Raw genomic sequence first — 72,089 nt, 5'->3', positions numbered from 1 at the left:
TTCTAACATTTCCAAAATTAATAATAGAATGACAGCCTATGTTCCTGGGAGGACACGGGAAAAACTTTGGGAAGAGATAGTGTTATATCACTTCATTCATTCATTCTACTGGGAGGAATAGAACCTTCTACTCTGACGCCGTGATGCAGAAATATGGCAGCACCAACCAGGGCACCATTATAATGGGAGGGTTGTATCAGTCAGGGAGGTACTGGCTGTGGTGTAGAGTAGACAGCAACAGAGTTGGTCCTGGAGTTATCCCTGCTTCCTCCTTTACTCTGTAAGCACTGGGAGTTTATAACCAGAAGCCTCTCTGGCCTCTGCCAGATGTCAACTCCATATATTCATCAGCAAGGGTACAATACAGGGACCCGGCCTCAGTTCACATTACTAATGAAGAATGCCAATGTGACTAAGACCTTACAAGGAACACTGTAGCACTGAACTACACTGAACTAGCTGTAGTGGATGAAATTACATTAATGAGACTATTCCAGAATGAAAGAAGAAAGATGAAATGTCCCCTGAGTGAAGGAGCTCATAGAGAGCTGAACAAAATGGATGAGAAAAAAAAAATCCATACCTACACACATTATGATAAAATTTAAGGTCAAAGAAACAAATTATAAATGCTTCCTCAAAGAGAGAATCGTATACCTTCAAAAGAACAAGATTAATCGGCATCAGACTTCTTCACGATAACACTGGATTCAAGAAGAAAATGAAGTACTATTTCAAGGTGTTGAGTAAGAGAACTGAGAAAGTAAAATTTTATATACAGCAAAACTATTATTAAAATATGATGGAGCAAGAATGATAGTGTCAGGCATTCAAGTCTCAGACTGTTTTCAAAGGCCAACTTTGAAAAGACTATTGGAGGAAATATTCTAAGAAAAAAAAATTAATCTAACCAGTCATTATGAGATATATGGGAATTATGATTGAATAAATAACTTACTAAATAATTTATAAGAAAAGAAATTGTGTGTCTGTGCACATGTATATGTGCACGCACGTGTGACCATCCAGAGTGAAGATTCCATGTAACAGCAACAAGTCATGTGTGTGATTTGGTTGGGAGAGCAGATAAAAAAAAGAGGGAGCTGAGAGAGTTTTAGAGTCCTTGTCTTAATCAGAGAAAAAAAATACAAATGGTGTTAAGTATAGGTCTTAGTAAGTCAGGCATATAGAATGTATAACTTTCATATCAACAGAAAAATAATCTATAATAGAAGTTGGAAAAGGGAAGGAATAAAAGAACCCCATCCTTTTCTTCTCCATTGTGTTAAATCCCTACTTCCCTTATTCTTAATTTCATCATGTACAAATTGACAACCTCATTAGGAGTTAACGATTGGTCATATACTAAATTTGGTTATTCCCTCATTTTAGATAAAATCAGGCTAAATTACACCCTGGAAAACAGTATGGAGGTTCCTCAAAAAAATTAAAAATAGAACTACCTTACAACTCATCAATTGCACTACTAGGTATTTATCCAAAGGATACAGGAGTGCTGATTTGAAGGGGGCACATGCACCCTAATGTTTATAGCAGCACTATCGACAATAGCCAAAGTATGGAAAGAACCCAAACATCCATCAACTGATAAATGGATAAAGAAGATATGATATATATACAGACAATGGAATATTACTCGGTGATCAAAAGTAATGAAATCTTGCCATTTGCAACAATGTGGATGCAACTAGAGTGTATTATGCTAAGTGAAATAAATCAGTCAGAGAAAGACAAATATATGATTTCATTCACACATGAAATTTATGATATAAAACAGATGAACATAAGGGAAGGGAAGCAAAAATAATATAAAAACAGAGAGGGAGACAAACCATAAGAGACTTTTTTTTATAAATTAAAAAACATTTTTTTAATGTTTATTTTATTTAATGTTCATTTTTGAGAGACAGAGAGACACAGCGTGAGTGGGGAAGGGGCAGAGAGAGGGAGACACGGAATCTGAAGCAGGCTCCAGGCTCTGAGCTGTCAGTCTAGAGCCCGACACAGGCGGGGCTCGAACCCACCAACTGTGAGATCATGACCTGAGCTGAATTTGGATGCGTAACCGACTGAACAACCCAGAAGCTTCCATAAGAGACTCTTAGAGCTTTTTTTTTTTTAATTAATTTATTTTTGAGAGAGAGGGAAAGACAGCATGCACAAGTGGGGTAGAAAGAGAGAGACAGGGAGAGAGAGAGAGAGAGAGAGAGAGAGAGAGAGAGAGACGGAATCCCAAGCAGGCTCCACACTCTCAGTGCAGAGCCCAATGCAGGGTTCTAACCCACAAGTTGTGAGATCATGACCTGAGCCAAAGTCAGACGCTTAACTGACTGAGCCACCCAGGTGCCCCAAGAGACTCTTAAATACAGAGAACAAACTGAGGGTTGCTGGAGGGGTTGTGGGTGGGGGGTGGGCTAAAGGGTGATGGGCAATAAGGAGGACACTTGTTGGGATGAGCACTGGGTGTTATATGTAAGCGATGAATCACTAAATTCTATTCCTGAAAAAAAAAATTTAATTTAATTTAAAAAAATGAGGCTCAATTATATACCAATAGACCTTACAACCTCATTAATTCAGAGCAACACTTTGTATTCCGTGACACTACTGACAAAGATGGTTGAGGCTTAATTCCACTTGAATTTAAGAAAACTGGTAATGTATTCAAGATTCCAGATTACAAAAGAGAATATTTAAATTACTTGAGACAATCATTTTAAGGATCTCAAGTACTTCTCAAGCTACTCACACCCATTTACTTGCAAATACACTCAGGTAAATTACTCTTATTTGTCCATTAAGTCTGTTCTCAAAACAATTCTTTCAGTCAGTATTTTATGCTCAAGTTTCTGTTGAAAATAATAAATGTTTATTGCAAGTCTGCACATATAGAACATTTGAATTTTTCTTAAATTAAGATGAAAGCTTTTTCCTCTCTTTTGATTAATGAGGTAGATTTCTATTGTAAAGAGGAATCCAGCATTAAATCCTTACTAAATGCAACACAAGGCTCTAGCTGACCTCCTGTTGACCTTAGGTGATAGCATATACTCCGTAGTAAGAACTATCCCCATTCATGGTGATTCTAGTTCTCAGAGTAAGCAGAATCTAGATTTGTTTTTGCACTTTACATTTATCAGGAGGGTGTGTTCAGACAAGATAAATGGTACATAATGAAGAAACAGATGGCTTACTAAAACTACACGCAACACACGTTTCTTTGGCTTATTACTAAGTTCTCTTTTTTCTGTGGCAAGTGAAGGCTAATTTTTTTTTTTTTATTTTTTTCCAACGTTTATTTATTTTTGGGACAGAGAGAGACAGAGCATGAACAGGGGAGGGACAGAGAGAGAGGGAGACACAGAATCGGAAACAGGCTCCAGGCTCTGAGCCATCAGCCTAGAGCCCGACGCGGGGCTCGAACTCACGAACCGCGAGATCGTGACCTGGCTGAAGTCGGACGCTTAACCGACTGCGCCACCCAGGCGCCCCAGGTGAAGGCTAATTTTACCGAGTGATTGATCTATGTAACTGCCTAGGTTACAGAATACACACAAAAGAGGGGCCAGTTTATGCCTTGATCTCTTCTCGGACAGATAGCTTCGATGAGCTCATCCTTGGTCTGAGGGGACTCCTCAAGGCACCGTGTCCTTCCTTGGCCTCAGCTCTGCTGGTCTCAGCCTAGTTGGAGATTCCTGGGGGCTGCTTCTATTATCAACTAGTGATGTGTTTGTTGCATGAGAATCCACCTGCTCTTGGACATGCTCCCCTTCACTTACGGGTACAGGCTGTGATACAGGTGACTGCCAGTCTTAAGATTTGCAGTGTCTTCTGAGCAGCCAGCACAGAGTTCTCATTCTCCTCATCCACATAATCTCAGATATTTGAGCATTGGCAGTACGCTTTGGCTTACCTGTGTCTGGATGCTTGCCCTTTTCTAGCCTCAAGCCTGGGAATGGACAGTCATGGGCTTGTAGACGATCAGGCCATCCTCGATCAGCTTTGGGATCTGCTGACTAGAGTTGGTATTGGCTATTTCCCTGGTCTTATAGGGGTCCGATCAGATCTTCTTCTCGCCATAACAGAGGATGCCGGAGGCCAGCCTCTTCTGAACCCCGTACGTACTGACGGCTGCTACCACAGCACAGAGAAAAAAGTAAATTATCTGATTTTCAAAAAAAATTACATTATCTTTTTTTCTTTTCACAAAAGAATTATATTACATGTTCACGATAGAATAAAATATGATTTTTAATACTTTTGTTAATATTACATGAGAACATTTTACTTTTTTTTAATTTAGATTTTTTAATTTTTACTTATTTTTGAGAGAGAGAGACAGAACGTGAGCAAGGGAGGGGGCAGAGAGAGAGGGAGACACAGAATCCAAAGCAGGCTCCAGGCTCTGAGCTGTCAGCATAGAGCTCGATGTGGGGCTCGAACTCACAGACCTCAAGATCATGCATGACCTGAGCTGAAGTCGGCCGCTTAACTGACTGAGCCACCTAGGTGGCCCATAGGACACCTCTGAACTTCTAATAAGCTACTAAGCGATGACAATTTTGAAGAAGGGATATAGTATGTGGTGTTTCTCAAATTAATTTGATCATATAATTATTTTTCCATGGAGCATTTTCTAGCTCAAGCATTGTACTGAACTCACCTAGCCCACTTTGGTCCCCAAAAATACTGCCTGTGGGAGTTCATCTGCAAGGTAGAAGGGCAGGTCCCCTGCTCAGGCCTGATGTCATTACCCAAGATGACAGGGAGGTACAAAGCAACGCTGAAAGCCAGCGCCCACGACTAAGGCCTCAGGCCACACCAAGAGAAGCCCTGGGTGTCCTTGGAGGGACTCTGAAAGTCTCTTTGCCATAAGAGGGTCCCCTTCACAAACCTGTCTGAAAGGACATGGGAGAGTCAGGGGAGTATCTGCAATCGAGCTGCTAGACGAATATCTCTGCTCCACCAGGTCAATAAAATGCTTCCGGATCTCAAAACCAAACCAGACCAAACGAAAAACAAAAAACAAAAAAACTTTTTTTTGTCTGTGAATTCAAAGATAATGTTTTTGAAATAGAGGTAGCTCCGCTTAACAAACAAGAAGGCATGCAAGGTGTAGCCTGGAGAGAGGAAGGGGACAGATCTGGGGTAGATGTTACACTAGACGCTCAGTGTTTAATATCGGTGGTGGTTGTTGATTCTGCTGCTCAGCAGAAATGCAGGTGCCCACATTGTATCTCGTAGGCCCCTTCGTTGGTGGCACCGTGTGACCAGTCCCAGCTAATGAAATGTGGTTGAGAGGATATGTGTCAGTTTGAAATCTGGCATTTAATTGCCCCTGTGAGATTGTACTTTGCCTCTGCCAGGGCAGCCTGCAATGTGATATCTAGCTGCTCGCCATCAGCCTGTGTTCCTGAGTAAGGGAATGGCTGCATGGGAGTAGAACCAAAGCTATTGTAGCTCAAGAGAGAAACAAACCTTTGTCATTTTGAGCTGGGATTTGTGGGATTATTTGTTACTTATCCTGTTTATCCTGACTGATACAGTGTCTTACTTCATCTAGACTACCAACATTCAAAGCAGGCAACTTTGTTGTATGTGTAATTGATATGAAAATGAAGACTTTGAGAGGCTAAATAATTTATGGTCAAGCTTACACTGCCAGAATTTGAACTGTCTCATTCCAAAGCCCATTGTATTTCCACTGTATTGCTGTGACTAAAGTATTTTGAAATATAACTCATTAGACTTACTAAGTGCTTAGAGAGCAGTAGGTGTTAGACAAATATTTGTTGAACAATGTTGCTCATGTCCCTGAACTACTCTTTCACTGATGCCTGGTGTAGGACTCTTTTATTGTGCCAGCCAAGTATACTTCAAGAGGCTAAGGAGAAGGCTGGCTGTAAAATTTCCTTTGGGGTCTTCAGGAATTTAAGATTCATGGTAATTTCAAATCCAGGGATAAATAAACAGAACAGCTTAAATTGTCCAAAAGCTAATTTTGGAGTCCCATTTCTCTCTGTTTCAAAATTCTTTATCCATAACTTCTCTAAATCCTGATATTGTGAAAGTCATTTCACTCATATTTTGAAAATCAGTACTCTAGTTTTTCCATAGAAGCAGGGAGATGGACATAATGTCTTTCTACATTTTAGTAATTTGGCAAATCACATAGGAAGTATACTTTCATTTAGTCACTTTAAGCATTCAAATTTGAGAAGAAATTAGGTGCCTCTAATTTTTAGTCCTTTATTCACTCTTTTGTGTCACTTGACAAATAATTGTTAAGGGCACTGTGCTAAGCACTGGAGATGCAGCAAGGATAAAATAGACACAAATCTCTGCTTTCCTGGATCCTGTATTTTAGTAGGAGAGACAGATAACAGCCAGATCAAATAGAGTTAGATGGTGGAGAAAAATTCAGCAGAGATAGATAGCTTGTGAGTGATGGGGAAGAAGGATGTAATTTACACAGTATGGCTTTGGAGGGTCTTACGGAGAAAGGGGAATTTGAATAAAGCCATACAGTGGATGAAATAGCCAGCCAGTTGGCCAGGTGTAAGAAGCACATTCCAAGGTCATGGAACAGCAAGACTAATGGCCTTGAGACAGCAGTTCGCCTAGTATAGTCAAGAATAATCAGGAAGTCACTGTGGCTACCATAAAGTGAAGGCGAGGATTTTTGTCTGTCTTGTTCACCATGAATTCCCACCCTTGCAGTTAGCATTGCACCTGGCACACAGTAGGCACTCCATAAATGTATGTTGAATAAATGAACCAATCAGTGGGCAAAGGGAATAAATGGGAGGCCTAAGAGGATTTAATTTTTATCTTATGTGTGCATGTGTATATATACTTTTTTTAATAAAAAAAGACTTAAGGCAAATATGACCGGATGTTAACAGTAATCAATTCTGAGTTGTGAGAAAGTACATTGCACTTAATTTTTTAAAAACTTTATAATGTTTATTTATATTTTAGAGAGAGAGAGAGAGAGAAAGTGGGGGAGTGGCAGAGAGAGAGGGAGACAGAATCCGAAGCAGGCTCCAGGCTCCAAGCTGTCAGCACAGAGCCTGACGCGGGGCTCGAACCCACAAACTGAGATCATGACCAGAGCTGAAGTCAGACACTTAACTGACTGAACCACCCAGGAGCCCCACACTTAATTTTTTAAATGTCTATTTTTTTTTTAAAATTTTTTAACATTTTATTTATTTTTGAGACAGGGAGAGACAGAGCATGAACGGGGGAGGGTCAGAGAGAGAGGGAGACACAGACTGAAACAGGCTCCAGGCTCTGAGCTGTCAGCCCAGAGCCCGACGCGGGGCTCAAACTCACGGACCGTGAGATCATGACCTGAGCCGAAGTCGGACGCTTAACCGACTGAGCCACCCAGGCGCCCCTAAATGTCTATTTTTAAACTTCTAAAATTATAATAACAAACAAACAACCAAAAATTCTAAAGATGCCATGTAAAATCTCACATCCCACAAATGAAGTGGATGCTACGGGGCTTGGTATTTTTCCTTGCTAATTCATGTTACGCTACCTAGCTGTGAGGCAGTTGGTGTTATGACTCTTTGACAACCGTGAAAACTGAAGCTCAGAGAGGTTAAGTGAGCTGACCAAGGCCATATACAACTGGAAAAAGAAGAGCTGAAATTGGCATAGAGATTTTTTGGCTCTAATTCCAGTGCTTTCTTTTTTTCAATACCATCCTCCATATAAGATATATATGAAACAGACTTTTCTACAAATATAAACTAAGAAATATATTTAATTTGTTGCATGTAGTAAGTAAGTAGCAAGAAAAACAAACCGGTGTAAAATTTCAATAATATGAGTTGATGCTATTAATATTTGTTCTGAAAACAAAGCATTCTGAATTTACATCTTATAGTCATTCTGTGATCATTCCTTCTTTCTTTCTATACCTCTAATTGACATATATACTATTCACCCACTTCCTAACCCTCTAAACACATACTACAGACTTCCTCTGTCTCTTAGTTATTCTAGTACTAAAGCCCCATGTCTGGGTTACATAAGGCTGCTGGGCTGAACCAAAGAAGCAGTTCTAATCCAGTCTGGTTAGCCTGTCCCACGTACACTGGGCAGTCCTGATGAAAATCAGAATTACACATTGTACTTGTTTCCACAGTTTACATACATTTTCCCAACAGAATAAGATCCTTTCTTTCTTTCTTTCTTTCTTTCTTTCTTTCAAGGGCTTAGTAAATCAGTGGTGCTATAAGATGCAGGTTGAGAGGGAAATGTATCCCACTTATTAAGAATGAGGATAGGAATGGAATAAGTAAAAGTTGGCAAAACATAAAAGGCCAGTGATTTCAAGGATGCCCTGGAGATTGTAGATCTCTACATATAAGTAGATCGATGCAAATTAAAGCAAATGCTTTATTGGAAAGATCTGATGCTTTAATTTAAAACACAGACTGCATTGTGGATTGTAATGGTATTCTACTTCCCCCTTAAGAGTGCCCTGCATTTGAGAAAATGCAAAACGCTCTCCTAGGCAAACACAAGGAGTCCCCCTCTGCTTCTTCTGCTAAGACAATAACTGAGTTAGACAGGCAGAGCTGGAGTCACCTTGGGAGGGTACCACACATCGAGTGTGAAGAAAGAAATGTAATACCCAAGAAACTGCTTTGCCTCACACATCCTTTATGGCCAGGTGCATTAATGTCCCAGAACCAAAGCTGACCCTGTTGTCCTCAGCCAAAATGATTTTCTTCATCTAATATATTTATGATGGCTTTTAAAAAAACGCTATAGAAGTTAAGAGTACAATTTAAAAGTTTCTGTGAGAGCCAGGTTTTAAGACTGAAAGTCAGAAGAGAGAAGCTGGAGATCCAGTATTTCCACTAACTGACTCTGTGATTTTGGGGCAAGTCGTTCTGGCTCGCCCAGCCGGACAAACATGCAAGGGTGTCTTTCAGCTCTAGTTCCACTGTAATTTGTTACCTACGAAAGTTGCTCCCGTGAGATAAGCTTCTCCAGTGAGATAACACAGGAAAGAGTTCATCGTTCTCTCTCCCTAACCAAGTGTTTAAAAAAACATTTTTTTTTCATTTTATTTTAGAGAGACAAAGAGGGAGCATGAGCCAAGGGGAGGGGCAGAGGGAGAGAGAATCCTAAGCAGCCTCTACACTCAGCATTGCGGAGCTCAGTGAGGGGCTCGATCCCATGGCCCTGGTGGGATCAGGACCTGAGCTGACATGGAGTCTGATGCTCAACCAACTGGACCACCCAGGTGCCCCAAGTGTTTAAGTTTTTTTTTTTTTTTTCCAACGTTTATTTATTTTTGGGACAGAGAGAGACAGAGCATGAACGGGGGAGGGGCAGAGAGAGAGGGAGACACAGAATTGGAAACAGGCTCCAGGCTCTGAGTCATCAGCCATCTGAGCCTGATGCGGGGCTCAAACTCACGGACCGCGAGATCGTGACCTGGCTGAAGTCGGACGCTTAACTGACTGCTCCACCCAGGCGCCCCCCAAGTGTTTAAGTTTTTAATCAAAAAGTTATTTTTTTACATATGTTAGTTTTTCAGATGAGTGAAGTCTGTATTTTTTCAAAGGGGAAAAAAGATGATTTTCTGGGATTGTCTAACACTATTTATAATATTGTAGTTGATTAAAAAAATAATAGCTAGATGACTGGATCTTGATGTTAACTAATAACTAAATCCAATCAGCAAAGTTTGGCTTTACTACTGCTTCCGTCAGCACCTATATTAAGTGAGGTTTTAGTTACAGGTTTGGTCCCTCTATAGACCATTACATTATGCCCCAAAATATCTATTTCTAATTTGTTGCCTTGAAAAGATAGGTTGTTAATCACAGGAGGTACACTGAATGCATATAAAGATGGCTCGGGATGGACCATCACCACCACTGGGAAAAGCATCTATTCCACCTTATAACCATCTTGATGCTGACATTTACATCCCATAGTCATCAAAAGTTCAAATTAATCTGTCAAGCAGAAAGCATCAAACAAGGGTCAGTGAATTGGAATAAACCCATTTACTTTGAGATTAAAAAAATAAAAGCCCCCATACTTCTGAAAGTGTTTTGAGACATCATTTTGAATGAAGAGTCATCAGATGAAAAGATAGTGCTTAGTTCCCAAGCTGTGTCCTGTAGAAAGATCGTTAATTCTATAAATATGCAAACTGTTGCCATGTTTTTGGTGGATCCAGGCCATCACTGCCAAATATGGAGGGAGGAATCTCTAATACTACACGGTGCTCTTTTGTATGAAACCATTGACCTTTCATTTCTCTTATTAGGACTAAATTGGACTTTAAACATTTATACAGAGTTCTCATTGCTTTTCTTCCTTTTTGGGGGTTTGTATTTTACAGAAGGTATATGAAGATATTTATTCCAAAAACTACAGTTCATATGAGAAAAACCACATTTACGTGATATCCAGACTATTTTAACCAACTCTAGTTTTTATATCTCATCCAATTTTTATTGATAATTTTTTCTTCCCGCGACCCACAGTCATGTAGAGGTCCCTTTCTATTTTCTCCCTTACCAACAAGTATCCAACCTTAGGCTTCTTTTCAGTAAAAAATATGTCTATATCACTTATTTTCATTCTTCCTATTAATTTGGATCTCCTTTTCCCATAAACTTGCAAATAAACTTATAACAGACCCTAATTTGGAATTTATTCCTGAAAAAGAATTCTAGTTCTAAAAGTATTTAATCTCTTTTCTATGAGCCTTTGGAAATAAAGTTAAAGGCCATTCCTTTACTTTGTATGTACAGAGAATATAGTTTTTATAGCATTTGAAAAATACATCTTCAAAAATACATCTTTAGAAGAAACATGACCAAAAAGGACATACAATGTAAGTGTTGCAAGCATCTTTAAATAGCACTGCCTTCATCTAAGCAAGGCTCTATGGCCTGACTAGTTCCTATTCAGAAGCCTTTGCTTGTTTTTCTTTATATGGGGGAGTGTTGGGTGGAAGGAAACAAAGAAAGCTAGAAATGTAAAATAATCCTCCAGGCTACTTACTTCCAGGAACCATCTTTTGTATCTCATAAGATAACATCTCCACCTAGTGAGGTTTTAAGGATCTTACAGCAACTCCTAGAAATTGTTTAGTTGTGTGAACTTTTCAGACTAATATGTCTTAACACAATTTCATCTAGTTTAACCTTAAACACGTGTATTTAGAGTTACTGAGAAATGAGACAGCATCAACATGAAAATAAATAATGTGGGTAATCTCTTTCTGGAGAAATGCATGAGCAGTTACAAATAGTAATCAATACAATAGAACAATTATCACCTTAGCAGTTCTTGAGGTAAAGAATTGCCATGTTAAAAAAAGAAAAGGCAGCCAAATAGTCACATTCTATGTCTAGATTTTCTAGTTACTTAATTTATCATTATTATTTGTATAGGCATATAGCCTATATACACGAGATTGGCGGTATTTATTGACAGCAGGGCAGTCTAGGAAGGTATTTGTTAAGCTTCCGCTTAACATTCTCTGGGCATTATGCCACTTGTTTCTGGACACATTTTGAGACAGTATAGCCTAATGGTTATATCTGCAGGGTTCAAAGCCAAAATAAACTTACTTGCTGAACGACCTTGAACAAACTACTTAAGCTCTCTTTCTGGGTTTCTCCACCTGAAACATGCAACTACACGGGTCTAGTACCTTTGCCAAAGTTACTGCTAGAATTAAATGAACTAATATAAGAAATTAGATTACAGTTGCCTCTGGCACACAAGTGCTCAATATTTGTCAACATTATTTTTAATTAATCCTCCCAATCCCCATTTTAAATTGGGGCTCAGAGAAGTTGTATCACACACACAAAATGATAACAGGGATTTTAACCCAGAGCTGTCCAAGTCCTTGCTAATTACTACCGTTGGGGGAGGGGTAGTACATGCGCGCGGCTTGTTAAAATTTAGTACATTTGTTCGTGGAGACAACAAACTGAAATCGCTAGTGTGGAAAAAAGTACCTCGAAGTTGGGTATTAGGGCACCAGTGTTATTGCGTAATCCAATGGATTATTCTGGGCGTCAAGTTCTTCATCTGTTAAAGCAGAACTATGTGATCTAGTTTCTTTCCAGTCTTATTATTCTGTGAGTCTATTAGTCTACAGAATTGGTACCTAGAGCCGTTTTTCTTTGCCATTTAAACTCAAGCTCTATCTTCAAAGGAAGCAAAATTCAAGGCGTGTATGCAGAATAACGCACAACTGTATCTAAGAAAGTTGGTTTTACATAAGGGTAGTAGTACCTGGTTCTTCAGCTCTGACAACGTCATCTCTCCCCAAACTGAATCAGGTCTGAATCAGGCTTACTAGGTCTCTCGATTCAGCCCATTCTCCTAGGCATTTAACCACTTAATTTCTACATGTTCGTCCTATCTGAAAATCCTTAGCAAGATTAGCCTTATACCGCCCCATCCCCCATCCCCACACTGAAAGACGTCTAAACTAGGAGTTTAAGACTTGAAAACTCCGTCAAATGAGAAGAACCTTTAAAATGTATTTACATTTCCCCCTAAGTAAAAGGAGTATGTTAAAATCATAGTGTTTGTTTCCCCACACCCTAACAAAACACGCAGGATTTTCTTTTGGCAACACTACATGTATGCCCGCCCCCTAAAGCTCGCTCTCCTTTCTCAATTGCCTAAAGTGCCTGTCACTCCAAGCACTTTTACGCCCCTCCGAGAGCCTCATTCGGGTAAAAACCTTCGTCCCGCCCACTCTCCACCCCCTGACTCCTCCCTGAAGCTGGTCACTGATTGGTTGGGGCTCCACTCCGCGTGGGGCTGCCTAGGCCACTGCCCCGGCGCCTGCTGGGAGACAAACCAAGGCGCGAGGACGGCTCGAGCTCTTCCCGGTGGCCTCCCCCTCTACGGCGACCCCCCTCCCCCGCTCCGACCGATTGGTCCCCGAAACGGTGGCGGCGGTTTGTGGTCGTTGGTCCCAGGGATTTAGGACCAACATTTGAAGACCCGAAGGGGTGAGGAGGGGATGGGGACAGCGGGGTCACAACCAAACCGCTAGTAACGGCTGGAGACCCCGCCTTCCGGCCACAAAAGGCCCCGTCCGATACACTGTTACGCCAGATACGCAGTGGGGACTCACGCCCCTCTGGAGGCAGTGTCTGCGGGATTCGCTCTCCTCACTCCCCTGCCCCGTCGAGCATAGGGAGGGCTAGAGTCATAGACGCGGTTCCCCAGCCCCAGAGGGCATCTTTCGACCAGATAGATCTTGCTGTCACAGTTTGCGCCGCGTGGTCCCAGCCGTCCAGTCCCCCAGCTCCAGTTGTCGTCGGGGGCCCCTTGGCGGCTCCTTCCGCCCCTCGGGGGCCCTGCCCTCTCTCTGCTTTATTTCCGCTCTTCCCCGACATCTTCCGGCCGCTTCCCACCTGCTGCCCTCCATGTTCTCCTAGCACTGCCTCCGTCGATCGCCACACGTCAAGGGCGTCTGGTCGTTGTGGCGCCCGCGCGTCCCCTGTAGAGCCTTTGGGACGACGTCCGGGGCGTCCCGACTGCTGGGTGAGATTTGGCAATCATGTCGTCGTTTTCATTGAGTTCTAACTGGGATGAGCCTCGAACTTTCCTCTGCCTTTGACTCTTTCTGTTTATTCCCCAAGTGTTCTCGTGTGTAGGGTCTTGAACAGTGGAAGGCTGTGGGTGTTTGGGAAAGATAACTGACCCCCTTCTCTCCTGCGACACGCCGCGGCAGGCAGCCATGGACGGTAGTACACGCAGTAGTACCATTTGTGTTTCCTAAAGTCAGATAGTTTTAATTACAAACCTTTTAAATATTTTCTTTGCGGGGGGGGGGGGGGGGGGGGAGGGTCCTAGAAAGACCACTGAACCTGATGTCAGGAGACCTGGGATTTAATAATTCTTGCATTGATGTTAATTGTGAGATCCTTGGGAAGCCAGGACCAATTATTTGGGCATCAGTTGCCTTATGTGAATTTAGTTAATGTTGAAGTTTCTTTAAGCTCTCTCTTTACATTCTTGACAAATAATCTATAGTCTTTATAATAGGCGACGATTCTAATATAGGCCAGTATTGTAGAGGGACTATCAGGAGGAGCTTTTTAAGACTTGGCTTCTCTTTAGAAATCTGTTCGCTTTCTGTTTGATAATGGCGTTAGAACCAGGCAGCAGGATGTGTTCAGTGTATAAATAACATATTCACGTGTTGGTAGTATTTTCCTTATTTAAATAACAGGAAGATATTTTCATTTCAAGAATCACTACAATGTATATTTGAGCAGTTGGACAGACTTCCATACAGAGAATTTCAGAATTAAAGCTCCTTAATCATCTGTAATGATATTCTTTCCAAGGTGCACATATAAAACATTCGTTTTTAAAAATTTGCACCTGTGTGCCATAATGGACCTAAAGATGACTATTAGTGCTGCAATTGCTAAATATTAGCAGTGCTTTAGTTTCTGTTTAAGGCACTGCTTTAATTGCTAATTTTCATTTAAGAGGGTAGAATATTGGATTTGAACATTATTGCCAAAGATTATGATACATATCAACGTCTGAAATATAAGCATGTGTATTATTGGATCTGTTATGAGTTAAGAAATATTAATAACAATATGCCCAATTTATGGACTGATATTAAGCCTCCTATTTTTAATGGTGTCATTTTTGTTGTTAAAAAACAGACATGTCGGTTTAAGGAGGGTTTGTGAATACAAATCAAATACTTGATGTAAAATCTGTCCAGATTTGTATATTAATGCTGGGTCGTGTCTTATTTTACTACCTGATTGTTGCTAAAACGAAATCAGTGAGAGAAGAAAATGTGATATCTATGTTCAAATTATAATAGATTTTGGATGAAAGCTTATAGGAGCTTTCCTTTTCCTTTTCCTTTATGTAAGGAATATCACTGTATTATTGTGTAGTAGCATACAAGAATTTTGGTTCTATTGTAGGTATCTTTATACTAAATTCAAAGAATTTTGTGTTCAATGCAATATTTAAAAAATTGTTAATTAAATAATTAAAAAGTACTCTCTACAGTATTACTAAAAGTTGTGAAACACCCAGTACCAACACTTTTATTCATTATATATTTAACTTCTAGGAATAAGGTGTCCTCATTATTTAATAAAAATAATTTAAAATGGAATTGAGCCAATCCATCTATACCCTTTCATTCTGAAATGATGTTAGACTTCTATATCCATACACTTTTGAGTAATCCTCATTTTATGTGGAAAATAAAAACAGTGCAGTCTGTCACTAAAATGAGTTACCACTTAAAAAACCTCCATTGACTTGGCAACCATGGTCTCAGCATTCCATACTCAATAATAATTGAACAAATCAGGAATTTAATACCCGTAATTTAAGGAATGCCATAACTAATATGCTTTCTATACAAGTGTTTTAATACTTTAAAAATTAATTTTTTTCACTATTGCAGTTTTTATTTTAATTTTTTAAATGTTTTTTTAACGTTTATTTATTTTTGAGACAGAGAGAGACAGAGCATGAACAGGGGAGGAGCAGAGAGAGAGGGAGACACAGAATCCGAAACAGGCTCCAGGCTCTGAGCTGTCAGCACAGAGCCCGACGCGGGGCTCGAACTCACGGACCATGAGATCATGACCTGAGCCAAAGTCGGACGCTTAACCGACCAAGCCACCCAGGCGCCCCACTATTGCAGTTTTTAAAAATAAAATTTATAAAATGTTCATTTTCATTTCATAAATTTTTACAGTAATTCATAAGATGAAGGGTCAGTTTAGTTTGAACACAGCTGACACAAATTTCTTTAGATAAGTGATTAATTTTCATGTATATTTTGCTAAAATTGTGCTAGTAATTTTTTAATAGTATATTTTCTATTTTGAAAGGCAGTACAAATTTGAAAATTTCTATTTTTGTTAACTTATTACGGTTCTTAAAATTAGTGAAGATATAGTTAGCATTTAAAGCTAAAGGCTTGATTCAAATTGTTACTCGAATATCTATCCTGTGATTGGCTATGCCGTCTTGGCCTTCTACTTTATAGCTTAGAAAATTTTTTCTTTTTAATTTTTCTTCTAATTTTACTTTTGAAATTGAGCTGGAACAGAATCTTTGAAAGTCCAAAGTTTAGGAAAAAAGATTTATCTGTGAAAACTAGAGTTTATTTATGGTACAACAGCTTTTAATCTGCCCTTCCCCACTATTTTTTGTATAAACTGTTTGTGTCATTCTCTTGCTTAGGACCCTCCTTCCCTTACTCAGATTCCTTGGGTCAGCAGTACTAATTGAGCCTAGAAGCTTCAGTTGGTATGACAGCTTTGTCATAATGTATAGGGCTGCTATACTTCCTTGGAGTTTTGGTAATTCTCAGATTGATTCTGGAATAGTTTAGAACAAATATTAGGCTGTTGTATGCCTGTTTTAGATTTGATTTTTAATTATCTGAGGTTCTTGATTTCTGGCCTTTTTAGAAATGTATTTTGTTAGATTAAATATGGTATTAAAGTTAGATATTTTTGATTTTTGAATTAGAGATGTGTGTATGTTACCTTTGTTTTGAAAGCTTTAAGATAAAACATATTCCTTTCTAAAGAGAGAGTGAGGTTGGTGACTCTTACACTTTCCTAATTTTAAGTTTTTAAAATATTTTGATTGAGATTTCTTTAAATGTACTAAGTCTAGCATATGTTTCTAGTCATTGTATGTTAAAAAGAGTCTTTAATGTGGGGACTGCCATTTGTTTCAACGTGACACCCTAGATAATATAATATCTTTAAAGATACAACTTTAGAGACATGAATTGACCCAAAATACATGTCTGTAAGTAATTGCAGGGGTGGTTTGCATTGCACAAATCGGCCATTTAGAGTAAGCGATGAGTTACAGAAAAACAAAAGTATGCATTGATTAAATTCTACATTTTCGGTAAAATGGAAACAGAAGGTATATTTATCAATTGTTTTATATGTAAGGCAGCATATTAAACTAGTCTTATTTTTTTCCTCATCCTTGCAGCATGCTTAAAAAAATATAAATCTCATACTTTCCTATTCTCCACATTGTATCAACTTGATGTCTTTCTTTAGTGTAATGGGACAGTATGATGTCCTATAGGATGTTTAGGCCATTAAGGTCCCTCTGGACTAAATTCTGGAAAAGAGCCAGAGTCAGAGTTTATTGATGTCCGAAGGTTTGAGCCATAGGTCTTTTCAGTTACTAGTTTTGTGACCTTAAGCAAGTCTATTTTAGTTGCTCTTGATTTTCTATGTATAACATTGGAGGTGGTCTACGGTCCACTTGTAATTCTAATATTTTCTTAGTAGAAAATCTTCCATGATGGTATAGTCAAAGCCTAGTAGAATAAAAACAATCCTAAAGGGAGGAAAAAGGTAGTTATATTATTTAAAATGCTTTTTGTTTGAAAAAGGGAGAGAGAATCTTAAGCAGGCTCCAAACTCTGTGTGGAGCCCAATGTGGGGCTTCATTTCATGACCCTGGAATCACGACCTGAGTGGAAATCAAGAGTTGGGCACTCAACCGACTGAGCCACCCAGGCACCCCTAAAATGATTTTAATTTTAAAGCAATGATAGAAGGACATTGCCCTTTTTTTTTTTAAAGACAAAAGGCTGAAAGTTGGTTTGGTTAATTAATCTTTATCTCATTGATGGTTCTGATTGTTAAAGAGTACCTTAACTCTTAACAGAATCTGTTAATAACAAATTTATTTATTTATTGGATTTGATGTCATGTAAGTGTGTTCCTGGAGTATAGTGTAAGGTACCCAGCTGACAGTACAGACTTCCTAATTCTGCCATTTAATAAATATGTGAAGCCAGAAAATTAGAAGAATCTAAAAATGATGGAAAGAGAACAGAGACAGTATCATCATAGTTCATCATAGTAATCATAGTAATCATATATATAATCATCATAGTAATGGACATAGAAGGGGGAATTGAGGAAAAGCTGAACATCTTTTTACCTTCTCTGGAGATGGTCTTTTACAGGATAGCTTTATTATTTAAAAAAACGTTTTTTCAGTATATCACATATACTCTTCAGATGTAAATACGTTTTTAAAAATTAAAACCCCAGTGTTGTTGATAGTATGTTTCATTCAACCATCAGTATCATGCAGCTGTGTAGAACACTGATGGAATCTTTCTCTGTAATTTTGACCACCATACTTGTAAAGGAAAAAGAGGACAGTGAGGGAACATAGGGAACAAACTGTATCCTGTAAAGAGCAGTTAAGGCAGCATTTTCCAAATAATTTTATAGGCAGTTAATACAGGTAGCAAGGAGAATTAGGGTGTCATGTTGAAATGTTTGAGAAGCAGGAGTTAAAGTTGAAAGGTTTTAACTGAAACTTTTCATGGCCTTAAATATGCTAATGTTGTGATACTCTTAAGAGAGACGTATAGTGATTCTCAGATGTTATTTAGGTATGGAACACATTTTTGAGGCCTGTTAATAGCTCCTAGAATAGTATTCTAAGGGACATCATTTTAGAAAATGTTGGATTTAAGGAACTGGTAATGTTTAGCTTGAAGAAGAGGAGAAGAATTTTTCAAGTGCAGTTGGATAAAAGAGGCATGTTCACTTTGGCCAGAAGGATGATATGAGGATCTATTTGTGAAAGTTACAAGGGAAGAAATTATGATCATTATAAGAAAGAGCTTTCTTAAAGAGTTAACCAAGGTTAAGTTGTTCAGGAGAATAGGAGTTTCTTGTAAGAATTCAAGAATAAGGTAGGTGACTGCTTTGCACCCATATTGTAAAAGAGAATTGTATATCAGATAGGTGGTTGAATGAGATGATTTTTAAGGTCTTTAATAAATTTGAAATTATTTTATTAGAGATTTTCCAAAAATATTTTTGACTGATTTTTTTCCCTCTAAGGTAATATAGTTTTAAAAAGTATCATGCTGTAGTTTTTTAAAGAAGCCATAAATATTTGAGTAGTTGTTATAATCATATTTAAAAGAATAACTATTGATCTGAAAAAACCTGGGTTCAGGTACTGATTTTGCAACTTATATGGCCTCTGGCAAATCACATCGTTTTTTGAAGATCTCAGATTATTGAATATCAAAAATGAAGGTAATATAAAGTAGGCCTTCAGGAGCCCAATATTTAGGCAGACAGGTTTGAATATCTACCCTACCAATTTCCTAGCACTGTAACTTTATCTTAGTCTCAGTTTATTTTTGAAATGGAATAGAATAGTACCTATCTCACAGAGTTATTGTAAGTAATAAATGAAATAATGTATATAAACTGCCTATCATCATGCAGTTTATATATGCTATATATGCTAAATATATATGCTAATATATATGCTAAATATATGAATGCAGAAATAGACATAAAATGGAATTTCACAGATTAAGAAAGTAAAGGTAAAGGCTGTAAAGTAATTCATCCAGAGATTTCTTGACTAAGCACTAGAACTCAGGCCTTCTCTCACCCAAGTCCATTATTTTCAATTAAATCACAATGTCCCTCCCTTTCTGTCTCATTCAGTGAACATTTATCACATATTAGGGAGTGTACATGGTGGTAGAGATTTGGAAATAAAAAACTAGACCCTTCTTGATATCTGGCAGAGTTTAGGGGGGGAGGTGGTAGAAGGGATTGACAGACCAGCACTCTGAGGTGTGTTCTGTGATAGTAGTATAGAGGAATGCCTAATTTAGCATCGAAAGGGAGAGTCATGGGGTGGTTTTTCTGGAAAATGTTAGGAGTGGGAAAGGCAAAGAGAGTGAGACAGGACTGTGGGAACAAGCTACACAAAGGCTGGTATGTGAGCACTTGGCACATTTGACAAATGACAAAAAGGTGAGTATTGTTGTTGACATAAGAGTAAGAAATGAAGTTGGAGACGTAGGCTGGGCCAGATTAGGAAAGGACCTTTATGGCTTTTTAAAGAGTTTAGATTTTATATGTAAGGGACAATGGAAAACCCCCAAAAAGGCTTCCTGCTTTTTTTTTTTTTTTTTTTTAAATTTTTTTTTTTTTCAACGTTTATTTATTTTTTTGGGGACAGAGAGAAACAGAGCATGAACGGGGGAGGGGCAGAGAGAGAGGGAGACACAGAATCGGAAACAGGCTCCAGGCTCTGAGCCATCAGCCCAGAGCCCGACGCGGGGCTCGAACTCCCGGACCGCGAGATCGTGACCTGGCTGAAGTCGGACGCTTAACCGACTGCGCCACCCAGGCGCCCCTCCTGCTTTTTTTTTTTACGTTTATTTATTTTTGAGACAGAGAGAGACAGAGCATGAACGGGGGAGGGGCAGAGAGAGAGGGAGACACAGAATCGGAAGCAGGCTCCAGGCTCTGAGCCATCAGCCCAGAGCGCGACGTGGGGCTCGAACTCACAGACCGTGAGATCGTGACCTGAGCCGAAGTTGGACGCTTAACCGACTGAGCCACCCAGGCGCCCCGGCTTCCTGCTTTTAATACAAGTAGCATATGTTCTTGACAGTCACAGAAAAGTGAAACATTAAGGTGTTTTGACTCCTCATTCCTACTTACCAATGGTAACTACTGTTAAAGTTTGTTAAGTTTTTCTAAAATTTTTGTATGCCTATAAAACGTGTGAATGTATACTTGAGTATCTTCAAACAAAACATTCAGTTGGTAAACCAGTAAATATTGTTCTCTGGCATACTTTTCTTATATATTTCTTAAATATTTTTCCGTATCAGCACATGCAGGTCTATGATATTCTCTAACGATTGCATAATACTATAATTTTTTAAAGATTTTTTTTAAAGTTATCTATTTTGAGAGAGAGAGAGAAAGAGCATGAGCATGCACACACATGCAATCTGGGGAGGGGTGGAGACACAGAGAGAGAGAGAGAGAGAATCCAAGCAGGGTCTGCATGTGCAGAGCCTGATGCAGGGCTCGATTCCACCATCCACAAGATCATGACCTGAGCTAAAACCAAGAGTCAGATGCTTAACCGACTGAGCCACCCAGGTGCCCCACTATACCATAATTTTTTAATCAGTACTCTCTATGTAGACAACTAAATATTTTTCTAGATTTTTGCTTTTATATACAATGTTTCAATGCACATCTTGTGCATGTATTTTTGCATACTTGTGCAACTATATCTGTAGGTTAATTTTTTAGTAATTACTGTTTATATACATTTTAGATTTTGATAAATATTGCCAAATTTCCCTCTAAAAAGATAATTCCAATTTAATATGTACCTGCCAACAGTATATGAAGTCCTGGTAAGGATTTTTCTGTTAGACCCATCATCCAGCAAAAAATTATTGAGTATTTACTGTGCACCAAACACTGTATGGATAATAGGGAAAGTATTCAAGGCAGATGGGATCCCTGCCCTTATGCAGCCCAGAATTAAAAAGATAGAAAGTCGGCAGGTGTTTTGTTTGGTCTGTATAGTTTTTGTTACTGTTTTTATATTTGAAGTAATTTTCAGTTTGTTTTATTTTGTCTTTCTGACTATGCAGTACTCTGTTTTCAAGGAGCCGTGAGCCTCTTATAGAGATATTGCTCCTGAAAATGAAGGCTTGAAACATAAGACACCTAACTGGATGATGATGATAATACTGTTTTCTGGGTTATAAATCCTTTTAAGGCAGCTTCTATGCTTTCACTCTCTATACTAAATTTTGGAAGGGATGGTAAAAGTCACATGGTCCAGTAGTACACCCTTTGCTTGAATCTCCACAGCATGTTTAGCCCATGTTTGAATACTTTCATTTGGTAGGAAGTTACCTTCCTATAGTATGGTCTATAGGTATACTATATACTATACCTGTATAGTACACACACACACACACACACACACACACACACACCCCACATCTTTTTTATCCATTCTTCTATCAGTGGGCACCTAGGTTGCTTCCTTATCGTTTTTATTATAAATAATGCTGCAGTGAACATAGAGGCATGTGTATCTTTTTAAATTAGCATTTTTGTTTTCTTCAGGTAAATACCCAGTACTGGAATTACTGGATCATACAGTAGTTCTATTTTTAAGTTTTTGAGGAACCTCCCTACTGTTTTCCACAGTGGCTGCACCAGTTTACACTTAACACCAGTTTTGCAGTTTTTGTGGTAAATTCAGCTCTTTGGTTCTCAGATTTTAAACATTGAGATTTCACATAAAAATCTGCCATTTCTGGCTTGTCTCTTTAAAACTGGAAAATGTGGCATAACTGGGCAAACTGGATTTGAAGATGGAAACAGTTTATTAGAATTGAGTAGTCATTGCCATTTTCAGATGGTGCATAGCACTTCTTAGAGTCTTGTTTTTGGCCTTTATGCTCATTTAACATTTCTTCCCAGGGCCTTGTAGGCATTCGAGTTGGTCATTTAGTGGATACACAAACTCACCATGTTCAAAGCTGAACTCTGATCTTATCCCTAAAATCTGTTATAGTTCTGCCTTCCTCATCTTTCTGCTTCTCATTGCTCTAGCGAGTACTTTGGTGTTATCCTTGACTTCTCTGTTTATCTTCCAATCCATATCTAGTCTATCAGAAAATTCTGTTAGGTATATCTTCAAAATGTATCTCATATCAGAGACTACTTCTTTTCCCCTTCATCACCCTCTCTGGTCCATGCCACCATCATTTCTCACCTGAGTTTTAGTTGTAGTCTTCTCTTTGGTCTCCCTGCTGTCACCTTTGCTCTTCTTTTCTTTTCTTTTCTTTTCTTTTCTTTTCTTTTCTTTTCTTTTCTTTTCTTTTCTTTTCTTTTTTTCTTTCTTTCTTTCTTTCTTTCTTTCTTTCTTTCTTTCTTTCTTTCTTTTTAAAGTTTTTATTTTTAAATAATCCCCTACATGCAACGTGGGGCTCAAACTCATGACCCTGAAATCAGGAATCTTATGCTCTGCCAACTGAGCCAGCCAGGCACCCCACTTCTTTTGCCTTTCCGCTATAATAGCCAAATGATCCTTTTAAAAGGAAAGATGATAGTACTCCTGTGTTCAAGAATCTATGGTGGCTCTTCATTTAACCTAGAATAAAAGCCAAAGTCTTTTGTTACCTGACTTATAAGGTCTGTGTCATGTGGCAGCTTATTACCTCTCTGACTTTATCTCCTACTATTTTTATTGTCTTCCTGGCTTTGCCGTACCAATCACCTTGCTGTACCTTTTGTGTGTCATGCACACTTCTACCTTGTACCTTTGTCCTCCTTTTTCTATTTGTGTGAAGTGCTCTTCCCAAATAACTGCATAGGTAGGTTTCTTAATTCTTTGCTCAAATGTTACCTTCTTACTGAGGTTAGTACTAGTTTATTTATTTATTATTTATTTAAAATTTATTTATTTTATTTTGAGAGAGAGCTAGAGAGAGTACAAGTAGGGGAGGGGCAGAGTGAGAGGGAGAGAGAGAATCCCAAGCAGGTTCCATGTTGTCAGTACAGAACCTGATGTGGGGCTCGATCTCACAAACCATGAGATCATGACCCGAGCTGAAATCAAGACTGGGTCAGTTAACCAAATGTGCCACCCAGGCGCCCCATAGCTATCCTCTTTAAAATTGCACCCTGTCTTCTGTTTTCTGTTAATCCCTTCCATGTGCCCTATCCCTGCCCCCCAAGCCCCCACATTACCTTTTAACATATATTACTTACTTATTACTTTAATTATTGCTTGTTTTCTTCCACTGGCTAACAGGCTATGCCAGGGAGGGATTTCGCTCTTTTATTTATTGATGTATCCCAGACATAAGGAATAGTACCGGCACACAGTTGGTACTCAACAAACATTTTTTTTTTTTAAATTTTTTTTTTTAACGTTTATTCATTTTTGAGACAGAGAGAGAGACAGAGCATGAACGGGGGAAGGTTAGAGAGAGAGAGGGAGACACAGAATCTGAAACAGGCTCCAGGCTCTGAGCTGTCAGCACAGAGCCCGATGCGGGGCTCGAACTCACGGACCGCGAGATCATGACCTGAGCCGAAGTCGGACGCCCAACCGACTGAGCCACCCAGGCGCCCCGGTACTCAACAAACATTTGTTGAACAAGTGAATGAATCTGAGTTTGCAATCCCTGGTCTGCTGTTTGTGTTTTTCTTATTATTTTATTAATTTATTAGACAATATTTTATTAGAAATTAAATTTATTTATTTTTGTATATTAAATAGTAAATACATTAATAGTGCTTATATCCAAAATACTGTTTTAAGCCTTTTCTCCATAATCCTGGCAACAACACTCACTGTGAGGTAGAAATTCTTATTATCTACTTTATAGGGACAAATAAACTGAAGCCAAACTTGCCCAAAGTCAGAGTTAGTAAGGGGGAGAACCAGGATTTGCCTTTAAGCCATTATTTAGATATTTGAATTTGCTTTTAATTATGACACCATGCTGCCCTTTTTTTATTTTGAAAGTAGCCTTAAATATGTGTGTTGCAGATCCTTTTTCCCTGTTTATAATTTTCTGTCTTGGTTTTGTTCTTTTTTGCCTTCCAAGATGATAGTTAAATATTTATGTAGTAAAAATAATACAGTAATATTTTCCTTTGAGGCTCTTTTGTTCATTTTTTAGAAAGGCCTTTTGATTCTAAGATTAAAACATAAGAGTACTCATTTTTTCCCTTAGTTTTGATTTGTATTCACAACTTAAGATGATCAGATATCACCTTAACAGCATCATGGAGATTTTGTTTGCAGGGCACAAGACTAAAGCCTGTATACAACAGTTAGGAATCTAGTGCTGGTTCCAGTAACACATAATTGAGAACAGGCTGTGGGGATGGACAGGAAAAGATTGATTTCAAGATCTGTTCAGAGGTAAAATATGCAGGTGTTTGTGATTGAATCAAAGGAAGACTCTGGGTTAACTCAGATTGTGAAACTCTGATTGTGATAGTTTGTAGGAGACGGGAGTATGTTTGTTGTGGTTTGTTTATTGGTTGAATGGAAGAATTGATGGAGATGTAAAACAGGAAGGAACTTAAACAGGTTTAGAAGTTAAAATGACATTGAGTTTTGGATATGTTGAATTCAGGATGCCTGCTGAATTCTCATTCTCAATACATTTATTAGGCAGGTTGATAAATGAATCTTAGCTTCATAAAGAAAACTGGGCTAGTAAGTTTAAGGAAATTAGGTAGATGGCAGGTAGAAACTACATGGGTCCAGGAGCTGCTTTCTTGCCTCGTTTTCTTCAGAATTACTCCATTGAATGCAATATAATAGCTTGGAAAGAGCTTTAAAGACTAAAAAGATTGTGTGTGTGTAGTGTGTGCGATATAGATGTGTTTGTAGCTATATTCACCGCTCAGAAAACATTTTGCAACTAGGAAGGACTGTAGAAGTCACATGACTAAGGTGTATTAATTTATAATTTCTGCATATTCCACTTGCATGAAAGTCAGTTTGGATGCTTCTTCGTTTTTTGAGGGACTTTTTAAGGTAATGTTGCGGCAAAAGGTATGTCAAAATCATTTTCTTGGCAGGAGGGGATATTTAGCATCAGGCAGACCTGGAATTGAATTCTGTCTGTGCTGCTTTCTGGCTCTGTGATCTTGGATACTTTCTTTGTTAGCCTGCGTTTTTTCATCTGTGGAAATAGTATTTTCTTTTAGTAAAGTTGAGACTCTCTTTTAGTAGTTGTACAAACTAGAGGTAATGTGTAGAAATTCCATGGCTTTATAATAGGCTACTAAATAAACTGAACTTCTGAGTCTTATTCTCAGCCTGTTTCTTTCTATCTGGTGTCATACTTTTGTTCTGAAATCAGTTACTGTAAAGATAAATATCTGGATTTTAAGCTATAGTTATTCATAGATGTTAGTGATTTTAAAGGTTCCAATATATGCATAAAATTAGTATTTGTGTTAATATTCATTAAGGCTATCAGATAGGCAGTGTTATTATCCTCATTTTATTTATTTTTAAAACTTTTTTAATGTTTATTTGAGACAGAGTGAGAGCAAGTTGTGGAGGGGCAGAGAGAGCAGAGAGAGAGAATCCCAAGCAAGCTCTGTGCTGCCAGCACAGAGTCCCAACGTCGGCTTCATCTCAGAGACCATGAGCTCATGACCTGAGCCGAAATCAAGATTTGGCACCTTAAATGACTGAGCCACCCGGGTGCCCTATTATTCACATTTTAAAGATGAGGAAATTAAGATACAGAAGGGCTAAGTAACTTACTGAAAATTATAGCTGGTAAGCAAAAAAGGATTTGAATCCAGGCAAATCACTGTCAGTGACAGTTTCACTTACTTTAGAGCAGTGATTCTTTGGTGATGTCTTCTGCATTCCTATCCTCTATCCACTGTAGAGATGCAAATACTCTTCCCTAGATATGTGTCTACCATATTGCACCCCCCGCCCACACAACCTTTGAGAAAATGCACAAAATGTTTCTGAAAAAAGCAAAAACAGTGTGGGTGTGTGAAAAGTTAAGATGTGCTCCTCTCTAGTATTAATCAAAACTAACCTTTATTTGGCCTTAGGTAATTCTAACAAGATTTTTATATCATTGCCTCACTGAATCCTAACAGCAACCTTGCAATAACTTATATTGGTACTCCCATTAAAAAAATTTTTTTTTTTACTGTTTATTTATTTTTGAGAGAGAGAGAGAGAGAGAGAGAGAGAGAGAGAGAGAGAGAGGAGAGACAACATGAGTGGCGGAAGGGCAGAGAGAGAGAGGGAGACACAGAATCCTTAGCAGGCTCCAGGCTCTGAGTTGTTGGCATAGAGCCCAATGTGGGGCTTGAACTCAGGAACTGCAAAATCATGACCTGAGCTGAAGATGGATGCTTAACTGACTGAGCCACCCAGGCGCCCCGGTACTCCCATTTTATAATAAGCAAGGAAACAATGAGCTGATCAAGTTTGCACAGCTAGAAAATGGCAGAACTAAGTGTGAAATTGAGGTGCTGGGGGTAAAAATTTCATACTTTTTGAAATGTTGTGCTACAGTGACTTAGTTTCCATTTATAATTACCAAAGTTCTGTTGAAAGCCAAAATGGCTTTCCCAGTGCATTTCCCAGACTGTGGATTTTTATTTTTATATTTGTTCATAGTAATACCAAAGGAGAGAGACGTACAATTAAGAAACAGAAAAAAATAATCTTTAGGATCAATGTGAATTTTCTGATAACCTAACGACATTGTAATTAAGTTCATTTAAAAAAACTAAAAACATATTTTTATGTACAGTGGTCAGCAGAGATCTCAGGTTCTTTCTAGTTCCTGCCTACCCACCCATGTAATTCTTAAGCTGCTGCTAGTTGGAAATCACAGTAGTTCCTGTTTCTGCTCGGAGGACAAGTGGTTGTGATAACCTATGTTCTTTAGTAACTTCTTTTAGGAACAGGGACTGGTTTGAAATTCTGTTTACTTACTCCAAGCGTCTGTTCAATTTCTGATAACTGTTGGAGTTCTTAGAGATTGCTGACAACATGAGCTATATTGGCATTAGGCTACATTTATCTGAGAATTGTAAGGCACAGTAAAATCCAGTTGGCCTGTATGATAAAATAAACCTTGGGCCATATAGATCAGCAGTGATAATGTATTCACTGATGGCAGTATATTTATTTTGTTACTTCTTCTGCTTTTCTCTTCTCTAACTCCTTTTCATTTATTTGTGTTTTTTTCTCTTTTTCACTTTTGCCTCCCTTTGTTGTAGCTTAGGCCTTCTAAAGGTACTGCTTAATTGATCAGTGACATTAAATGGAATTTCTAGCTTCTGCTGTAGAGCAGGACTTAGTGGGCAAGACCACAGTGATCATCAGATGTTAGCAGCCACACTGTTTTTGGTTTCTTGCAACCTAGAGGACTCCTTCATAGATTCCTGGTGCTTCATGTCATAAACACTGTTTTTTGAATTTTGTTTTAGGAATTGCAACCATGAATGAAGAAAACATAGATGGAATAAATGGATGCAGTAAAGTCAGAACTGGTACTCAGAATGAAGCAGCATTACTTGCTTTGATGGAAAAGACTGGTTACAACATGGTTCAAGAAAATGGGCAAAGGAAATTTGGTGGTCCTCCTCCAGGTGTGGATGTATTTATGTTCAAAAAAATTGTATCTTTAATGTACATTAGGTGCATATATCATTGGTATCAGTTTTTTTTTCTTATAACTGCTTTAAGACCTTAGTAATCATTTTTATAGTTGTGAGGGAAAAGAGGTATTATTATATATGTTATGCACATATAATAATGCGTAATATTATAGGTATTATGCATGTTTGACCTTTACATTTTTTTCAACTCTGCTTTTGGTTAAGAAACAACTGAGAAGGAAGTTGGGTGTTTGTTTTTTCTCAAAATTTTATTAAATTCTGGTTAGTTAACATATAGTGTAATATTAGTTTCACGAGTAGAATTTAATGATTTATCATTTACATGTAACAAACACCAAGTGCTTAACATAAGTGCCCTCCTTAATACCTATCACCTATTTAGCTCATCCTCCCCAACCTCCCCTCCAGCAACCTTCAGTTTGTTCTCTATAGTTAAGAGTCTCTTGTGGTCTGCTTCCCTCTCTTTTTTCCCCCTCCCCTATGTCCATCTGTTTTGTTTCTTAAATTCTACATGTGAGTGAAATCATACGGCATTTGTCTGGCATTTCACTTAGCATAATATGCTCTAGCTCTATCCACATCATTGCAAATGGCAAGATTTCATTCTTTTTGATGGCTGAATAATATTCCATATATATATATGTATATATATATATATATATATATATGCACACATACATACATACACACACACACACACACACACACACACCCCATATCTTCTTTATCCATTCATCAGCTGATGGACATTTGGGCTCTTTCCATAATTTGGCTATCATTGACAATGCTTCTATAAACATCAGGGTGCATGTGCCCCTTCGAATCAGTATTTTTGTATCCTTTGGGTAAATACCCAGTAGTGCAATTGCTGGGTTGTAGGGTAGTTCTATTTTTAACTTTTGAGGAACCTCTGTACTACTGTTTTCCAGAGTGGATGCACTACTTTGCATTCCCATCAACAGTGCAAGAGGGTTCCTTTTTCTTCACATCCTTGTCAACATGTGTTGTTTCCTATGTTGTTAATTTTAGCCATTCTGAAAGATGTGAGGTGGTATCTCATTGTAGTTTTGATTTGTATTTCCCTGATGATTAGTGATGTTGAGCATCTTTTCATGTGTCTGTTGGCCATCTGGATGTCTTCTTTAGAGAAGTGTCTGTTCATGTCTTCCACTTGTTTATTAACTGGATTATTTGTTTTTTGGGTGTTGAGTTTGATAAGCTCTTTATAGATTTTGGATACTAACCTTTTATCTGATATGTCATTTGCAAATATCTTCTTCCATTCCATAGGTTGCTTTTTGTTGATGGTTTCCTTCACTGTGCTTTTTATCTTGATGAAGTCCTAGTCATTCATTTTTTGCTTTTGTTACCCTTGCCTCTGGAGATGTGTCTAGTAAGAAGTTTCTACAGCCAAAGTCACAGAGGTTATTGCCTGTGTTCTCCTCTAGGATTTTGATGGTTTCCTGTCTCACATTTAGGTCTTTCATCTATTTTGAATTTATTTTTGTGTATAGAGTAAGAAAGTGGTCTAGTTTCATTCTTTTGTATGATGTTGTCTAGTTTTTCCAACACCACTTATTGAAGAGACTGTCTTTTGTCCATCCGATATTCTTTCCTGCTTTGTTGACGATTAGTTGACTATATAGTTGTGGGTCCATTTCTGGATTTTTTGTTCTGTTCCATTGATCTACATGTCTGTTTTTGTGCCAGTACCATACTGTCTTGATGACTACAGCTTCGTAACATAGCTTGAAGTCCGAATTGTTACACTTCAGCTTTTTCTTTTTAAGATTGCTTTGGCTATTTGGCGTTTTTTGTGGTTCTGTACAAATTTTAAGATTGTTTGTTTTAGCTCTGTGAAAAATGCTGGTGGTATTTTGATAGGGATTGTATTAAATATGTAGATTGCTTTGAGGGGTGCCTGGATGGCTCAGTTGGTTAAGCGTCTGACTTCGGCTCAGGTCATGATCTCGTGGTCTGTGAGTTCGAGCCCCGTGTTGGGCTCTGTGCTGATAGCTCAGAGCCTGGAGCCTGTTTCAGATTCTGTGTCTCCCTCTCTCTCTGACCCTCCCCTGTTCATGCTCTGTCTCTCTCTGTCTCAAAAATAAATAAATGTTAAAAAAAAAAATAAAAAAAAATTGTAGATTGCTTTGGGTAGTGTGAACATTTTAACAAAATTTTTCTTCCAATCCATGAGCATGGAATGCTTTTCCATTTCTTTGTGTCCTCTTCAATTTCTTTCATAAGTGTTCTATAGTTTTCAGTGCACAGGTCTTTCATCTCTTTGCTTAGGTTTATTCTTTGGTATCTTATGGTTTTTGGTGCAGTTGTAAATGGGATCTATACCTTGATTTTTCTTTCTGCTTCTTTATTTTTGGTGTACAGAAATGCAACAGATTTCTGTATGTTGATTTTATATCCTGTGTCTTCGCTGAATTTGTGTATCAGTTCTAGCAGTGTCTTGGTGGAGTCTTTTAGGTTTTCTAGATGGGTTTATAAAGAAGTCAGGTTTGGGTTACTGGGGAAAAGAGTATTCTAGCTATTAAAGGAGAGGTCATTTGGGGAGGATTTTGAAAGAGCAGTGAGTACAGGAGTGGTGTTTATACTAGAGGCAAACCAGATGCAAACAGCTAAATAAATATGTTTTGCCTTTCTACTAGTAGCCAGTGCTGTTTCTTTGCTCAGCACCCTCCCATTAGCTTTCTATCACACTTAAAATAAAATCTTGGCCTCTAGTCACTGGCACTGACTACCACTTGAATATTGCTTCAAGTACGTTAGTCATACAGGCCCGTGTGCTCTTTGTTGTTCTAATGTATAAAGCTCTTGCTTTCTTCGTAATGATATATTCTCAAAGCTTATTCCCTCATTCCATTCAGGTCTCTGCTTTAAACCTCATGTGTTCAGAGGAGATTTACCTGACTGCTAAAAGTATCAACTCTTTTCTGGCTTTTTCTTCATAGCCTTTATCAGTTATTGTTTATGTTCTCTTTTGAATATATATGCCTTATGAGGGAAGGGTCTTCTGTTTTGTGCACTGTTGTATCCTCAACATCTAGAGTAGTGCACAGTACATAGGAGGCACTGTAAATTTGTGGAAAGACTGAATCATTGAATGGTGTATCAAAATATCTTATTAGAATTTATTTTTGTCTTTTAGGTTGGGAAGGTCCACCTCCACCTAGAGGCTGTGAAGTTTTTGTAGGAAAAATACCTCGTGATATGTATGAAGATGAGTTAGTTCCTGTATTTGAAAGAGCTGGAAAGATATATGAATTTCGACTTATGATGGAATTTAGTGGTGAAAATCGCGGTTATGCTTTTGTGATGTACACTACAAAAGAAGAAGCCCAATTAGCCATCAGAATTCTTAATAATTATGAGATTCGACCAGGGAAGTTTATTGGTGTGTGTGTAAGCTTGGATAATTGCAGGCTATTTATTGGAGCTATTCCTAAGGAAAAGAAGAAAGAAGAAATTTTGGATGAAATGAAGAAAGTTACAGAAGGAGTTGTAGATGTCATTGTTTATCCAAGTGCAACTGATAAGACCAAAAATCGTGGTTTTGCATTTGTTGAATATGAATCTCACAGAGCTGCTGCTATGGCTAGGAGAAAACTAATTCCAGGTAAACTTAGCCTTTTAAAGTTTACTTTTTCGTATTAGTCTTATAAATATGGAAAAATGACAGCACTTCTTAGTTCAATATTTTGAAACTGTGTAATGCCCTTAAAGAGGTATAGAGATGTTTTGCATAAGGAAGTAAAATAAATGCTTCTAAAAGACAAGAAGTTGCTCCTATCTTCTAAATGACAAGAAGAGTCATTATCTATAATAATACACTTTACTGAATACAATTTACTGAATGTATACACTTTTATTGTTGTTTGATAAAAATCCAAAGGATAGTACATATAATTCTTCTGATAAAGGTCTATTTTTGAAGTGTATTTGTTCTTTTGCTCTTAAATTTGTTCTGTTTGCTCTTAAAATGAATTCTGTAAGTTCTGACTGGATTGCCTTAGTAAAAACTTTCATGTAACTTTCTTGTGAGAAACTAATGTTTACTACTACTGATGGGTATGTGAGTTCCTGATTCTTTGGAGAAAATTTTACTTAATAGTTTTTGACTTTTAGTTGTTTTAACTGTCTTCAGGGTAATTTATTCTCTTTTACAGGTACATTCCAACTATGGGGCCATACCATTCAGGTAGATTGGGCTGACCCAGAGAAAGAGGTTGACGAGGAAACAATGCAGAGAGTTAAAGTTCTCTATGTAAGAAATTTAATGATCTCAACTACAGAGGAAACAATTAAAGCAGAATTCAACAAATTCAAACCTGGTGCAGTTGAACGAGTAAAGAAACTTAGAGATTATGCTTTTGTTCACTTTTTCAACCGAGAAGATGCAGTGGCTGCTATGTCTGTTATGAATGGAAAATGCATTGATGGAGCAAGTATTGAGGTAACACTGGCAAAACCAGTAAATAAAGAAAGCACTTGGAGACAGCACCTTAATGGCCAGATTAGCCCTAATTCTGAAAACCTGATTGTGTTTGCTAACAAAGAAGAGAGCCACCCAAAAACTCTAGGCAAGCCACCAACTCTTCCAGCTCGTCTCAATGGTCAGCATAGCCCAAGTCCTCCTGAAATTGAAAGATGCACTTATCCATTTTTTCCTGGAACAAAGCTTACTCCAATTAGTATGTATTCTTTAAAATCCAATCATTTCAATTCTGCAGTAATGCATTTGGATTATTACTGCAACAAAAATAATTGGGCACCACCAGAATATTATTTATATTCAACAACAAGTCAAGATGGGAAAGTACTCTTGGTATATAAAATTGTTATTCCTGCTATTGCAAATGGATCCCAGAGTTATTTTATGCCTGACAAACTCTGTACTACCTTAGAAGATGCAAAGGAACTGGCAGCCCAGTTTACGCTACTTCATTTGGGTAAGTTTAAAAATACTTTAAATAATATTGTACAGTATGAAATTAGGAAATACTATTATTATAAATTATTTTGAACTTAACAGTGATATTTAACATAAATTTTACTTCAGTTTTATGAATTCATGGTAAATTTTGTTGAGACTTTTCTCCTGTATAATATTTCTGTATTTAGCGTTTTAAACTTTAGTTAGGGGAAAATTTGGTTTTGATTCACTTTATAGAGTTCATGATCCTATTTCATTAATTTATTGTTTTTGTAATAACTAATCCTCATTTGAAATAATTTCTATATAACTTATAGGATGTTACTTAAACCAATTTCTAAGTAATTTGTCCCTGCATCTTTGGTGAAGTCTACACAGTAATCATTTTAGGGAGTGGGGGTAGAGATTAGTAAAATCAGATGTATTTCAGATGGGTCGTGTGTAGACACAGCCTTATGCTCACCAATCTGGAAATTTGTCATTACTCATGAAAGACAAAAAAGCATCAAAGAGATGTTTATGACCGTTCTCTCTAATTTCATGCTTTTAAAAAAGTTTTTCTAAAGCCTTTGAGGGATAATTAAAAAGGCTTTGGGCCATATGGTAACAAAATATTTGGTATTGTGAAGGAAGAGATGTAATACGACTCTGGTATTTTCGTACTTCTGTTTTTTATTATGTTAGTCTCTCCTCTACAACCAGTTTTTCTCAGTTCTATTTTTTTTTTAAACGAAGCTATGGACTTTAGTCGGTGATTATTTTGTACCTCAAATAATATTTGGTAGAAGAATAGTGGTTTCTAGAAAATAACAATAAAAAGGAAAAGTTTCCTACTAAGGATTATAATTATTTCTTGATTATAATTGTCAGATTCTTAGCTTAAAATTGATTTGTTATATGGTTGCAGAACCATACTACTGGAGCTTATATCTGTTTAAAATTGATATTATCAAATTTGTCAAGAGAAGGCAGTCTATAAAGAAAACCATTTTCAAGGGGAGAGGGAATTTTATGTATTGTTTGGATCGATTTTATACAGTGCTTATCCATTGTAGCCACTCCTATGGTATGCATATTTTTAGGAGATCCTGATGATTAGGACTTATGGTAGGGTTTCTTGGAAAGAAACTTTTCAGGAATGTCCTCAATTATTAGTTGGAAATATTTGGGAATTTTACTGTCATACAAGTGAGTAAATTCTTATGTATAATTTTCATTAATACACAAAATAGAAACCTTCCATTTTTTCTTTCAATAAGAAGTTTAAAGATAATTTTATATGGGCAATTTAAGTTTAGTTTATCTTTATATGGACAGCAAATAATTCAAAGTACGGTTCCTGGAGAAAAATGGATCAAATTATTTTTTTGGAGTGGAATATAGATAATTAGTTGGCTGAGCAAGATTTTCCCAGGATACTTGTGTCTGACCTAACATGGTATTACTGAAGCATATTTCTGCCCCCACTCATTTCCCTTAACAAATTTATCTTCACTGAAATTTCTAAGATACTTAAAATATAATCTTAGTTTATGTCAGATTTTCTGTTTAGATGTGATTTGCTCATCTTGTTATCCCATAAAAAAGATATTATATGGAACCAGAGGGTTTTCATCAGCTTTTAATTCCATTATTAACATGGTTTTTACTTGAGTCCTCGGACCATAATTAACTTGTATTGACCTTATAGTTCCCAAAGAAAATCCCTATTTAGGTATAGTATTCCCAACTTGATTATGTTATTTAGGTATAAAATTAGCTTCAGTAAATGAAATACTTAGAGGGCACAGTTTGCTTTAGTCATCTATTTCAGATTTTATCAACCTTATCTAAAAGCCACTTATAATAAAAAAATGGACAATTTGTGTTTCATGTATTTTCTCAGTTTCTAATTACGATCAGAGAGAAGACCTAAGACCCAAATGTAAGCCAAAACTTTTGATTAAATACTAAAGCTTGTTTGGATGCACTACACAAGGCTTGAGGCCTTGTCTGTAGGAAGTAACATAAAAATCCTTATTGCAGTTGACTACAATATGAGCGAAGATTGAGTTAGAGGCAACTGTGAGAGGAGAAGTAGGGAGAGAATTTAGGGAAGTATAAGACTCAGAAATCAAGGGTCTAGGAATCTTTGATTAGAAAACACATGCCTGACATTTGGAGGTTGTTAAAGTAAGACAGGAACTATAGACAGCCAGGATGTTACATGTTGCTCTATGGGAAATAAGGATATAGGTTGAATATTGTTGTGGCAATATTCTGGTTTGCTTTTTACTTCTGTTAACATTGGAGCCTCTGGGCTTCAAAGAGTTGAAGCCTTTTTTGGGTAAAAATTCCTATATTTAGATATAGGAACCTTCAGAGGTTGCAAGCTTTTATTGGGCGGCTAAGGGTTTGAGACCATTTGTTGTTGGTGGTGTGTTCTTACAGGGGGAGGGGTGATATGTTGTTTATATCCTGCTAAATATTTTTGTGTTTCAAGCACTGGGTTTTTCTGAGATCTTGAGAGGTTGCTATTGGTTCCTGGAGTCTCTCAAATAGAGTTCATTGAGTATGAAATCACTTTTGACTCTATTTTCTTAAATAATTTGAACCTACTTTTCTAGATAATGAATTTAACTGCTGTTTTAAGATGTTTTCTTTGTGTGTGTAGTAATTTTTTTTTAGTTTGCTTCATTTTGCATCAATTTAATGCTATTTTTAGCATTATTATTTAGTCTTACCTTGATGATCTTTGACTATTATATGTGATATAAAGTCATTTACCTTTTTATTTCAGACTTCTATAAGAATGTACTTTTAATATCCACATTGTTTTAGTATTACCATGCCCATTTTTGAAGTTTGAAAAATAAAAGAGAAAAAAAATAGCCTTTATTTTTATTTAGTTAAATAATTACCATTGGTGTTAGGAAAATAGAAATTTTCTTGAAGAGTTAACAGGCATTTAAATGAGCACTAGAAGTTAGAGAGTTTACTTCTAGTGACTATTTAATGGTCTTACCAGAACCCCAAAAGTTCTTAATGGGTAGTACTTTAAAATCAGTTTTTCAAAAATTTTGGGTTTTTTGGTCCCATTTAAAGTGAGCTCTGTTTTAAGCAGAATACCCCTAATAGAATAAAAATTGAAATCTGGGATTAATGCCAAAATTGAACCCTCATTTTTTTCTTTTGTTTATTTTGTTTTGTTTTTTTTTTTACTTCAAAATTGGAGACTATCTTCATCTTCATAATGTCATAGAATGACCTCCCTAACCTCACTGGAAACTGATCACCTAACTAACAGGATAAGAAATTAATTGTCACTTGTTTATATTTAGGAGCCTATAATAAGTGGGATACTCAGTGGGTTTAATACTTGTGGGCCAAGAGATAGATAGGTTCTATTCTACATATTTCATGTATGGAGACATCATGGATCATTCAGAGTCACATCTTTTTAAGTAATCATTTTCTATTTCATAATTTTGTATCTGTTTAATAATAGATTAGACTATCAGTGTGAATAATTTTGCTTTTCCTAAAACTGTGCCTCTGTTTTGAATATGGGCCTTCCAATTTTGCCACTGCTTTCCCTTAGAGGATTCTTTGCCACCTGGGTGTGGGATAAGCAGAAATTGAAGAAATAAAGGAAGGTCCTGGAGAGTTATAGTTTTGAAGAAAGAAAGTCCTGGAGAAAAGTTACTGGAAGAAGGGAGGTAGCCTCTGTGTATTGGCAAATGCACTTTGTTAAATAATTTATTAACAACTAATCGAAGGCAAGGAATTTCTTGTTTCCATGTTTGTATAATACGCACGTGGCAGTTTTACTACACAAAGCTTTCAAACAGGAGTAAAGAACCTCTGTCACAGACCAGCTTGTGCCGTTAATTTTCATTTGACTTGTGTACTGTTGTTTTGGCTATGACTGATGAAGTTTATTTTATTTTTTTAGGCAATAAAACTTTATTTCTCACTGAAGAAACTCAAAGAGCCAGTTTTTCTTATATGCCTCTTATGAGGGCTAAGTGTACTTCTGTAAGCAATCAGGAGCTAAATATAAATAAAACATGGTTTTTGGTCTTAAGGAGTCATGGTCTACTGAAGAAGGCAGAGATACAAACTCTGCATAAGTTGTTTTGAGAATACAGAGGAAGGGCATGCTTCCTACCTGATTTTGAGTTGTAGATCTTGAGGAGAGTTTATAGGCAGAGAGGGGCACAATGTGGGCAAATACCTGTTAGAAAAATAGCATGGTTGTGGGTTCAATGGCAAACAGTTGTGTATAGTGTTTGCTTTGGGGACTTCAGTCAGGTTTTAAGGATTAGAAATTGAAAAGATGTGGATATTAGTTAATTAAAATTTCATCAGTCTTTTTAAAACTTTGCAAGTTTTTTTTTTTTTTTTTTTTTTTTTTTTTTGGTACAGCTATGATGGCTTTAGTTGCTTTTCTTCTGAGCAAGTAATTTTTTCTGGATGAATCCAACCTAATTTGTGTGGACTATTTTATGTGTCATTTTATGGTTATCTTCATTTTGTGGCTGATTCGCGTATTGTTTTTCATATTTGACTTTATAATGACATACATCATTAGAATGTTTAATTTTTTCATGGTCATGGAGTGGTAAAATATTTAGATATATATATCCTAAGCATGATATAGCCATTATGTTTGCTATCCCTTCAATATCGTTAAAATTAGGTTTTGATTTATGCTGTCACTTGTAACTTCGTTGAAAGTTATAAAATAGAAGGCACAGCAGGATGTGTGTTTTAATCTGAAAAATAATTGGTGCTTTTTTTCTTATGAGCTATCATTATTTCCAGATTGATGGGCAGAAAGCAAAAATAAAATTTTGATTTTAAAAATTTGTTAATAAATTGCTTTGAAACAAAGACACCATCTCCATTTTATTTTTAAATTTAGGAAATAGTTTTGGGAGACACTAAATACAACATAATGGTTGTATCCTATTATAATGAAATTTATTATAAATAATTAAAAATAATACTTTAAGAAGTAGGATTAGCATCAACATTTATACACTAATTTATTTTCATATGACCAAATGGTGAGACGAAAATTCCATTAACTCAACTATGTGTCTTTGCCCTTTGAGTGGGCCCACTGCTCTTGAAAATACATTTCTGGGGCGCCTGAGTGGCGCAGTCGGTTAAGCGTCCGACTTCAGCCAGGTCACGATCGAGCCCCGCGTCAGGCTCTGGGCTGATGGCTCAGAGCCTGGAGCCTGTTTCCGATTCTGTGTCTCCCTCTCTCTCTGCCCCTCCCCCGTTCATGCTCTGTCTCTCTCTGTCCCAAAAATAAATAAACGTTGGAAAAAAAAAAAAAAAAAAAAAAAAAAAGAAAATACATTTCTGTTCCTCTTGAAACTACTGTATTTTCCTGAAATATCATCAATCTGGTGTTACTCGTGATTCTTACCTTACTAACACTTTTGTATTAATGAACCATAATTATCATGGTGTTAGTACTGTGAGAGAAGCGGCTTATTTAACAGAGTATTGAGTAAAAAGTACAAGAACCTGTAGCCTCAGCCACCAACAAACTGTAACCTTAGATGGCAAATAAAATCATTTACTCTTTGTGCATCTCAGTTCCTTCACTTATAAAATATCAGGGTTTTACTTGGTAAGCTTTAAGGATTCCTTTATCCCCCCGATTTATGGTTTTGTTTAAAATACAGACAAAAATCTTATGAAGGACTAAAAATAATACTTGGGTTTTTTTTTTATGTGTACCAAAGTACATTTTTGAATTCAAATAGTCTTAAAACCAAGAACTGCTTTTGCAAGAATTAACTATCCATTTAATATCCCTTCTTATATATAATTGAAAGCTTTTATCTGTCTATTTCACAGCAGAACATCTGGTAAAAAAAAAAAAAAAAAAAAAGGAGAGTCAGTCACCTGTTTTATTTGCATGATGACAAGTAATTGCTTTCTGGGTCTTTCCTTCCCTGAATTTGACAGTTAAATATAATCAAAACCAAGATTTTATAAAACAACCTAATTACTTAAAAGTTTGGAAATTCGTTTTCTTTTGTAACAATCTAGGAAAATAATAATGTGTATTAAAACATACATGTGACCAGTATTTGTTCCAGTTGTTCCATGTTATTAAGTGGCTAATGTGATCTGTGATTTCATTCACTTCATACATTTATTTGATCATGTTTGATCCTTTATCCTACAATTTCTTAGTATCTTTGGTTAATACATTCCTAAAATACCTGTTCTTATACACATTTTAAAAGTAGCTACTGTTTTATTTTTAAACTTAACATCTGTTTTTGTCATTTAATATTTAAAAAATAATGGTTTGTAAATTTTCCCCTCTTGTATCAAATGTCACAATAAACTTTGCATGTATACTCAATTCTTAGATGTCAGCAGCAGTGAATAATTTTGCCATATGATGTCACCTAAATATATTTTTTAGCGTGGCTTTGAAAGGAAATTTAAATATTATATTGATTTTGCTCTTCTTTATGGCTTATTTTTTTGCAGGGGTGGGTGGTTAGCATCAGTAAAATGTGTATGAGAAGCTGCACTTAGTCTTCTGCCTGTCATGCCTTTGTTTATGCTTCCTATTTAAAATTTAGTAGACGATAATTGCTTATGCTGTAAGCAGTATAATTTAGTGAGTGGACTAGTGAATGGAGACAGAAGATGTTTTGGAAAATGGTTTTACTGTGATGAATTTATTCAAGTGATCATCTGTGCTTTTAACTACTTGAAAATTATTCAGTGTGGGTTGCTTCCAGGCTTTTTGGTTGGATTAAATATATCTAATTTTATTAGTTAATTTCAGATATATCATCTATTCTAGAGCAATTTATCCTCTGTTTAGAGTAATACATCTCTATGTAAGACATGGTAGGGCATTACCTCCAAAAATGGTGCACTTACCTCTGGGGATTCAAAACAAAAGAAAACAAAATTAAAAAAAACCTTTAGTCTCCCCATCTAATTAGAAGTTTTAAATCACCAGAATATTGATAAGTACTTGGATTTTCTTGCTTCTTATATTTGTAGTATTGGCCTAAAGATATGCTAGTTACATGTGAGGCATTATTTATCTCATAGTAAGTGACATTTGAACTATAAAAATGACGTGTATATGGATTTTTTATACATAATGTAATTCATATTTTAAGAAAATGATTTGTCTAACTATATACCTTCCTGCATTGTTTTGATTCAGTAAATATAATCTATATACCACATTAATAGTGAGTGAATTAGTGAATTCTATGATTGTATCTGTAAGTTTAGGTTAAAAAGTAGATAGTAATGCAATTATTAGAGAACAGTCTGTTGTAATTTTATTGCCTGATAATTTGGTGAGGACGCTCTGAAACATCTCTTTTGTGTTTAAACTGTGTAGCTTGTTTTTTATATACAACTTAAGGGATTGGCATTTAAATAAATAAACTTGAATAAGAAAATGTAAACTAGGATATACAATTCTATCTTCCTTATTCAGTAGATAACTATGTTGACCTTTGCTTTTCATTTTGATTTTCTTTTATTATGTTTTCTAAGGATATTATTAATAGAGATATTTTACTTTTTTTTAACTTTTTTTTTTGGACTCCTGTTTTCTATGTAGATTTTTATAAGACTGCAGAGCAAGCCCATTAACTTAATATTTTTTCTTGTTACCTTTGTTTCAGCAGTACATGTTCCAGTCTGCTTGTTTACTGGCCAGGTTATGGGGTAAACAAATCATTTTGCAGCTTATGTGCCATATATGTGTATGGCTTTTTTGTCTTCCATTGCTATGTTAATGTTTAGTTCAAGGGTGACTAAATCCGTAGTAATGAATTTATGAAAATTATAGATTATTTTGGGCACAGAATTTATAGGATTCCAAGTGAACCAGTATGAGTCTATGGAAAACAGGTTTAATGTTGTATTCTGCATTATAAAGTTACAATTTTTACCAAAAGTAAAAGAAATAATCAAGCCGAGATGATTCTTACCTGTGTCTACTATGTGTCTACCTGTTTCCTTGAGAGCTCACAAATCAAATTTCGTTGTGTGATCAAGAATCCCTTAGAGATTCCTTGGTATGAAATTTAGCTTTATCAAGTACAGAAATAGTGATGATACCAGAGTATTGGAAAGTTACTCCTTCTCCCTTAAGAACAAGAGGAGAAAAGGACATGTTAAGCAAAAATAGGATTGCTTGCCCTATGAAAGCACTCTCCTAGTTTCTGAGGGGGTTTTCTGAATGTGATGAAAGGATTATTTTTCTTTTTTCACTTCATAAATTTTTTTCCGTATGATTTACTTAGTAGTAGACTTAAGATTTTTAACTTCTTGTATTGCAGTGCATCTAAGATATCTGGGATTTTTCTGCTCTTTTTCCAGTCATCTACTTTTTATTTATATTCCAGCATTTTTAAAAATCTCACCTCTCTGATTTTTAAAAATCTTTGTACTTTTATTTACTTTTACTTATTTTTATTTATTGTAGTTTATGTGCAAACAAGGAGTTACTACATTAGTGAACATGACTTGGGAGAGAGATAGATAAACTCTTCCGTTAATTCTCTAAGGCCTCTGAAAATGGATTGTTGATGTCAACCACTCTTTAATTTGAATTGGTAAATGAGGGAATTATTTCATTACCTTAAGATTTCAGGTAATTTTTTTTTCAGTTTCTTTAATTTGATATTTTATATTGAGAGTTTCTCTATGACAAGAAAAATTCTGTAGTCCACTCCCAAATATTTATATTTAGATATGGTGTATGAATAAACCAAAACTAAATAATCCAAGTATAATTGGCTTATTTATTTATATTTATCCTGAGATGCTGTTTAAATGTATAGTTCATCAGTTCAGGGAATTTATGTATCCTATTATAAGACTCAATAGGAAAAGTTGGAAACTTACCCTCAGCTCAGCTTCTTATTGGGGAGGGATGGCATTGTTTCATATTGATGGAATGCATGGACTTAAGTAGAATATTTATCTTCCCTCTGTCTTTTCTTTTTTATTTCTTTCTTTTTTTTTTAACTGGTAATGGATGGCTTATTCCCTTTAATCTTAACCTCATTCTATGAAAGATATGGGTTATTAAAAGTATGTAAAATACAAAAGGATTCAAATTTTAAATTGAAAGAATTGAAGCAGCGGGGAATTATGAATAGGAAAATAAAGCCAAGCAAAACTAAACAATTTATTGTTTAGGGATGTATGAATATGTGACAAAACCAAAGAGAAAAGCAAGGGAATGATTAACACTTAAAAAACAGGATCATGAAAAAAATTAGGGTCATAATTACTTTCAGGGTTAGAAGGAGAAATTGGAAATGATGCAAGAGAGACTTCTAAGTTACTGATAATTTTCTGTTTGTAAGCCTGGGTGGTGAGTACATGTTTTTATTTTTTAAATAATGTGACCTGTACATTTGTATATTACACCTTTTTCTGTTTCTATAACATTATTTAATAATTAAGTAAATAAGCTGCCAAAGAATGAAAGTTAGCTAGTCAGCCAAGAGTAAGAACTTGAATAATTTTGTCAAAACTAGAATGAGTCATTATACTATAGAGATTCTCAAATTAGTGTAATTCAGGGTAATAAAGTTGTGTAGTTTCTAGACCATATATTTTTATTCTGCTCAGACTGTATCTGAAATGTTTTCTTTTGGACCCCAGAGTTTAATTAAACCTTGACAACTATGGAGGACCTGGAAACTCTGTAATGTGAAGTAGGACAGTGAACAACTAAAGAATTTGGGGCTATTTAGACTGTAAATACTAATATTTATAGGGGAAATATGATTGCTGTCTTTAAATGTTTGAAGAGCTGGTACGTGGAAGAAAGACTTTAATATGAAGCTCCACAGGTTAGAATTAAATCTAATAGAGGAAAGTTTCAGGGAGGCAGATTATGATTTAATATAACCCAGAACTGTGTAAGTTTTTAAAGGACGAAAAACTCTGTATCACTCAGTTAAAAAAGAAAAAAATTAATGTTTATTTTAAATGTTTATATTGCTAAATGTATGGGGAAAGGTAAGATTCTTTACTAGACTATTTTAACTCAGAATTATCTTCCTTAACAGTGCTTGGAGTATATTAGCTTGCTGTTTTGAAGTCCTCTGAAAAATGTACTTTTTGAAACTTTGACTTAAGAAAGTTTTGGCATTCTTATTCTTAAATGAATAATCCTTTTGTTTATTATTATTCACTCTTTTAGGCTTTCTTTTCTCATACTTGGTTTATTAACTGTTAATCCTGGTTAATATGTATGTTCATTAACTAAATACTGAACACTGCTTTTATAAAGCCCTGAGGATTTGTAGTGAATCAGACCCAGTTGCTGCCTGCCTTCATAGGGTTTATATTCCATTGAGAGAGATACTCAGTTACAGTTCTGGTAAACATTGTGAAGAGGTACAGGGTGTATGAGAAGATGTAGTTGGATGACCTGACCTAATCTGGGATGAGAGGATCAGTTAATAGTATATTGCATTTAGAAAGAATTTCAGCAAAATAAAATTTACTACTTTAAATTTTGTATTGCATATAGGCTTCATAGACTAAAAGAGCATGGCATTTGGAGCCAGATTTCCTGAGTCCATATCCCAGCTTCATTACTTATTTGGAAAAAGTTATTTTAACCTCTTTGTTCTTCAGTTTCCTCATCTGTAAAATGGGAGTGTTAACAGTTTTTATCTCGAAGGGTAATTGTATGTATTAAATGAATTAAAATTTTAAAAGGCCCATTATAGTGCCTTTTGTATATTAAAATGTGCCATATAAGTACTGAAAAATAATATTTATTCAGAAAACAAATCCAAGAGTTTCCAATCACTTATGATAATAAATATTATTAGTAATAGTAAGGATAGTTAAGATTCTTTGAACACTAACCATAGGTACTATACTAAATGCCTTTATATATTATTCTGATGCCTCTTTTAGGTAAATATTACTTTAACATCTACACTTTTTTTTGGTAACAGATGAAGAAACTTGAGTCTTTTTTTTTTTTTTTTTTTTTTTTTAAATTTTTTTTTCAATGTTTATTTATTTTTGGGACAGAGAGAGACAGAGCATGAACGGGGTAGGGGCAGAGAGAGAGGGAGACACAGAATCGGAAACAGGCTCCAGGCTCTGAGCCATCAGCCCAGAGCCTGACGCGGGGCTCGAACTCCCGGACCGCGAGATCGTGACCTGGCTGAAGTCGGACGCTTAACCGACTGCGCCACCCAGGCGCCCCGAAACTTGAGTCTTTAGTAGGTTAAATAATTTGCCCAGGATCCCTCAGTTAGCTAAGAGGCTGTTCTTTGTAACTTCACATGATTCTAGTGAAAAACTGACCTTAGTCTAATGTTAAGCATATGATAACAGACTGAATTCGTAGGATCTTTTCGGCCAATTATGCTTCTAAAAGTTAAAATGAATGAGATGGGTCTTTGGTCCACGCTTTACTTCCTTTTCAGAGACCATTTTATCTCATCAGCCCTTCAAGCCGGTTTATTAGACCACTTGAGTGTAGTGCGGACCTCAGAAATCTCTCAAGCCTAAATGAATCATTCTAAATTACAAAGATCTTATAAACAGAACTTGTTTACAAGCTAACTTTGAGATTTTTAAGCTTACTTTAGGGTAAGCATTGACAACCAGTAGTATATGTTGTATCAAGGTGGTGGATGATAAATTTTTTTTTTCCATCTATCAGATGCTAGACAGAATTTCAAATAGGCGGAATTTGTTTCTATCTATTTCATGGTCCCCTTGTTGCTTGGTACTCTCATTTTGTTCTCTGATTATATTCAAAACATATAAATACATGATTCATCCATATAATTTTTCACTCCACTTATATTTAACTATGTTTTTTCATTGTTATTTCCTTGCTTAGGAACCTACCAATGGCTTGCTGTTGTGGTACCATCAGGTCCTCTGAACTCCACATTCTCTTTTTCGGAATGTTCTAATGTTTTTCCCCATTTTACCTAACCATAGACAAATACCCTTTGTTTTGATCATCTGAATTTGCCATGCTTATTGGTACTTCCAGGCTTTTCCTAGTGTCGTTCACTCTGCTTAGAATATTCTTCTACTTGCTTTCATTTACTTAACCTCTTACATTAAGCTTTTCTTAGACACAGTAGCTGAGAATTGTTACTTCTTGTTCTTCATAATATTACTCAACAATTCAGTAATTTTTATATTACTATTTACTGTTATAAAATTTTTGATACATCAGGATTGTAAAGCCAAGGGACTTTGTACATAAGTTTTTTTTTTAATTTGTTATTATTTTTCCTGCATTTAATATTTAGCATGTCGTGCTTTTCAAATAATTGAAAATGATGTACATGCTGTAAGATTAAAAGGTAATGATTCTTAGGAAAAATAAAGTTTGCCTGTGCTTTGAGCAGAAAGTAAAAAAAGATTGGAAAATAAATGTCTGAGTTGGTAGGTACAGAACAATTACATTATGCATGGTGGTTAACAGGACACTATAGATTTATATTTCAATTAAGTAGAAATAATCAGTATCTAGTTTTTAAAATGCTGATTAAATGAGTATTTCAAAATAGTGAAACCCTTAATATATAGGCTGAGTCATGTGGGTTATTTTATGTTAAAGATGTATATATTTTATTTATATGTATAAATGAAATTTGTATAGTGGAAGAATAGGAGATTATGATTGTAGTAGTATAGAATATACTAGATCATATTACATATAATTTTATACTTTTCATTGACCATTATGATAGCCTAAGTTCATTACACAAGACACAGTTATATTTAGTGCCATCTATAGCATTTGTTAAGCCTCTACAAAGGGAAAATAATTGGCAATAGCTTATTGTATGTTATTTCTAAACTTGAGGTTATAATAGCTTGCATTTCTTCTTCATTCTTCTACACAGGTACAGACTAAGAAGATGGAGTTCTTTCAGTTTATTTTTCTAAAGGCAGGAAAAGCCCTGAAAATTGAGGTTGCTAACATAGATGCCTTATTTGGAATATACTGGAATCCTGTGCATTTAGTTATTTTCTGTTCTGAAAAGAAATGGCAGTATGCCATATCTGAGAGTCTGAAAAACAGTTCTTCATTTTACATACCAGTTACTATAAAATTTATGTAGAATTCTTTTTCAAACTGATAACCAGTAAAATCTTCAGAGATACACAGTATGCTCATATGATTAGTCTTAAGTGACTTTTAAAACTTTTCATCACATGTTTATAGAACAATTCGTATCTACAGTGTTAGGTCTTTGTGGATACAATGAAAATCAATACCTCAATTAGCAGGAATTTTACTAGTTTATCTTTTCTGGCTTTTATTCCTACATAACAGAAGACTAAAAATAATGTATCTAATGATTGCAGTTTTATAGAAAACAAGATCCTGTCTGTGAACTTTGAGCTTTAATGTATCCTATTGACTTTCTGACATGCCTTTTCGTTTCCGTAGTTTTTCCTTGTGTCTTGATTACTGAATAATCCCTTAGCTAAATAATCACTTGTGTTATATAGCTGAAACTAAAAAAAAAAAAAAAAAAAGGAAAAAAAGAAAAAAATTCTTCTGAGGTAATTTCTTGGAATATATTTATTAACAGTCATACTTTTTCAAGGGAATGATGCTAACAAATGGCAAATTGAAGTACTAGCAGTAACCTTGTATTGACATTTACTTGAGATTCTGCTGATGGTTTTTACTTTTACTTTGAGGATTATCATCATCTCTTCTGTATATTAACAGAAATGTAATTGTCTTAGGTTGGCAGTTTAAATGCCAGCATTTTTCCTGTTAAATTTAACTAAAGATTAACAAAAAATTAATTGTAAAACTACAGGTGGTAGTATGTGAAAGCCTTATGGAGGGAAGTCTGAGTCCATATTTAGTAATAATTTCAATTAGCATCTCTACTGAAAATCACCATTATAGTTTTTAAATTACTCTGAATCATTTTTATTTTATTTTGACCATACTTGTATTATAATCGGTGGTATTATTTTTTAATCGTAACTATAAATGATCAATTTCTCATATATGTATGTCACTATATACACAAATGGTAACTGTTGTGATTTCCCTCCTTTTTTAACTTTATAAGTTATTACATTATGTACAAACAGAAAAGTCCACAAATTGTGACTGTGAGCTTTGTGATTTACCACAGAGGGACCATGTCTGTTTAACTACCAGATGAAGACATAAAATATCAACACCCCAAAAGCCTCCTTTGTTTGTAGCCCCACCCACACATTACCTTCTCTCTTCCCAAAGGAAACCATCCTTCTCTCTTCTGTGTTTTTGAAATTTATACAACATTTTACATACTTTTTGTCTGGCTTCTTTCAACATTGTGAATAAAGATTGGTCCATGTTGTGGCAGTACTGTTCATTCACTCTCACGGATTCCAGTATTCCATCAAAATGTTAGGATTTATTTGCTATTTCTTTTTTTTTAATGTTTATTTATTTCTGAGATAAAGAAAGACAGAGCACGACCAGGGGAGAGGCAGAGAGAGAGGGAGACACAGAATCCAAAGCAGGCTCCAGACTGTGATCTGTCAGCACAGAGCCTGACATGGGGCTTGAACTCACAAACTGTGAGATCATGACCTGAGCTGAAGTCAGATGCTTAACCAACTGAGCCACCCAGGTGCTATTTCTTTTGTTGGTAGAAGTTTGAGGTGCTTTCAGTTCAGGCTATTTGAATAACGATGCTGTGAAGATTGTTTTGTTTTGTTTTGTTTACATGTTTTTTACATGTTTATTTTAGAGAGAATGCAAGCAGGGGAGGGGCAGAGAGAGAGGGGGACAGAGGTTCTGAAGCAGGCTCTGTGCTGAGAGCAGAGAGCCTGATGTTGATGTCGGGGTCAAACTCAAGAACGGTGAGGTCATGACCTGAGCCGAAGTCAGATGCTTAACTGACTCAGCCACCCAGGTGCCCTTGTGAAGATTCTTGCATATGTTCCTGTTGAATACTTCGGAGTAAAAGTGGGTCATATTTTTAAAAATTTAGTAAATAATGCCAGCTTTTCAAAGTGATTATATAAATTTACATTTCATAAGCAGTATATGGGGTTTCGGTTGTGCTACACTCTTGCCAACACTTGGTCTTTTAGTTTTTGAAAATTTTGAACATTCTGGTTAGTATATATTACTATCTCATTGAGATTATAACTTTTATATCACTGTTTACTAATAATATTGAACATCTTTTAATAAGATAATAGGGCATTAAGGTATCCTCTTGATGAAAATGTCTTATTTTAAGTCTCTTTTCTCTGTATTATATTGGGTTGTTTGTTTTTTTCTTTATTAAGATACAAGCCCTTGTCGGATACATATTTTACAAATACCTTTGACGTTGGTGGCCTGAGCTAGGAGAGAGAAAAGCCATTTTCACTCAGTTTTGGTTCCCTGCCTGAGGTGCTGACCCAGTTTGTTGTCAAAAGAGTCGGTCAGAATATACAGATCCTATAGGGTTGTGTCATCCTCTCTTAGTCATTTTTACTAATTCTAGTTAGCCCTAGCTTGCTTTTATAACTTCCATGGCTTTGCCTGATCTACTTATTTTTTCTCATCAAGACATTGCAGCATTTTAGCCAGGCAGTACTTAACTCATTGTTAGGAAAATCAAGATGTGGCTAAAGATCAGAGGCTCAATAGCAAGCTGGGTTGTAGCAGTGATGTCAGTCCATTGATTGTCTTTAGAGAGTGAATGATGGAAAAAACAAATTCTTACTGATAGACAAATATGATCTGCTAAAGACACATGCTTTTGTAGAACTTACTATCTGGTGTTTTTCTGGGAAAAAAACCATAACTGCTTTATTTGAAACAAAATATGCTGCATTTGAAAATAAATACCTTCTTCTACTGTGTGGCTTGCCTTTCTACTCTATTCATGGTATACACTTTGAAAAATACAGAAGTTCTTACTGTTAGTATGTTCAATTTATCAATCTTTTAAACTTAGTAGTTTCTGTCCTGCTTAAGAAAACTTTGCTTACCTCAAATTCACGAAATATTTTCTTATATTTTAGAAATTTTTTATCCTTTAAATTTATTGTGAAGTATGTGTTCAAGTTTTATTTTGCCTTCATATGTATAATCATTTACACAGCACTATTTATTGAAAAGACTACTCTTTTCCTGTTGCTTTGCAATGCCATCATTAGTGTAAATCAAGTATGTTATGTATATGTGTGTATGTACACTCATGCACACCTATCTACACATATATGCCTTATTCTGGATTCTTTATTCCATTGATCTAAATTAATTTACTACATTGTTTTGGTTACATTACTGTGAAAAGTCTTAATATTTGGTATAGAGAGTATCTTTATCCTTTCTTTTCCCCTCAGTTACCTTGGCTCTTCTCAGCCCTTATATTTCCATATGAACTTTACAATTAGATTGTAAATTTATACACAGTTTATACCAAAAAGAAGTCTTACTGGGACTCTGGTTAAAATTTAATTGCTTCTATATAGATCAATTTGCAAAGAAATGACATTTTATAGTATTGGAACTTCTGATCCATGAACATGATAGATCTCTCCATTTATTTAGGCTTTCTTTAATTTCTCCAAACATTCAATAATTTACCGTGTAAATTTCTCCTACATCTTTAATTAGATTTATTTGTAGGTATATAATGTTTTCCAATGCCATTGTAAAAGGTGCTTTTTAATTTTGATTTCTGAATGTTCCTGTTTGTATAAATACAATTTATTTTTTTATGTATTGAATAAAACTATTTGATTCTAATGGTTTGATCCTACATTATTTAAAATTTTCTGCCTACACAGTCATGTCAGTTGCAAATGATGAACTTTTTCCTTCCTTTCTATCCTTAAACTTCTCTTTTTTCTCTTGCCTTATTGCACTGGCTAGAACCGCTTGTCCAGCATTGAATACAAATGATAGAAAGTATCCTTTTAAACTTTCAATATTTCTTCATTAAGGTATGATGTTTGTTGTAGCTTTTATTATTATTATTTTTATTAAATTTTTTTTTGATGTTTATTTTTGAGAAAGAGAGACAGCATGAGTGGGGGAGGGGCAGAGAGAGAGGGAGACCTGGAATCCAAAACAGGCTCCAGGCTCTGGACTCAACACAAGCCCTGTGGGGTTTGAACTAGCAAACTAGGAGATCATGACCTGAGCTGAACTGAGCTCGGACAAATAGCTGACTGAGCAACCCAGGTGCCCCTGTTGTAGCCTTTATTAATAGAAGCCCTTTGTTACGTTAAGGACATTTCCTTCTATTCCTAGTTTGTTAAGAGTTCTTTTATCAAGGATGAGTTGTGTGATGAATTTTATCAAATACTTTTTTGCATCTACCTAATTACATTATTTTTATCTCTTATTTAATGTAGTGAATTGCATGGATGTTTCAATGTAACATCAACCCTGTGTTTCTGAAATAGATGCAGTTTGGTAATCATACATTGTCCTTTTAATGTACTGCTAAATTTCATTTTTGATATTTAGGATTTTTACATCTGTGTTCATTAGTGAGATTGGCCCAGACCTTTCCTCCTAAAAATAGGAAGTTTTTTTTTCGCTTTGGTCTTAGTTTAGAGTTTTCAGCCTTTCTGTTATTGCAATATATGTATATTCAGGCTACAAATTTCCCTAATAAAGTATGGTTATAGCTACATCAGTTATGTTTTGCTGCATTTCATTTTTATAATTTAAAAAAAAATTTTTTTTAAAAATATTTGTTTACTCTTGAGACAGAGAGAGACAGAGCATGAACGGGGGAGGGTCAGAGAGAGAGGGAGACACAGAATCGGAAGCAGGCTCCAGGCTCTGAGCTGTCAGCACAGAGCCCGACGCGGGGCTCGAACTCACAGACCGTGAGATCATGACCTGAGCTGAAGTCGGACGCTTAACCGACTGAGCCACCCAGGTGCCCCTATAATTTTTTTCAAAATATTTTATTTTGATTTCTTCTTGAACATGGGTATAAAATTCTAAATACATGCAATTTTTGTGGTTACATATATATGTATGTAAACTCCAACATCCACTCTTAACTTATTGAAATCTAATACTAATTAATGCTTTTACCACATTCTAGACAAGGTAAGAATCTTCATATTTCTTCTTTCAGTTTGTATAGTGTCTTGGTATTTCCATATGTTTTAAATTTGTATATTTTAACCACTGCATACCTAATTATAATTGCTTTTTGTTAATATACATTTGTATTCATTTACCACTTACATATTTATCATTTCCTTTACTCTTCATTTCCTGTTAAATCTCTAAACTTCTACTATGATTGTTTCTTTATATTCTGCCCAAAGAACATTCATTATATTTCCTTTGGTGTGGATATGCTTATGACAGATTATCTCAGTTTTATTTACCTGAATATGTCTGTGATTTACGTACCTTTTCATTTATGTAAATTGTTACGTGCTGTCAAACCGTATATATGGGTACGGGTATTATATGTACATATATATATATATATATATGTATATATACATTTTTTTTTTTAGATCAGTTATTTCCTTTAGCCCTTTGAAGTTATAATTCCACTCACTGTCTTCTGGCTTCCATGGTTTCTGTTGAGAAGTCAGTGGTGGGGCGCCTGGGTGGTGCAGTCGGTTAAGCGTCCGACTTCAGCCAGGTCACGATCTCGCGGTCCGTGAGTTCGAGCCCCGCGTCGGGCTCTGGGCTGATCGCTCAGAGCCTGGAGCCTGTTTCCGATTCTGTGTGTCCCTCTCTCTCTGCCCCTCCCCCGTTCATGCTCTGTCTCTCTCTGTCCCAAAAATAAATAAACGTTGAAAAAAAAAATTAAAAAAAAAAAAAAAAAAAAAAAAGAAGTCAGTGGTAATTTACTTACTGCTCCTTTTAACCATAAACCCTTCCTATCCCTGGGAAAGTTTTAATATTTTCTCTTTGTGATTTTTGGAAGTGTCATGGTGATGGACTTACATATTGTTTTCTTGGTCTTTATCTTAACTGAGACCCTTCACCACTTCTGAAATCTGTAGATTAATGTTAATCATTTGTTTTAGAAAGTTCTAAGTTAATCTGTTTTCAAATACTGCTTTTGTCTCATTTCTTCCTTTTTATAATGGTATTCCAATTACACTTATGTTAGACCTCTTTAGTGTATCCCATGTATGTATTCTACATTTTTCATTGTTTTGTATGGTTAGTCTGTGTATTTTCTTCAGACCTTTTGTTTGGTTCATGAATTCTTTTTTTTTTTTTTTTTGTAATCTGTGTCTAACATGCCGATAAAACCATTTGTTTGGATTTATTTCTCAGTTCTAGAATTTCATTTGACTCTTTATGCTTTGTATTTTTTCTTCAAAAATTTCAGTCTTTTATTTCCTTTAGCATGTTAGGCATAGTTATTAATATTCAGTTCTGAAAACTTTATCTAAATTCCCTGTAGATCAGTTAGAGTTAACTGTTGTTTCTGTTGGTTTTAGGTCACATTGTTTTATCTTTGTATGACTGGTTATTTTTGATTGAATGTCCGATATTGTCTATGAAAAATATAGAGGTAATTTGAAAGCTAGCATGTTGTTACGTTTACTCAGAGAAGATTTATTTTGCTTCAGAAAGATGGCCAAGGGACTGGCAATCACAGATTGCCTTAATCCAGGCAGGGATTGGGAAGAATTGAAGTTGAATTTAGTCTCTTTAAAAGTTGGTCTACTTCTAGTTCAGTTTTATTCAGATTCACTAGCTCCCCAGCTCTAATTTTGCCCTTTTAAAAGGCACGGAAATTTGTCTGTCTCCTGTTATCTTCCCTTGTCTGTCAGATCCCTCTTGAGTTGGTCAGTCCTTCTAGGGGAAACACACCTCCAAAAGATGTGTAAACCACTTTGGGTTTCCTTCTTATCCAAGATTATGGTCCCGTAATTCTTCACTATCTTTCTTGGTCCTTCTCAGTGCTTTCAGATGGATATTTTTGCTTTTAATAATTACCTACATTTTCTAATTCTCACCAGGAGGGTTGATTGAAGTTATCTAATTTCATCATATAAAAATCAAGAAAATATTGTGAATTTTTTTTCTGCTGAGTACTCTTTAAGATGGCTATTTAAAAATCTGTCATTCTGTGTGGATCATCAAACATTTTCATTTGTTCATACTTTTTTGCACAGTATATTAGCATGGAGTTGGATGTACATCCCTACCAGAAAACTTTAAGGGATATAAAGAGATAACCACTAAAATGTATGAATGTCCAAAGTTGTACTATACAGATATGGTTACATTAGGCTTCAAGTAGATAAAGTTTAGCTGTTAATAACATTTTTTTAAGCTTAGTATTATTTTGGCCATCTATATCTTTTTAAGACCGAAGGAAAGGATTTTGATATTTCTCACATTTGTTTAGGTTCTTTGGCTATCTACTTATCAGAAGTTAGGCAGTCTTATTTGTTTTTAGTCCTTTATTTTATTAGTAGAGTAGTATTTCTTGGAAAAACCAACTAATAAGGACTTAATTTGTATAGGAAGATTTTTTTTTTTTTTTTGGTAATGTATTAACTCAGACTTTTTGTTCAGAATACCTTTCTCTTTGTTCATCTTTGCAGAAATTCAGAAATTATTTGTCACTTGTTTCTTTTGTTCTCTAATTTTATTTTCCTATTTACTGATCAGAAGGTTTTTAACTAAAGTTATCAAGGATTCCATGCACTTCCAAGATTAGGGATAACTAAAGACTCCATTCTTTTCTGTCTTCACTGCTTACAGACAGGGAACACAGTCTCTTCAGCCTGGACCTATATAGAAGAATTTGGAGAAAATAAACAGGTAAGAAAAAGTCTTTAGGAATGTTAAGTGATCTATTTAGTTTTCAGAAAGTCAGTTACAAGTTATTCTTATGGTTATAAGAAGATATATTTTAAATTGTCGAATGAAAGCTTGTGAAATATTTTGATTATGATAGCTTTATTTAATTATAGATTCATTAAGCAGAGTTTTAAAAGGTTAAACTAGTTTCCATAGTTCAGGTCTTCTTAAAGCTTATAAACATACTAGTGTAACATTTTGAACCACCAAACAGGATAAACAGTATTTTAATGTAGATGTAGTGGGAGTGAATGTAATATGTAGATTATTCAGCATTTCTCAAACTTCTCTGAAGAATTTTTATCTATATTTTTGAACTAATAAAACCAAAATTATTTTTGATACCATTTAGAATAAAAGGTATGTTTACTAGGATTCACTCTTTAGTTTTTCCAACATTCTATTGAGAAGGAGAAGTTTTAGTAGGTTGTTAAAGGTGGTTTATAGTTTGAATAATGACTACCATTCAGACCATTCAGACTCCTTTTCACATGTTGAGGCAAAAAGAATGTTGTTGTTCCCTGAGCAGAATCCATGTACTAGTTCTGTGTTTTTGAGTAAGGTATTTCATCTTTCTGTGCCTTAATTTCCTGGTTGTTAAAGAAGAAAATAATAGTACTTATTGTAAGGCTATTATAAAGATTAAGGTAGTGCTGATGTTGTAGAGTTATTTTTGGCACTTAGTAAGCACTCAAGTATAACTTCCTAATAGAATTCACACTTCAGGTATAAGGAAATCTATTTATTATGCTTGAGGCGTATAACTTTATTTTTATAGATCTTAACATATAAATTCAAGTATGTGTTGCTATTCTCAGAAATACCTTTTCTTAAAAGTTTTTGTACAAATTTTGAATGATGAGGACTAATTTTACTGATAGAAATGAAACTTGAAAAGAGTTGCTATCTTTCCTAAGGCTTTTTTTCTTCTCTTTACTTTTGCCTAGATAGTTTTTCTAGGGAACTGCAGTTTTTGAGCCATACTGAAGCCTAGGTAAACTGTAGCTCAGATCATAATTTTCTGTCTTATCAGTTCCTTTTCTGTTAATCTTTTCCAAATGGTTTAGAAATTGTCATTAAAAGGAATTTGACATAATCTATTAAACAGAGGTAGCAAACTGGAAGCTCCAGATATGGTTTGGTCTCCTTCGTTTTTTGCAAGGAAAGCAGCTTGGTTTAATTTCAGTACAAATAGCTAGACTCCTATTTTACATTTGGTCCTCTTTGAGTTCTCTGTTTGTTTGTTACATTTTAGCCCCTGAGGGCATTTGAATTTGTGATCACTGTGTTTAACATAGTTCAAGAATTTTTCTGTTTTGCTTTCAGTGTTTTCCTATCACATATTGGCCCCATTAAAAGTTCTTCCCAAAGTGATTTGCAAAGTTGTTCAGTGAAATGACTCTCTAAGGTCAGACAAATTTGGGAAAAACTGTGTACTATATACTGCCCTTGGAAAAATCATAATGCTTATTAGCATGTTGAAAATCATTGTAGTAGCAATCTGTGTAAGTGTTAAATCCATTTTGACTAAATTTTTTTCAAGATTTTATTTGGCTAAGGGATTCTTATTTTGAAGTCCTTGAATTGTATGGGGATATAGGTTATGAAACCCTGAAACTAACTCAAAGAAATGCTTGAGTTTTGTTTATAACCTTATTGAGGTATAATTTACCTACAATAAAATGCACATTTAAAGTGTACACTTTGGTCAGTTTTGATTAATGTCTACATCTGTGAAATGATATCATAATCAAGAAACAAACATTTCTGACACGCCTAATGTAACGTTACTCCTTTGGCCTTCTTTCCCAGGTGACCTGATTGCTGGCACTGTATATTATTAGTGTGCTTTTGCTAGAATTTCAAACCTTTGTTTTTGAAAGTTTAAGTTACAATCTTTAGATAATTTGGAATGAAACAGTTTTAATTTCTTAAAAATAAAATTACAGATATCTGACAATTATGTTTATGTAAATTGTAATGTGCTGTCAAAAGTTTCACAGTAAGAATTTGAAACCCAAATTATTCTTTCAAAATTATATGGAAAAGCAACCTTGTGAATTAAAAAAAAATTACTTGAATTAAAAACAAAAGCAGATGATTTTTACCCTACCCCAAAACTGAATCTGAGAAATATAATTACTCTAGTAAAAACAGAGAACTAACAAACTTATACTTTATAAGAAAGGAGTTAGAGATAATAACTTTCATTCTTATCCAGCTGCCATTACTAAGATTAGCATTCTCAAAGCCTCCTAAAAATCCTCTTAAAACAGAAGAACTGACCTAAGTTACTGTGAGCCTAGTCTTTCTTAGAAAAAAACATTGGTCACTTCATGTTTCCTCTTGCTCTTTGCTGTCAGTCGCCTATAGCAAAAATTAAGTAGAGGATAAAAATAGGTTTTTTTGGTCAGAATTTAATTGTAATAAGGGAAGTAAATGAGGTAAAAATGCCAGTAAATTTGATAATAACTGTTGTATTGATAATATTAATAACTCATGTATTAGCCAAAAGTATTACTTAAAAATTTCTAGTTAATGACTTTTAAGTATGTCATAGGCTAAAAGTTGTTTAATAATTAGCAATTTTGAAAATTCCTTCCTCTGCTTCATAGTTAGCTCTTGATATTTTTTACTAGGATGGAGAGTACAAAATAATGATAAATGTTATTTACATTATAATATAGTATTTAAAATCTCTGTTTGAACCCAGTCATGTTTTTGTGTTGCGGTATGTACAATCCTGTTAAAAAAACGCTTTGGCAGCTAGAGTACAGTGAAAGAAAGTAACTGAGTCATTTCAGTTATGGCTGTTTGAATGTTAGAAATTGAAGTAATAAAATGGTGATGTGAGGAAATTTTTAAAGACATTTTAATAAAGATCCCAAAGAAATCTAAAGAAGTGATTCAAATATGTATTAAAGGTAGGGATATGTGTTAAAGGCATGGGAAATGCATTTTATAGATCAAAGTAATCAGGTGGTTCATTCTCATTCATTACTTTTGGGAGGGTAAAACAGTATAGCTTTCTTGGAAAACAGTTTGGCAGTACCTAAAAAAGTTAAACATAAAATTACCATTTGATGGGGCACCTGGGTAGTTCAGTCAGTTGAGCTCCCAACTCTTGATTTTGGCTCAGGCCATGATCTCATGGTGGTGAGGTTGAGCCCCACGTTGGGCTCTGTGCTGACAGTGCAGAGCCTTCTTGGGAATTTTGCTCTCCCTCTCTCTCTGTTCCTATCCCTGTTCCTGTGTACACACTGTGCTCTCTCCCTCTCTTTCTCTCTCTCTCTCACACACTCAAAATAAATAAACAAACATTGGAAAAATTACCATATGACCCAGCATATCCCATTTCTAGTTATTTACTCCAGAGAATGGAAAACATGTGTCCATACAAAATTTTGTACACATTATTCCTTAGCAGCATTATTCATAACAGCCAACAGGTAGAAACAAAGTAAATGTCCGTTGACTGATTGGATAAACAAAATGTGGTATGTTCACGCAAGAGATACAAAAATGAATGAAGTTCTCATATATACTACAACATGGATGAACCTTGAAAACGTTACGTGAAGAAGTCAGTTAAAAAAAGATGACATGAATTGTATGATCCCATTTATATCAAAAATCCAGAATAGGCAAATCAATAGAAACAGAAAAATTAGTGGTTGCTAGGCCTGGGGGAGAGATTGGTGGGGGGGGTGACTGCTAATAGGTACAGTTTTTGTTTAAGGTGATGAAAATCACCTTAAGGTGAGAAAGGATAGTGGTGTTGGTTGCACAACTTCGTGAATGTTTTAAAAAACACTGAATTGTACACCTAAAAGGGTACATCAGAAAGAGGGAGTGGATGTGAAGGTAGAACTTAAATAGTTAACAAGGAGAAGAAAAAAACAATTATGAGGAGTATACTTATTAACGGAAAATTGAAGAGTGTGGTCAGAAACGAACTAAAAGAAAAAGCCAAAATAAGTATATAAGAAGATACTTTCATTGAGCACAACTTAAAGTCTCTATTAAGGAATTCCTCCCTCTTTATATGAAGCAGAAAAGCAGAGAATCCATGGTGTTTGCTCAAGATGTGTAAGACAATCAAAAACAAACAAAAAAACTAGACACAAATGGAGTAAAGCAGTTTACGTCCATTGCATAGATTTTCACTGAGAAATGTATTGGTGGTATTCATCTCTTGTGTTGGACAGAGAAATGTAGTAGACCAACTTACATTGCTTACAAAAGTGGGATTGACAAGTAGGTGGTGAATGTGCCGCCAGTCTCTGCACTTGCTCCCGTGTCAGCGGCACAACAGTTACTAACTATACACTTTCCTGCTCATTCTAGACTCAGCTTCCAAATCATTTGGAATTTGGGATCCTTTTAGCCATACTACTTGATTAGAATTGGCACGTAAGGTTAAGCCTATATGCTAGTCTTTATATAGATCAAAGTTATTCTGTGAAAATGTTTATATTCATTCAAGATATAAATACAGAATTCTAGAGGATTTGATCAAAATGCTATCTCTATATTAGAGCAAGTTATTCTCACACATTTTTTTCTTTTGTAAAAGGGCCTTTTCTTCAAATGAAATTATTAGATAACATGTAGCATATAAAACAAGGGAATGCAGAGCTGTGTGGGTCGAAATACAAGTGTCGGGCTGGGCAGGTGCAAGCTGCAGCCAGGTAGCTTAGCGCACCATCTACTATATTTCTGTTCCCCTAGCCATGACAACCTCTTGATATACTTTCCTCAAGATTGCCAGAGTGAAAAAGTTTGGTCAAGTAGAGTAGTTTCCTAGGAATTAGGAGGCCTAATTTTTAACTTGTTTTTCTTCAACACTGGGAATATTGAACAGTCACTTAACTGTCTTTTGTCTGTGTCATTTTTCAGTGAAAAGAGGTGGTTGGAATTAGAGGCTACTGAGGACTTAACCGATCCCTGGTTTATGATATTGAATTAGAGAATTTGATTAGTTAAAAACTTTATTAATAATAATCAACAATAGAAAGTCAAACCAATAAAAATGAACAAAAGGCTTGGATACATATCTTACTAAAGAACATATTCAAATGGGCACTGAATACATTATTAATCACAAGGGAAATCCAAATTAAAACCAAAATGAGATACCATTTCACATTACTGGAATAGTTCTGATTAAAAACTCTAGCAATAGGGGCGCCTGGGTGGCGCAGTCGGTTAAGCGTCCGACTTCAGCCAGGTCACGATCTCGCGGTCTGTGAGTTCGAGCCCCGCGTCGGGTTCTGGGCTGATGGCTCAGAGCCTGGAGCCTGCTTCCGATTCTGTGTCTCCCTTTCTCTCTGCCCCTCCTCCGTTCATGCTCTGTCTCTCTCTGTCCCAAAAATAAATAAACGTTGAGAAAAAAAATTAAAAAAAAAAAAAAACCTCTAGCAATAAATACCAAATGTTGGTGAAGATGTGGGGCAGCCCGAGCTCTCATAGTTTACTGGTGTGAATGTAAAATGGTCACACCATGGAGAATGGTGCAGCAGTATCTATTTGCCCTATGATCCAATAATTTTAATCCCAGTTATTTACCCAAAATAAATGAAAACATATATCCACAAAAAGAATTGTGGAAGAATGCTCATAGTAGCTTTATTCGTAATAGAGCTTAGAAACAGCTCAAATATTTATCTGTCAACAGGTAAATGGATAAAAAACATGGTATATACATACAACAATACTGATGAACAATAAAAAAGGAATAAACTACTGACATACATGACATACATGGATGAATCTTAGAAATTATATTGAGAGAAAGAAGCTGGACATAAAAATAAGTTAAAAAATACATTTTATGTGAAGTTTAAGGATAGGCAAATCTAAGCTATAGTGAGAAATCAGAAAGTGGTTGCCTCCAACAGAAGGGCTATTGATTGAAAGGGAGCACAGGGAGCTTCTGGATTGGTGGATATGTGTTAGATCTTGTTTTAGGTATTGTTTGCATAAGTTTATACAATTATCAAAACTCATTGAAATGAACACATATGATGTATGCATTTTATTGTATGTAAATTGTACCTTAATTTAAAAAGAATATTAAGACAGTTGAGTAATTCTGAGTGTAAAACTCGTATCATTCCCTTCAGAAAGGGAAAGGGGAGTGTAGATCCCAGTCTGAGGCAGAAACAGTGGGATTGAAGAGCTAAGGATGTTCATTGGGAAACAAAACCAGGGATGGGCAAGTTAAGTATGTGGTAGGAATTTTGACTCACTTATTAATTTGTTATTTTATAAAAGTCAGTGATTCTTTCTGATTTTTATTTTCTGTGATATATATTGTGTGTTAGAGCTAAGGAAAACATGACTTATCTAGGTTTATGTCACTAGTTACTATTTGATAATGTGTTTTCTAATCACCCAGATGTGTTTTTCTGAATATGTTTAGATTCTTATATTGCAATAAAATTTATTTTTGAAATGCTTGTAAAATCTTAACAAACATTGAAGCTTTCATTTCTTAAGCTTTGTAGTATCAGGGGGAAATTTTTTTTTCTTGGTTTATCCTATATGAATAAAGTCTTCAAAATCAACATTTAATTTTGTATTTTAGTCTCTTTAGAAATGTGAGAAGACCACAGCTGATTAGTGTGTTTTTACCTAGGAGACCATTAGGAATGCCCATTTTCAGACCTAAGTACTGTGCCAGTAGCCAATTGCCTGGCTGTCTTCTTTGTGAAATGATTTCCTGAAGATACCTCTTTTATTTATATTTCAGTGAATAGGCTGCATTAACTGTTGCATGGATGTCAGCCCCAACTGAAAGTAATTTCTCTGAAAACTACATTTTCCCTGAGAAGTCGAACAGTTAAAAGATCTGTTTTTCTAAATCATATTGTCTGTGACTGCATTGTTAAAAATTGAAAGAGCTAGTTGTATTGTAGATACATGGCTAATAAGGAATTGACTATTTTTGTGTAATAATCTTTAGGAGGAGAGAATCAGAACTTTTTTTTTAAGCAATTGAGTTATAGGAGCATTAAGGTTTCTGTCAATACTAAATACCATACCCTTCAGGCAAAGTGGATCCTTTAAGAGAAGAAAAATAATTCTGTGATACCTACTTATCCTACTTTGGATATTAGAAAAGCAAATGGTATCAGAGTAATTCTTTATCCAATTTCAAAATGCTGAAAGTATTTTGAACTGGATATTTTTAATGTATTTTTCTTCTCGGAACAGACTGCTTTTATTAATCTTATGGGTACCATTAATAAAAAATAAAAAGATTATAAAATTAATAAAGTTAGAGTTTTATGGTGCTAGAAATTAAACCTATATTTAACTGATTTTTGTTTTTTCCATTTTTTTTCTTAACTAGGTCCTTACTGATGTTGCTTGAGCTTACTCTCCTGCAGTTGGTCTCATTCCTGTTGGCTAAATATTAAGTCCCATGACAACATTCAGTTAATGCTCAGTGTTTTAGGCCTCATCTATAATACCAGGAAAATATAGAAAAAAACCTTATTTGTACATTGGATTACCTAATTCCTTTTCTTTCCTTCCTAGAAACACCATGACTTTTATAAATAATCATTTTATAGTCATTGTCAGACCCTTGGCTTCTACTACCCTAAAGAACATAGTTGAGTTTTTGGAAAGTACAGGATTTACCAATTTGGTCTTTAATATTCATAAACATATATAAACATTATAATTAATGAAGCAGGAAATTATTGGTGCATAAGATGAATGTTTATTGTGGAATAGTAATATTTCAAATATAATTGGTTTTTAAAAAAATAATTTGGTTTTAATTTTTGGGTTTTTCTATACTATAAGTTGATAATGGTTTCTTGAAGTTAATTTTATAAACATGATTCATTTTATTGTTTTATGGTACAAGTAGGAACTCTAATGTTAAATTGGTGTATTGAGTTATACAAACGTTTATATTAGTATTTAAATAATGAAATATTGGTCAGTTAGTTTACACCAAATGTTTTTGCAGTCCAGGGGAGAATGCTTCGTCTGGTTTGATGCCTAATACAGTTTCAAGAAAAAATAAGCAAATATGAATTTGCTGTTTTTTATCTTTTCTCCATGGACTACCCTTTAGCATCAGAACCAAATTTAAAAGGAGCTTCATTGTGGAGCAAGAGAAATCAGAGGTTCTCTTTTTTTTTTCTGTGATCAAAAAGACACAAAGCTTATAATTGAAAGATATGTAAGAAAAAGATATCCAAGAATGCATTCTAGTAATATCTCTGAAGCGCTGAGTCAGTGAAAGAAACGTAATACTGGCTGATAAAACTATCAGAACTTGCAATGCAGTGAATGCTCAGTCTTTACCAGCAAAATAGTATTAGCAGGATTTCGGATGTTAGGACATTATGTTAAACTGTGATTATAGTTTTAATGCTTTGTCTCTTTGAATTAAATTTGTATCCATAAAGATGTGCAGCATAATTGTTCATGTATTTATTTACAGACTACAATTTCCGTCGCAGCTCAATAAATAGTCTTTCCCCTGTTAGTGCTACCCTCTCTTCTGCGACTCCCAGCGTGCTTCCTTATACTTCAAGGCCTTATTCTTATCCAAGCTATCCCTTGTCACCAACAATATCACTTGCTAATGGCAGCCATGTTGGACAGCGACTATATATCTCCAATCAGGCCTCATTCTTCTGAAGAAGATATTGTAAACATGAGTATGAAAGTTTCTTTGTAAAGCATGCAAACTAAAATACTTTAGTTTCATTTTAGAATCGGGTTTACGCATTTGGTTTTAAAATGATAAATATATATTTATTTCAACATAGGAAACATCAACCGTAATTCTGAATAACCTACAGTTCTAGAACTTATAAAAATGCTAAGTTTAAAAAGTTATTCAGTGGTTACCCTTGATAAAGGTATAGCAAACTACTATTCTTTTTAAACTTTTGGGATTTTAAATACTTCTAATTCCTGAGTGGGAAATAGAACCCAGTAGTTTATGTTAAATTTTTGCATAATAATTTTGCTGAATAGCATTTCACAAATATTTAAGCACTTGCAGAGAATGGTTATACTAGATTTGATTACCAAGGATCACTATCTATATTAGAGATTATAAGAATTGTATAACCAGAAGCATCTAACTATTATGTAGAAAGTAATGAAGGGACAAAAGATTAAGATGCAAATTTTATGCAGTACCAAGAAAAAGCAGTATACCATTGTGGTCCTTGAAAACAACTATAAATATTTTAGTTAATTATTTGTTATAGTAATAAATTATAAATTTGCTGTTAATGTATTTCAGGTTTTTATAGTTATGCTTCTTTTGTTTTTGACATTCACTATATAGTTGTTTGAATAGTATGTGTTAATGGTTTTTTAATGTTGAAATCATGTGTTGTTTAATTTTTGTACTTGAATTCAAATTCTTTGACATTAAATATGCGATGCTTCTCATATGCATGTGTTTTATTTTTGTTTATTAGTAAGCACAAAAAAATTAGCTCTCACAATCACTTTGAGCTTTTCATGGGACCAAAGCAAAGGATATTGCGTACAGAAGATTGTTAGTTTGGTGAAACACAGTAACCAAAATCGTTTTCGGGAGCCAATAGAAATATTTTGTTGGTAAAACCAGTGAAGTTTCCCTCTTTTACTTAATTCATACTTAATGAATCCGGTCATTTTGAGAGTTGAATGGTTTGGTAAGGTATATTTATAATGAATTTCTTTTCAAAAAATTCTTTTAATGTTTATTATTTATCTTAGAGTGTGGGAGCGGGGGAGGGGCAGAGAGAGAGAGAGACATACAGAATCTGAAGTGGTCTCCAGGCTCCTAGTTGTCAGCACAGATCCCAATGTGGGGCTCAAATCCATGGACCATGAGATCATGACCTGAACTAAAGTCAGACACTTAACCAACTGAGTCACCCAGGTGCCCCTATAATGAATTTCTAATGATGGTTTACATAATTGAAAATGAAATAAAAATTTTTCTGCTCTTAGATACCAACTGCTAACTCTGTTGATTAACTCATTCTATAGCTGCAGAGGACATGGAATTTGCATACACAGAATATGAAATAGTTGTAGATGATTTCTTCTACTAGCTTAAAGTTTCTAGCAGAAGTTATATGGAAGGTTGCCTGGGTGGCTCAGTCCATTAAGCGACCAACTCTTGATTTTGGCTCAGGTCATGATTTCGTGGTTCATGAGTTTGAGGCCCGCTGTTGGGCTCTGTGCTGACAGTGTGGACCCTGCTTGGGATTCTCTGTCTCCTTCTCTCCCTGCCCCTCCCCTGCTCACTCCCTCTCACTCTCTCAAATAAGTAAACATTAAAAAAAAAATAAAAAGAGGTTATGTGGAGAGTAAATTACAGTTGACCCTTGAACAACACAGATTTGAACTGGGCAGATTCACTTACACAAAGATTTTTTATACAGTATAGTACTGTAAATGTATTTTCTCTTCCTTATGATTTTTTTCTTTCCTCTAGCTTACTTTAGTGTAAGAATATAGTGTATAATACATGTAATACATGTGTGTTAATAGACTTTATATTACTGGTAAGGCTTCAGATAACAGTAGGCTCTTAGTTAAGTTTTGAGAGAGTCAAAGCTTATATGTGGAGTTTCAACTATGTGTGTGTTGGGGGGGCGGTTGGCACTCCTAACCTCCCATGTTGTTCAGGGGTCAACTTTAGTCTCATTTTTTTCACACTCTGATAGAAGGCTCATTCCATATAACTATATGCAATACTTTCCAGGTTATTGCTTTAGATTTTCTAATTTAAATGAACATAGATACTAAACCAAAATTAATTATTTTCCTGACATAACTGTGAATTGCGTAGATTTTGCAACTTAGTTACCATGATTTACAGGCTCATATCACTCCTTCAGCAAACATGGAATGTTTATTCAGTCAGCTACTGTGCTAATATCCTTGGAATACAGAGGTTACTCAGACTCCAAGCCAGAATAAACACATTACTATAGTTTTTCATAGAAATGTTTGTAATGGTCCAAATCATCATAATACAAGATCCCACATTTTCATTAAAACACACACACACACACACACACACACACACACACACACACACAGAGGCAATTGAGAAAGCTTACCAGCCACATAGTGTATATGGAGACCCATAGGAATATGGAAAATATGTAAGCTTTGGCTTATTTCTGCCAAGTAACAGTTATTTGAACTTGGGCACAGTTTATTGATCTGTCAGGGTCATACTCTTCCATTTCTAAAATGGTGATCTGTACGTTATAATGTTAAAACATCTGACAAATAGAAGGCACTCAAAAATGGGAGGTGATATTATTTGGATATAATTATATACATCATATACTATTAATTTGTGTTTCATCTCTTCTCCCTTCAAGCAGAAATCTAGAAAGTCAGTACATTCATGTCAAACACTCCATTTATATATTATAAATGAGCAATTAATTTTGTTCAGACTTCATATGAAATTTCATTTAGCTTGTGAACATAGCTGCTAATTATTTCCAGCTTTAATTCGTATAGGTTGTATAAGGCCTTTGATTCAAATAAGGGCTTTCTGAGTTCGTAGACCACAAGCTGTTATTGATAAACCTCTTAGCTATTTGCTATAGCTCATTGGTCAGGGAAACAGTTCTAAAGACAGTCCTTTATCACATTATCTGTGCAAGGGACCATGGCTGAGAAATAGGTCCTATTATGTAGCCATGATCCATTTTGCATAAAATCCCTTGTAAACAGATCAAAAGGTTATGCAGAAAGTTTAGCCTTATTCTCTAGTTTAATTCTTTTACAATGGTTACATTGGGAAAGATTTTTCTAACTATGACTCAAAATCTAGTAGCCATTCCAGAAAAGATTGATAAGTCCAATTTAAAAAGTCTGCATGGCAAGAAAGTACCATTCGTCAAAAGACAAATGATAAATGTGAATAAGAATTGCAAGTAATTTTCACAAAAGGCTAATCTCTAATATTTCTAAATATCAAAAAGCACCCACTGAAGAGAAAAATGGATAAAATGTATGGATAGGCAGAGAACAGGTGGCACTTACATGTATAAAAAGATGCTTTATCTCAGAAGTGCAAACCAGAAGTTCAGATTTGCAGAAATTCAAAGGTTTGATAAAGTTTTGTAAGATTTTAAAGAAACAAGCATTCTTAAACATTACCACTGGAATTATAAATTGGTAGAATTCATATAAAGAGAATTTGGCAGCTATTGTCCAAAATTACAAATACTTCAGTCTTTTGACCCAGCAATCCTAATTCTGGAATATACTTGCATGTGTGTGCAAAATGATAATATGTAAAAAGGTGATTCATTGAAACATTTTTTGTAGCCCAAATACCCATCTTTAGGGGACTGATAAAATAATACACTGGTGCATATTAAGAAATTGTACAAAAGAGAGTAAGGACACTTTTATTCCTAATATAGAAAGAGACAATGTTAAGTGAAAAAGAGCAAGTTTCAGAAATATGTGTAATATAATATGTTGTATTTTGGGTATAGAGGAAGAAAACATTTGCGTGTGCTTATATTTGCATACCAAACAGTGGAAGGGTATACGAAAAACTAAGTGATTATGAGAAAGCAGATAAGATCACACTTTAAAAGTTCCCTTTACCCCAGACACAATGTGATTATCCGTTTGTCTATCTACCTACCGATCAGGTATCTTAATTTTTTTAAGTTTATTTATTTATTTTGAGAGAGAGAAAGCACAAGTCAGGGAGGGGCAGAGAGAGGGGGAGAGAATCCCAAGCAGGCTTTGCACTGTCAGCTCAGAGCCTGATGCGGGGCTTGAACCCATGAACTGTGAGATCATGACCTGAGCCTAAGTTGTACACTTAACCAACTGATCCACCCAGGTGCCCCTCATCTTTTTTTAAAGTGAAAAGACATATAACTTCTCAGAACCAAAATGAAGATCTCTAGTGAACTATAATCTGAACACAAATACATTAGGAAAAGCTACAATGATCAGTGATAAGAAGTTCGGTTTTGAGGGGCGCCTGGATGGCTCAGTCAGTTAAGCGTCTGATTCAGCTCAGGTCATGAACTCACAGTTTATGGGTTCGAGCCCCTCTTCGGGCTCTGTGCTGACAGCTTGGAGCCTGGAGCCTGTTTCGGATTCTGTCTCCCTCTCTGTCTGCCCCTACCCTGCTTGCGCCCTCTGTCTCTCAAAAATGAATAAATGTTAAAGTTTGAAGAAGTTGGGTTTTGAGTAGGGATCCAGGACAAAACAAACCCAGGTGGTAAATGCAACAATACAAGCAGCTATGCACTTCACTGCTTTTGACTCATTGGGTCCAGTGCATTTAAAATACATCACTAATTGTGTATGACGCATACTGAAGAAGACCCCTGGGATTTGGAACAAAGCCAGGTTCTCTGAGATGAATAATTTGCCTTTTGAGAAACACCCATTAGCTAATGATTAGGCCTTAATACAGACTACTGTGAACTGGGTTATTACTTAAACACCAAACTCATAAGGTTGAACATGTCCAGTCACACTGCTGTTAAGTAGAAATGGTGTATGACAGTCGCAAGTATTCTTATTGCCATGCTGCCATCCCTTAATCTCTTGTAACATGGAGGGTTTCTAAAATCAATTGGTTATGGGGAAAAAAATTGGAACCCAGTGTTCTAAGGATAATGGAAGTCTCCCACATCCAAATCTCTTTATGCATCCTCTAGAAACTATCCCGAACAGTAACAAAAGCAAATAAGACCACACAACGTGATCCATACTTTCAGCATAACTAGAGAATACTACAGTTTCCAATGTTGATGTAAATAAAAATACATATGGGCATCAAATTCCAGGAGAGTTATTTTTTGAGCTGTTGCAACCCTTTACGGAGAGCAAGGGGTGTGTCGAGGTACCTGGAAAACTACAAGAAAATAGGGATAGAGGGCCTCCGGGTGAAGTAGCCGGAAACCCACCCCAACTGTGAAACTGCCGGAAAAACAAACTCTGGTATGTCCATGCAAGCCTTGGAAAGGCAGTTTCTTCATTTCTCCAATATGTCATAGGAATAGATGATAAAGTAAGGCAGACGAACATAAAGTTTTAAAAGGTATTTATATAAGCAAAGTGTCTCTCTGCATTTAAACATTCTTCACGATGATCTTTTATGCCGTGATACCGACCTTCCAAAACCAGCAATAGAAGCCATTCTCAGGAAGAATAGCAGTAGTGCTGTTACCAAGTGCTACTGGACACTGGTGTCACTTCTCACCTGTCATTGGGCTGAGTTCATCTTGAAGATCTCATGTACTCAATATGCAGACCCCTTATATTCATTCATTCTGCAGCAATGTATTTTATGCCTACTTATTCCTGTTGTAATTAGTGTTGGGTTTACAATGATGAGCGTACATTTGTCCCTCTTCTCTTGGAGCTCATCTCATTGGTACCTCATCTCTTGGAGGACCGAGAAGCCAATATATAAACGCTCTCTTTAGGTCAAACTTCTAGATTGCTTGGTAACAGAGATATTACTGAGAACCCTAAGTGTCCACACCAATATCCAGTCCTCAATAAATTAGGTGAACATGAGGATTGCACAAAATCCTAGACAGCACAGACGTTAAGGTAAAACACTTCAGCTCTGAGTTGGTAACTAGGTACTCATTTACAAAAGCGCTCTGTAAGATGTTCTTCAACTGTAAGTAATGCTTAAAAGGAAACCTTCAGAGAACATTGGAGAGAGGAATGTAAACCAAACTGTCATCTACTGAAGGATGTTTGGCCCTTGAATTGAATGCCTAGGGCATCTTACGCCAATTCCACTTGAGAGCATCTACTCTCTGGCCTTTTAAGTTCCCCAATATAGGCACTGAAGTAGTACGTAGTGATTAATGATCTTAGGTGTCACATAAATAATTCTGGGTAATCTGATGTGTGAACGAGGAAAAATTATTCTCTAGGCAGAGGAGGACGTTGTCTGCCAGTTAGAAAAGTAACGTGTAAAGATGGCATTGTGAGGCCACAGAGCGCATGCAGGGAATTAGAAGTTTGGAGTGGTTGGGGAGTAAATGGCAGGACTGGCAGAGGGATGAGAGCTAGGAGGGAATCTGGCGTAAGCCTGGGGAGGAAGGTAGCTGTCAGGTCATGAAGGGCCTTGTGAGCCATTTAGAGGAGCTTGTGCTTTATTCTGTAGCTCACGGGAAACCAGGTACCAAACAGCCTGCAACTGACAAAAGAATTCGCATCGCAGAAAGGCAGTTTAGAAGACAAGTTGGTGATGGTCGAGGCCTTGAAAAAGCCTGATTAGGAAGCCATGCCAGTAATCCAGGTGATAGATGACAGTAGCCTGGGCTGTGTATGACATGGCAGTTGAGCCGGAAGGAAGAGGATGTACTTAGAAGATAACTTGGGAAGTGACTGGATGTAGAAGTTGAGGAAGAGGGAAGAATCCAGGGGAAGTTTTTCTTTTCTCACTTGTAAGATCAGGTGGTATCTTGGGTATGATATTCCTGGCAATTGGCTTCACGTATGCTCTTCTTTATTCTCTCCTGTATCGTAAAAGGATGGAGGCTAGCAACTACGTTTTCCAGGATCCTTAGCACCTATGGTTCTGGACTTGATTAAGATTCTGCTCATGAAGGGGGGGGGGTGCGGCGCCTGAGTGGCTCAGTCGTTTAAACATCCAACTCTTGATTGCGGCTCAGGTCATGATCTCATGGTTTGTGAGTTTGAGCGCCATGTCGGGCTCTCCCTTGACAGCATGGAGCCTGCTTGCCATTCTCTCTCTCTACCTCTCTGTGTGCCCCTCCTCCACTTGTGCTCTCTCTCTCCCTCTCTCAAAATAAATAAAGAGATTCTGCTCAAGAGATAGACTCACATGAGCTTTGGAATTTGGAAGTGAGGTAGAGGCTGTCTTCCTACTGTTGTGCTTGCTGGTGAGAAAAGTTGGATAGATGTGTGTGCTTTGAGTAGCAGATGCCCCTGTAGGTATCAGCTTTGCAGGAGGGAGGTAGTTTTGGCGGCAGCAGCTGAGGTAAGAGTATCACCAGCACCTACCTGATGTGTGAATTGTGGCTGAGCCCCGTCGCTTTGAAATCTAAACTGGCTGCTGGTGGGCTCCTGACTTAGGGCTCTGTCCAGCAATTTTTGCAAGCACTTAGTTTCCTGTATTCAATCCTTTTCTGCTTGAAATATCTAGAATGGTTTCTGTTGCCCTCACTGTCTTTGGGATGGGACGGCCATCTCTACCCAATTGTTGGTTACCTTTACCACTCACTGAGTATCTGAAATTGTGAACATTTTTGTGAAAAGTGAGCTCTAAGTTTGAAACCTGTGTAGTTCAGTGTAGATGAAATGTCAAATATATCTAGGCAAAATGCTTAAAAAGCTGGAAAAGAAATACCAATAGATCCTTACCTCACATGAATTATCAAAACAAAAAACCCTGACAGAGGAACAAATAAAATGTTTAAAGCTGAATACATAAACATGTGTACTCCGAGATGGGAGAATAGTCCCAGGCAGAAAATGAATCTCGAATTGCCAGAGCATTATAGGAAACAGTCCAAGCTATTTCACCTTCTCAGCCATCTCCTTAGATATTCTTGCTCTGTAACAATCAGAGAAGCCACAGCTTATTCTCCAGACCAGAGAAAGAGGAAGTTTCCTGCTTCATTCTTCTTTTTGCTTGAGGTCTGGGAAGGAGAACACAATGAGCGTTTCCTCTTCACCTAGATTTGTTGAAATTTATACAAAATACTGCACTTCAGTGGCCATTTTCTCCAAATTGCCTTTTCTCAGGCACCCTTTTCAGGGCAGTTTTTTCTCCTCAGCAGAAGTAATGACCTATTTCAGGATGTATCTTTCTATCACAGCTTGGGAAGTTACCTAAGTTTTCCTGCTGGGGGCAGCATCCTACAGTTTATGAGGAGAAGAAAAATGAAAATCTGCAATATCATAGCAACCTGGCTTGGTAAAAATGCGAGTGCTTTTTGAAAATAAAAAAGTTGCACATGTGTTTGCTTGATTCCTAGTCTATATTTCTTGGGTGAAGGATAACTATATCCTCATATATATATATTTTTTAATAAAAAAGGACTTTAAAAGAATATGTGCTATCTTAAGTCAATCTTAGTTAATATTTATTGCACACACAGTGTTTGGATGTCTAAAAGCATAACTGACCACCTACTATAATTTGTTTATATGAAGAACTGGAGAGAGCTATCAGGACAGAGGAAAAGGTTGAAGGAATAAATGTGATATTCGAGGAGTATAATAGGGATCACCTTCCTCATGCATTTTCATCAGTGAAAACTTATTTATTGACTGCCTCTCATGTGTGAGGCATTGTGCTAGGTGCCAGGGATACAGAAGCGAAAAATAGTGTTTTTTGCTTCGAGTTTAAAGAGAAAAAAAAATTAACGTTTGGTAATAAAGTATTTTAAAGATTTCTTTCGGGGTGCCCGGGTGGCTCAGTTGGTTGAGCGTCTGACTCTTGATTTCGGCTCAGGTCATGATCCCAGGGCTGTGGGAACGAGCCCTGCATTGGCTCATGCTGACCCTGGAGCCTGCTTGAGATTCTCTGTCTCTGTCTCTCTCTCTGTCTCTGTGTTCCTCTCTTTCTCTCCCTCTGCCCCTCTCCCCTGCTCTCACACTCTCTCTCAATAAAAAGGAAAAATGTATTAAAAAATAAAGACTTCCTTCAATATAATTTTTGAAATAGTTGTTTTTGAGAGAGCGAGGTTGGGCACATCATTGGCATGTCACTTTATCTTTGGGCCTCGAGAAGAGAAGTCACTTTTACTCTCTTCATATTTTATCTGGTCCTCTACCACCGAATGGCGGCACCAGGAGGCCTTTGCCAGCTTGCTTTGACCTTCCTGTATCATTTGAGGCCATTTCTTAGAAAGATTTACTTCTGTGCGACTGACAAAGGGTCTTCACACCTATTCTTTTTTTAAATCCTCCTTCAGACCCTGTAATGTTAGCAGTACAATGAAGCTGAACTACAGTGAGATGAAGTGAATTGATAAGGCTCTTCTTTTCCTCCTCAAACCCCAGAGTGTTACCAAATGTCTTCTTAATATTTAGACCTTCTTTTTCTTCATACTATCCCTCTAGATATCCTGTGGCTAACGAAAACAACGCATCTGTAATCCAACTAACCACGTCTCTTAGTTCCTAAAATACTGATTCTCTTACTGCCATCAGTCACATAGTCTTC

General features: G+C 35.9%; 1 protein-coding gene across 6 annotated transcripts; it reads left to right on the top strand.

Moving 5' to 3' along the window:
• Window positions 1-12,887: 12,887 nt before the first annotated feature.
• On the top strand, window positions 12,888-63,320 carry RBM46 (RNA binding motif protein 46). Of its 6 annotated transcripts, none has more exons than XM_045464968.1 (6): window positions 12,888-13,052; window positions 27,909-28,070; window positions 31,261-31,728; window positions 32,279-33,061; window positions 53,789-53,848; window positions 61,245-63,320. In XM_045464968.1, the coding sequence occupies exons 2-5, from the start codon at window positions 27,920-27,922 to the stop codon at window positions 53,842-53,844; spliced, it is 1,458 nt and encodes a 485-aa protein (XP_045320924.1). In that variant the 5' UTR covers window positions 12,888-13,052; window positions 27,909-27,919; the 3' UTR covers window positions 53,845-53,848; window positions 61,245-63,320. The 6 variants fall into 6 exon arrangements, 5 of the variants coding, with proteins under 5 accessions (XP_045320924.1, XP_045320909.1, XP_045320927.1 ...); XM_045464971.1 differs by lacking the exon at window positions 12,888-13,052 and adding an exon at window positions 13,466-13,590 and having other exon boundaries at window positions 62,355-62,396; XM_045464958.1 differs by lacking the exon at window positions 12,888-13,052 and adding an exon at window positions 13,466-13,590 and having other exon boundaries at window positions 61,245-62,396.
• Window positions 63,321-72,089: the final 8,769 nt, after the last annotated feature.

The sequence above is a fragment of the Leopardus geoffroyi genome, chromosome B1 (genome assembly GCF_018350155.1).
Source record: "Leopardus geoffroyi isolate Oge1 chromosome B1, O.geoffroyi_Oge1_pat1.0, whole genome shotgun sequence".
Taxonomy (NCBI): Eukaryota; Metazoa; Chordata; class Mammalia; order Carnivora; family Felidae; genus Leopardus; species Leopardus geoffroyi.
This window is presented reverse-complemented; position numbering and strand designations above follow the sequence as displayed.

Bases quoted from the DNA above. Each gene is read 5' to 3' on its own strand.
- RBM46 (XM_045464953.1), top strand. From the start codon at position 27,920: ATGAATGAAGAAAACATAGATGGAATAAATGGATGCAGTAAAGTCAGA. The intron at 28,071-31,260 runs GTGTGGATGTAT...TTTGTCTTTTAG, and splicing joins ATTTGGTGGTCCTCCTCCAG to GTTGGGAAGGTCCACCTCCA. The intron at 31,729-32,278 runs GTAAACTTAGCC...TCTCTTTTACAG, and splicing joins TAGGAGAAAACTAATTCCAG to GTACATTCCAACTATGGGGC.